Source organism: Pinus tabuliformis, chromosome 4_2 (assembly GCF_031772625.1).
Source record: "Pinus tabuliformis cultivar Carrire ecotype Pingquan chromosome 4_2, CPIR1, whole genome shotgun sequence".
NCBI classification, from domain to species: domain Eukaryota; kingdom Viridiplantae; phylum Streptophyta; class Pinopsida; order Pinales; family Pinaceae; genus Pinus; species Pinus tabuliformis.
This window is the reverse complement of record NC_142304.1, coordinates 1,071,323,600-1,071,395,688: the sequence shown is the minus strand read 5'-3', so window position 1 is coordinate 1,071,395,688 and position 72,089 is coordinate 1,071,323,600. Positions and strand designations below refer to the sequence as shown.

The window sequence follows — 72,089 nt, the reverse complement described above, 5'->3', positions numbered from 1 at the left end:
ACTTTATGACAACTTGGTGATTGGCATTCTTAGTGGGTATTACCTCAATCCAATTGGTGAAATAATCAGTGGCTACTAAGATCCATTTGTGTTGGCCACTAGAATGTGGGTTGATCTCACTTATAAATTCCAAGCCCCACTACTGGAAGGGACCATTGACATGTATTGGCTTCAAGGGCAGAGATTTTAGTTGTTGTCTTCCTGCAAACCTCTGACACTTGTCACAAGCTTTTACAAAAGAAAACACATCATAGAATAGATTAGGCCAATAATATCCAGCCCTAAAGATTTTTTGAGTTGTGGTTTTCCAATAATGATGCCCTCCACAGATGCTAGAATGGAATTGGTGTATGACCTCCATAGATTGTTTTTTATCTAAACACCTCAAGAGGATTCCTGATGGGTCTTATCAATAAAGCAGATTTTTATTAATGTATAATTTGGCCGATCTGAGTTTAATGGCACGAGCTTGACTTGAGATAAGCCCTGGAGGGACTTCTAGCTTTTGCAAAAAATGAACTATGTTGTAATATCATTCACATGTGGTTAGACTTTCAGCCAAAGAATGATTCTTCTTTTTCTCTTCTACTACTCCCTCTATCTGCTCATCATCTGAGTTGAGACCCATGCAATTTATGTTTAACAAGCTGCAATTTTCTTCAGCCATAAGCTTAGCCAAGCCCTGGCCTTTGACAAGCTTAGTGGGCTTCACCTCTATGTTAAACTCTATGAATTTTGCAATCCATTTAGCTCTTTTTCCATCAATAACTGGCTGAGTTAAGACATCTTTTACTAAGGCTGAAGGTACATATGCAACTACTTTGGAATGCAGAATATAAATTTTGAATGCCTTTAAATATTTTATGAGAGCATAAGCTTGTTTTTCAATAAGGTCATACCTTAGTTCAACATCCCTTAAAGTCTCGCTGAAAAAGGCCATGAGGTGCTCTATGCCTTCATCATTTTTCTACAACAGAACTAATGCAAGTGTATCATAAGAGGCAAAAGAGAAGATACAAAACTCCTTAGTGTAATCTGGGCTAATTAGAGTGGGAGCTTCCATGATAGCTTGCTTGATTGCTTCAAAAGAGCTTCTTGAAGCATCTGTCCATTTTATTTTTTATCATTTCTTCAGCATGGAAGTGATGTGCTTTACTAACTCTGCAAAGTTTGGGATGAACCTCCTTACAAAATTAATCTTACCAAAGAAGGATTGAATGTCCCTTTTTTACCTTGGGATGGACAATGTCTGAATGGATTGAACCCTTGCTGGATCAATCTTCACACCTTCAGTAGAAACAATATGTCCCAGAAGTTTGCCTTCTTCTAGAGAAAACTGTGACTTCTTTGGGTTCACTGAAATTCCAAACTATCTACATTTTAGGAAGACCTTCTTCAAATGTTGTAAATAGCCTTTGTGGCCGCTGGAGAGGAATGTTATGGCATCAAGATAAATAAGGACAAACTTGTCCTTCTCTCCCACAAAAGCTATGTCCATGGCCCTCCGAAAAGTAGCGCTAGCATTCATCAGTCTGAAAGGCATCTTGGAGTACATGAAAGTGCCCCAGGGAGTATTGAAGGTTGTCTTTTCTTGGTCTTCAAGATGTACAGCAATCTGATTGTAACCTAAAAATCCATCTAAGAAAGACATGACTCTAGCCCCTGAAACTCTTTGCAGCAAGTGTTCCATCTTAGGGAGGGGGTAGTTATCTTTTTTAGAGCACTTGTTCAAATTTTTGAATTCAACACAAAGCCTAATTTCTCCATTTTTCTTTCTCACTACCACAAGGTTAGCTATCCATTTTGAATACCTTAGGGGAACTATAATTTTGGCTTCCAACAGCTTCTTGATCTCTTTCTCAATCAAAGGCAATAAGAGAGGGCTGATAGGTCTTAATTTATGCTTAAAATGGGTAGTGTTATTTCCAGTGGGATCTTGTGATGAATGATGTTTGTATCAAAGGTTTTAAGATTACTGCATTCCCAGGAAAAAATATCAGCGAATTTCTTCATGAGGGTGAAATACTCATAATTCTAGGCAGAAGACAAATGAGTGGATAGATTGATGAATTTCGGATGGGCTGGGCTCCCTATATTATGTTTACAGACAACAGACTCATTCTCTATTTTGGCTGGCTTATAGGGAACGTCGTTATGATCAAAAAGCTTCTCTAGAGGCACCAATCCTTTTGGTATGTGATTACTAGGCAACTGGACGATGCTTCCTCAGCCGATCTCACTTTTTAACTTGGACTGGCCGCATTCTTCCATGGTTTCATTTTCTTGGTCGATGTGTGTTTCAGCAAATTCCCCAATGACTTGTAAAAACCTATTAATTTCCTCATCGTCTTCAAAAACTCTCCAATATTTGACATTGTCTGGCAGAGACGGTCTATATTTTACCTGAACTTCATATGTCAATTTAGGAGGCAAAGGAGGAATAAATGTGCTAGCAGACACAACAAGGGAGTCGGAAAGCTGGTTCTTCATTCTTGGAATATAAGAAATGCTGAAATCATTAAAAGAATCCTTGAGCCTCCATACCTCATCCCTGTATGCTTTCAGCCTTGGATGCTTTTCTTGGAAAGTTTTATTTACCTGCTGAATAATGAGGTCTGCATCTCCAAACACTTTTAGGCCTTTGATGCCCATTTATTTAGCAGCGCTTAAGCCCAGAATCAAAGCTTCGTACTCTGCTATGTTGTTTGTGACCTAAAAGGTTAATTTGAAAGATAAATGAATGTATTCCTGTGTGGGGGACACAAGGACTACACCTGCCCCAATAGCTTCCTTAGAGCAAGCTCCATCAAAGAACATGTCCCAAATCTATGGGCCTTCTTCCTTAGCGATTTGGAAAACTGATTTTTTAAGTTGCATGGTGGCAAACTGGGATTCTTCAATATGAAGAATACATGCTCCAAAATTAGTGTCAACAACATAGATGGGATGATTAATAGGGTTCTTCTCATCAATAATGATATAAGCCAACTGCGCCTCTCTGTATAATCTCTTGCTCTCAGCTCCGAAAAATGGGACAAAAGCATAGGACAGATCATTTTGTAATAATCCACCTAGTCTCTTGATCCAACCTCTAGAAAGTAACATGCCAAACTTGAGAGGTACATCTGCTACCACAATATACATCATCATGCTTTTCATAGGCAACTGAGACAAAGTGATGGCTTGGTCCTTGATTAATCCTAGACACTTCACTTTTCTAGAGTCAAAAGAGATTAGGTCATGATAAGGCTTGGTGATGTCAAGACCCAACTCATCCATGACAGCCTTGGGCATTAGATTTTGGTTGGCTCCAGTGTCCAAAAGGCAGTTGTGAAAGATTTTTTCATGAATAGTCAGAGAGACATAGAATGATGGGGAGCTTTCTTCACAATTTTCAATCATTGGGCTGAGAATAATAGCTGGCTTGTCATCTTGCAAATTTACATGGTCTGTGGAGGCTTGGATGGCTTTAGGCTTAAGGGCCTCGAGGATGGATCTTTTGAAGGACTCATTCTTCACTAGTTCAATCAGAGGCATAGGTATTCTTAGCTTTTGAATTTCTGATTGAAAACTGAAAGGAGAAGGAGACTTGTCAAGGCCTCTTACCTCATGCGTTGGAGCTTTGAGGATGTTGGGATCAACTGTCAGTTGTTTTTTCTTATTATCTTGTTGTACTGTAGGGACAGCAGCTCTTTGAATAGGAGTTTCCTTGGCATTATTTATCTTTGACCTCAAATTATATCTTTGCCGATCTACAATTTGTAGAATAGCTTCACCATCCCATTCTTGGCTGATCTGGTCATTGAATAATGACTTTTCATAGGCAACTGAGGTCAAAAAGGAAGCATTGCCTTTGTCTTCCAGACAATGGATCTCATCATATTCTTCAAACTACTCTCCTTCCATGACTGCATTTTTAAAAGGAGCCTTCACCCTTTGGTCTTCGTTAGCATCTTTGTTTCTTTGTAAAATCTGCACTGCTCATTAGTTCTTCTATATGGATTTGGATTTGGATTTCTAGGAGCAAAGGTATTAGGCACTCTTCCTTTCACCGGGTGCTACTCAACCTTCAATTTGGAGATTTCAAAGGCTAATGACTCGATCATTTTAGTCATTTTATCTATCTTAGGATCATAGGATGATGAAGACTCGCCCCTCTGTCTTCTTCTATCAACATTTCCCTCAAGCTTCTCTATAGCCATGATGTTTGATTCTACTTCCAAGGTTGCATCGTGCATGTCAGCCAAAGTAGCACATCTCCTCTCTGTTGAGCCTTGAAACTGCATCTCTTCTACACATTTTTCTAGACTTTTTCCCCTCACCAGTGCCTCAAAAGCTATCAAAGATCATTGCATATTGATTTTGAGAGTGAATTTAAGTGGTTTTCTAACTATATTTTTGTGTTTGCTATTTGACTTAGATTTTTCTCATCAACTGCGGAATGCAGCCATTTTCCGCAGCTGACTTGAGATTCCGCAGCTATTTTTGTTGATCTCTAGGTTACAGGTGTCAGCAAGCAAAACAAGGCACGTGGGAAGTTCAGAAATGATCTGGACATGGACCAGGTCCTATTGGTTTAGCCAGATTCATAGAGGAAAGCCTTGGTCAAACGGTGGTCAAACGAGGATTTCTACGACAAACAGGTCTCTGTTTCAACACGTAAAGGGTCTGAGACCGTTCCTAGATCCATGGATTCATTTTGACAGCTGTAGACTGCCTCCATGACGCAAATCCAACAGCCACCTTTTGGTAGATTGAATGATCATGGAAACCAACACGTTAAGCTCACGGGTGTTGTCTTTTTACATGTCCTCTGCTGAAGGTGTTCCATTGGAAAAATAGTTATGTAATTTCCTTTATAAATAATGCGTTTGCAAACGCATGTAACTAGTTTTCTATGTAGTCTTGCTGTTAGTTCATGAACTGTGTCGTGACATTGGTCCTGCTATTGTAACGAGAGGATCCTTCCTCTATTTTGTAATATAAAAAGATTGTTTTATATGACTATGTGAGTGTAATTTCGGACTGACAGCGTGTTAACCAAGGTCGTGCAGAGGACCCCTGCTGGCCAAGGTTTCGTCTCTTTATTTCTGTAAAGTTTCGGCTGTTCCAACTGCTAGTAAACAATCACTCTTCCCAAAGCTGCTTGGCTGCCTTTAGGATTCGTTTTGGTGGCCTGTTGAGCTCGGAGTTGAGGGTGGAGATTTCGAGGAAGGTCCATTTAATGCAAGAGACAACCTCCCTACGAATCCTCACCTCAAGCTTGGCTGTCACCTGGCCCATAATTGCTTGGTTTTGCTCCAAAATTTGTCCAAAAAACCTGAAATAACCACGTATTAGCCTCCTTGGTAGAGTGACCACCCTTATTCGTTCAAATAACATAAACATACTAAAAAACATGCATAATCTATGAAAAATGGAGGATTGAACAAGGACAATTAGGCAAAATGAGCCCAATAAGTTACCCAATTCGGGGCTCATCATCACCCCCTTGCTAAATGGGTTGCTCATCCTCTGAGCAACTAGTCCAACTCATCATCCTTTATAGCTTTGATCGCCTCCCTCACGTCCCAAGCCTCTGTGGTGATATCCTCTTCCCGGTCGTGGAATCTTGCTTTCCTTTCCACTTCCTCCCATTGTCTACCTTCCTCCTCTTCCTTAACTCCTTCTAGCAATCCCAAAAGCAAATGAGGACTGAATTTTAGGCCAATCCAATTGACTTGAAGATTCTGCATCAACTGTTTGTAGAGAGGTACCCTTGCCAAGGCTTCCCTCATCCTGGTGGGAGAGTGGTATTCCTTTATCTTCAAGCTGTGAGGCAGTGTGTTCCACCGCCTTATGCAGGCATGCAAGCAGTTTTCTCCCAACAGTCTCTCCATGTCCTCAAAGTGGCCAATAGCTTGAGCCTATTTCTCAATGTATTCTGGTAGATCCTGAGGGCTGTTGGCCAAGTGCTGGTGGGCGCTTATCACTGCTGAGGGGTCATCTGGCTCTGCTCTGATCATGAGTGGTTCACTGAGTTCTCTGCCTATGATACTGCAGACTTCTATTGCTCTCTTCTCCTCATGACTCATCCAAGAGGCCATGGCCATAAGTTGGACATCTCCTATCACAGTGTTGGGATCCTGTGCATTCATGTTCATAAGGGAAAAGTTGTGCAAGTAGAACTCTGATAATTTGGCCCTATCCTCTGATGAACTACTGCCACATAGAGCTACAAACTGATGATAATTTTGGAATGAGATGATGCCCCTTTGGGCCAAGGTATTGATCTGAAACTGGAACCACTAATCCTTGAGGTATAGGGTGTAGGATTTGGCAAGCTGCCTACACTGCAGAGCTTCCATTGCCCAGCTGGCCATGCAGGCCAGTTGGGCCTCCTTTTCTTGTACCTGTTGTTTCAGAGACTGTATCTCCAGGCCTACTTGCAATTCTTTCCTGTAGCTGTCGATTTAGTGTCTCAATTTTAGCCTGCATCCCTTCCCTTCTCTGTTGTTCATCAGGGGTATCTTTGGCTATTGTGGCCTCCTCCTGTTGTTGTTGTTCTCCCAAGATGTGAGGCCTGTCTTCCTTCCTTTTTCCCTGTAACTATAGCTGTTGTCTAAGCAGCTCATTTTCTTCCTGTAGCTTGACCCGCTGGCTACTCTCCACATGTCGTACCATAGCCAATTCCCTTCTTGCCTCTTTGAGTTGTTCCTCCAGAGGACCTATATTTGCCACACCCTTGGACTTAGCAGTTTTCATCCAAGTGTGGGTCCTCACTCTCTCTTCTTCTAGTGCAAGGAAGAGTGGCACTGTGAATTTTTGAGGAATGATCTTTCCGGCCTCTAAGAATTTATAGTAGGAACCCAAGCTGAGCTGGGCGCTAGGTTCCACAATGTTCTCCACCTTTTCTTCCTCCTGTGGTGATTTAGTTGCCTCTCCTTCCATTTCTTCGGTCTCCTTTAGCCTAGCCAGTGTTTCCTGTAGAACAGTCTCAGCATCCTGTAGAGAGGCCTTTGTGTCCAACATTTTCATTCTTTCTCTCCAGGTGGATGTCTTCGGGCTTCCCCATTCATAAGTGATGGATGCCTTGGAGGGAGACCTCTCCTTTTGTGTAGCTGGGGTGTCCACAATCGTGATTGGTTCTTTTGACGGTGGCTGGGGTCTGCCAGTCTTTATCCTCACGCTCCTTCTTGCCTTAAAATACATGGAAGGCTCCCTCTTCCGCTTCCCTTTCTGCTTTGGAGATGTGCTTAGGGTGGCTAGCACAGCTGCTGCCTCCCTAGCTAAAATCTCAGGCGATTTTTCCTTCTGTTGCCCTTTTTCCAGACTTCCTGTAGAAAGTCCTGTGCTAACTGTTTTCTGGCTTCCTGTAGAAACGGTTTTCTGGCTTCCTGTAGAAATAGTTTTCATTGTTTTGGCCTGCTTGGCTGGGGGTGCCTTCCCTTTTAACATTTTTGTGGTTTCCTTGGGTGTGTCGTTACTTGCTTTGACTTTTTCAGTCCTCTCTGCCCTGATTTGCAATCGTTTCTCCCTTGGCGTTTATGCCTTTATTCCACCCACAGTTTTGGGCTCAGCAGCTTGGCCTTTCTCTTATTTCTCTTCTTGTTCTTTCTGTGGTGGTTTTTCCTGGGTTTCCTTACCCTTGGCTTTCTCTTCTACCTCAATGTGCTCCCTTTCCTCACTGCTGGATGAACTGAGTTCCTTCGCCAAAATTCAGATATCATCATCCTTGGACATATTGCGGAAAATCTCCCAGGAGAGAGGGACAGTATAGGTATGGAGGGAATCTTCCACTAGAAGCTTGATAAGCCCATGATGGGCCAGCTGGTCCGGTGTCCCTCCCTTCAATTTTGTGCCACAATCAATTAATGATTGTAGGAGGAAATAGGGGATGCTTAACTTTTGTTCCATGGGTAAGTCCATCTTATGTCTGAGTTCAGTTAGCAACCGGAAGTGATAACCATATACAATACTGAACCACCCCTCACAGGTAATGTATTTCATGATCTGAAGGATGACCTCACTCCAAAATGGATGTAGGCTAGCTCGCTGGACCCCATTCTTATCTTCTGAAAATTGTTCCTCTAGTAGGAAGAATTCTTTCTTGGCTTTTTGGCCCAATTCCCTCTCCTCTTTGCTCAAGGGTATCCCCAATGGCAGATCAGTGACTCGACTAATGAGTTGTGGGGTAAGATTTAAGTTCAACCCTCTGAAATTTACAGTAGCCAGTGTCTTGGATTTAGGCTGCAGGGACATTAAGAAATCTTCTGTTACCTCATCGTCATGACCTTGAATTTTGTCACAGAAGGTCATCCAATTGGAATGGGTAAATAGGTCCACCACCTCAGGAGTTTCTCACAATTTCCTGGAATCTGGGGGTTCCTTTCTGATAAACCCTCTTGGCATGGTGAGAATTCTCTGTTTTGGCTTGTGCTCTAATCAGAAAGGGGAATTTTGTGTTTGGTTTCCTCTTTTGATTCTCAGGACAGGGTTTCTCAGATGTTTGTATTTCACTTTGCACCAATTCCCTGGTTATAATGTCGTTGTTGCCCAAACTCGACTGTCAAAAGGGAATTAGGCTTCCACAGACAGAGTGCAGAGATTAATTTTCATCCCCAGCATGCATACAACCACATAAAAGTCACATTCTTCATGCACAGGTTATCCCTTACAGTGGTTTATCGTTTCTATAGGAGGAATTTATTAACAGGAACCGTGAAGGAGAATTTGACACGGAACCAACTAAAAAATTCCATGTATCACACAAGAAAACTACTATTCTTGACCCACAGACAGACTTGCTTCTAATTCTCCTACTCCACATAGTTTAATTCACCACCTTTCGAAATATCATGCATGGGAATGGTGTTTTCGAGCCTACCTCTCTTCGAAACTCCAATTTCGACACAGAAAGTCTAGGTTTCTCTGCTCCGGGCGGCTATGCCTTGTTTCCTGTAGAGCTCCTTCCTGTAGAGAGATTTTCCAACTTCTGGAGGACGTCACGGCACTTCTGAACGAACCTGGGATGCGGGAGGATTTTGAAATGGTCCAAGAAGCTCGGGCTAACAAACTACAAAGGAGGAGGACGCGTGCTTTGTTGAAAACGGTTGCAAGTGTAAATGACAGCGGTTCATCGTGAGTTCTTTTGCTGAGCAATTTGAATTACGGTGCAATTCATGGTGAGGGGTGATGTGTCCAGGCCGATCCGTTAGCCAATGTCACGGCCATCATTCCTCGGCGTATCTCTGACCAGCCATTTCCTTTCTATGCCATTAACTGCCACCATTACTGCCAATCCACCAATTCTCCCTGACTCGACACTTCCCACGTGTCGGCTACACGTCTCTTTGGCGTAACCGAGCTCATTTGGATCCCACAAGGCCATTCGACTGACTATGGGTGGCCAGTTGACTGGCCACTGAATTCGTTCAATCCGCACCATTTCACAGACATGCAGTTTTAAGAGTATAGTCTATGCAATTTGATGAATAAGGTTAGACACTTACCTATGTGGCCATGGACATGTTCTGCAAGCTTTGGGACATGGAACGATGGCTTTACTCACTACTTCTTCATGCACAGGTGTTGGAACTCCTTCTTTCATTGGCTGATGTTGTATGCAAGGCTTCGGGACCCGATCCTCTGGCTGTAAATGCTACATGCACAGGCTCCGTCTGATTTCAGCTATCGAGGAGGTGTTAACGTTCAAGTGGAGCATGTTACATGTCCCCTGTGTCAATTTCCGCTGCTATTGACTCCATAGTATGTGCTCCAGATGGATCAGCTGCTACAAGATTCCTGTAGGACATCCTGTAGTTGCTTCTCCTCTTGGGATGCATGCTGAAGTGAGCAAGTTCGTATTCACGGATGAAGGGCCATGATGGAGCTTTGATAGGTAGAGTGTGTGAGCCTTTGTGTGCTTGATTTGTCATTTGGGAAAAGAAAAATTCAATCTGAGGAAAACAAGACTCTTTGTATGACTCTGCAGGAATACATAACCAGATTGTTGCAATGGCGGTGGAAAAAGATGAAACCGGTGATGGATGGAAGAGAGGGGTGGTTGCAGGCCTCATCAACAGACTTCAAGCTTTAAATCCCTTTCTAGAATCGATTTTGTCCTGTCCGAAGGCTCTATAGGATGTTTCCTGTAGAAATGCAGAACTTCCTGTAGAAAGCCCCAAAACTTCCTGTAGAAAGCTCAGAACTTCCTATAGGAGGTTGAATCTCGACCCAAATGTGTTCAAATCCTGGAAAAAGTGAGTGGCCATGGAGGGAGTGTCTGTGAGCATGTCTGGTAGCTTGGTACGGACCCCTGTCCTCGTTTTGCGTGACCTTCTTTATCTGCATTGTATTCCCTGCAACCTACAATAATTCCAGAGATTAGACCTGTTTCTTTTTCTTTTTCTCTTTTTTCTTTTTTTTTTTCTCTTTTTTCTTTTTGAGAGACAGCAGGGGTGCCTCCATGAGGTTTTCACCCCCACTATCTTCCCCGGGCGCCTCAGAGAGGTTTTCACCCAAGGATCTTTTTATTCCATTTCTTTATTTTTTGAGAGACAGCTGGGGCGCCTCCATGAGGTTTTCACCCTCACTATCTACCCTGGGCGCCTCAGAGAAGTTTTCACCCAGGGATATTTTTATTCCCCTTTTTTTTCTTTTCTTTTTTATGATCAAGCTGTGGCTGGAATAGAGGTAGAACCCTGCTCTACTACCAGCACTGATTTTTCCACAGTTTCAATGAACTCCTACCTCGAAAGGGGTTTCTTGTAGATTTTCAATTGACGCCCATTGACAAGCATGGGGATGGCTTCTTCATCAATGGTCCTGATAAGGACTGAACCATTTTCATTGCATTTCTCCACTATATATGATCCTAACCATCTTGTCCTCAACTTCCTTTGAAATCCTTGTATCTTGAGTCATACATTAGCGCCCAATCTCCCGACTGGAATTGCTTTTCATTAAGGTGTTGGTCATGCCATATCTTCCTCTAGATTTGAACTACTTCTGAGTGGAGGAGGGCCTGCATTCTGTGTTCTAATCCATTTAGCAGCAATAATCTTTCATGTTGAGCATGGCTAAGATCTAGGTCCAGCTAAGCTAACACCCTCAATGTGTTGTACTCGAACTCTATGGACAGCAAAGCTTTCTTCCCGTAGACCAGCTCATAAGGTGTGAAACCTGTTGTAGTCTTCCAAGTGGTGTTCTAGGCCCAGGTGGCCTCAACCAGGCGATCTTCCCAATCCTTTCTGCTACTGCTCACCACCTTAGTCAAAATCCCTTCCAATGCTCTATTAGTGACTTCCACCTGCCCATTTGCTTGAGGATGATATGGGGTGGAAGTCCTGTGCTTGATCTTGTGATGAGCGAGCAAGTCTTCAATCAGGTTGGAGGTGAACTGGCTTCCTTGATCGGTGACTAACTCTCTTGGGTAGCCAAACTTGTAGAAGATATTTTCCCTTAAAAACTCAGCCACCTTTTCTTTTGTTGCTGCTTTGATTGCCTTGGTTTCTGCCCACTTTGTCAGATAGTCGGTGCACACAATGATGTAAGACATTTGCTTTGAAGGAGGGTTGATAGGACCCACAAATTCCATGCCCCACTTCTCAAATGGCTCGAAGGTATTTTGAGGTTGGAGAGGCATTTCATCCCTTGGAGTCAGTTTCCCCATCCTCTGGCATCAATCACACTGGCTGATGTATCTTCTGACATCTTGATGAAGAGTAGGCCAATAGTAGCCTGCCTGTAGAATTTTGAAGGCAGTCCTTTTTGCTGCAAAGTGGCCTCCACAGGGTCCGTCATGAAAGGTTAGGAGGATGCCAAAGACTTCCTCCTCCCTAAAAAAACGCCTCAAGATCTGATCTGGGCCAAGTTTAAATAGGTTGCGCCCGATCCAAGTGAACGGGGCACTCTTCCTTACAATTCTGCTCTTCTCCTTTGAGGATAGATGCGGAGGGAACTATGCTGAGACCAAGTAATTTGCTATATCAGTAAACCATGGAGAGAGTACTGAGATCACAAATAGATGTTCATCTGGCATCTGGTCATCCACTGTTCCTTCTTCACCTGCAGGAGAATCCAATCTAGACAAGAAGTCAGCAACAACATTTTCCTTACCTGGCTTATTGACAATAGTCGAATCAAATTGCTGCAACAAAATTAACCATCTAATGATACGAGCATTGACATTAGGATTATTCATTAAATATCTAATCGCAGCATGATCAGTGTGTACAAATGTTTGATGACTAGTGATGTAGTGTCTGAACTTGTTTAGGGAATGGACTATGGCCAGGAACTCTTTCTCGGTTACAGTATAGTTCATTTTTTCCTTGGACAGGTTTTTGCTGATGAAGTATATGGCATAGGGTAGTTTCTCCTCAACTTGTCCTAAGGCTGCCCCTATGGCTTTGTTCGAGGCATCAGTGTGGATTTGGAAAGGTAGGGCCCATTTTGGACCTCTCAAGATCGGGGCAGACACCAGCTTATCTTTCAACTCATCCAGAGCCCCCTAAAAGTCGTCGGTCCATTTGAACTCAACATCTTTCCCTAAGAGGCCAAACAATGGTGAGGCTAGCTTACTGAAATCTTTAATGAATCTTCGATAATATCCTGCTAAGCCTAGGAAACTCCAAACATCCCTTACCTTTTGAGGTGGGACCTTTTGGATGATAGCAATCTTATTAGGATCCACCTATAATCCTTGCCGACAAATGGTATGACCTAGCACGGTCCCTTCAGTCATCAGGAATTCACATTTTTCGGGACTGAGGGACAGGTTCATCTCAATGCACTTGGTTAGAACTTTTCCTAGATTAGTCAATGCCTCTTGAAAGTTGTACCCATAAGAGTAAAGTCATCCATATAGATTTCTACCGAATCATGGACCAACTCAGAGAATATGCTCAATACTGCTCTCTGGAAAGTGGCAGGAGCGTTGCATAGCCCAAAGGGAAGGACTCGGTAGGCAAAGGTACCCCATGGACAAGTGAAGGTGGTTTTATCTTGGTCCTCCGGGCTTATTTGGATCTAGTTATACCCAGTGAACCCATCTAGGAAAGAGAAGAACTTATTCCCTGCTAGTCCATCCAACACTTGATCTATGAAAGGCAAATGGAAATGGTCTTTCTTGGTGGCTTTGTTAAGTTCACGGTAATCTACACAGATTCTCCACTTCCTGTTCTTCTTGGGCACAAGCACTAGAGGTGAGACCCACTCACTATCAGCGATAGGGTAGATGAATCCTGCATCCAACAATTTTTGCAATTCTTCTTTGACAATGTCTTTAAGGGCTTGATTCATTCTCCTTTGAGGCTGTCTGACTGGTTTAAAATATTCTTTAATGTAAATGTGATGGGTACAGACCAAAGGATGGACTCCTTTCATCTCCTTATAGCTCCAAGCGAAAGCATCTAAATGATTGTTCAGTAAGCTACACAGCTCCTTCTCCTTGGAGGGAGATAGGGAGGAGCCGATCTTTAAAGTTCTTTCGGGACCAAACTCCACATTCTTAACTCTAGGAGAGGTCGGATCAGTCACACAGAGGTCCACTAAGGTGCTATCTTCGATATTTGCCACCAGTTCCTCTAAGGACAGTGCACTGGGAGGTGGATTTTGAATCAAAGTCTCAATCAAATAATCCTCGGTTTGAGGGCCTCCCCTAGTGGTTTCTACTATGCACAATGGTGCAGAGTAGGCCTCATCCTCATCTTCTTCTTCCAACCAGAGTGGTAAGTCATGTTCTAGCAGAGGTTGGGCAGGAGGGTATAGGACTAGCTGCTTGGACATAGGCCCATTCTTGATGGTCATGATTCCAGCTCGGCAACTGATGTAAGCATCTGCAGTGGCTAACCAAGGCCTTCCCAAAATGAGGGGGTATCCAGTGAGCTTTGCCTTTGGCTGAAGGATCAAGAAGTCCGCAGGGTACTCCCAAGAGTCAACAGAGACCAAAACATCTTCCACAATCCCTTCGTGAGTCACAGTGGAGCGATCTGCCAACTGCAAGACTGTCGAGGTCTTCCTTAAAGAACTCTGAAGGTTGAGTTTAAGCATGGTGTCCCTGGTCATCACATTAATGGCAGCCCCTAGATCAATCAAGGTATGGGGGATAATGGTGCCATTGATGTGGACATTAACTACAGGACTCCCAGGGTCCAAATACTTTGGATAGATTACATGCCCCAACATTAGATCAGACAGTTTTCCTATGACATTGATAGTCGAGGCATCGCTCTTTCACCTGCCTGGGTGCCTAAAACATTTCTCCTTAATCAACTTGTTGTATATCGGTACATCTTTTATGGCCTAGAGAAGTGGTATTTTCACACACAACTGTTTAAGTTCTCCCAGAAGTTCAGTCTCCTCTAGGTTTGTTTGCGTGGTTACTGTTAGTCACTCAGGAAAGGGTGGAATGGCTTTGGGTTCACTTTCCTGTTTCTCTTCGTCGTCCTCTGGGGGAGGAGGTTAGAAATCTGGAAGGGTCTTCCCAGATTGTAGGTTGATCTCCTGGATCTCCACAGCACAGGTAGGGCATGTTGTCTCCCCAGTGTATACCTACTGAGCCTGTCAATTGTTGGGGTTCGGGTTTGGTTGATTAGGCATCTGGGGTTGTCTTGGAGGAGCAGGAGGTAATGGTTGTGGCTGAGCCAGTGGTGGAGGCAGAATGGCGGGAGGAGAGCTGTATTGGGGCCTCCACCCCAGTTGAGGTGCATTCCACTGAGGTTGCGGCTAGACATGTGAGTGAAACGAATGAGTAGTGGGTTGAGTATGGTATTGAGGTGGATAAGACCACGGAGGAGGTGCGGACCAGGAAGGATGAGCAAGGGGACCCCAAGAAGGCAAGTGAGCAGATTGGTTGGGGCTATAATAAGCTTGGGATGTCCCTTGCATCCCTTGCTGGTAAGGTCTGGGCCCATGCGGCCTTCTTTGGTTGAGGAAGTAGAGAGGTTCAGTGGGTGCCTCAGTCCCTTGGTACATGGCTTTAAATCTGGGTAAGGTTGGGCATTGGTTTCTCACAAATGAAACATACCTCTACTGAGTGTAATGGACACTCGTTCTTAGGGTGCTTCCTCGTACATCTAGGACAAAAAATGGCCAAATCCCTCTCAGCTTCCTCTTTCTTTTGTTGGATTCGGAAGGTATCCAGTTGCATGGCAATGGTCTGTCTCATCTCACTTTTGAGCTCTTCCATCTAATTAGAAAACTCATGCTTGGAGAAGGTAGTACTAGTTGAAAGTGGGTTCCCCCTACCTCTTTTTCGGGTTGCCCTAGAGTGGTTTCTAAACACAGTCTTTATGTCCTCATAAGGTAGTTGGTAGATGTCTCCTCCAGCTAGCATGTGAAGGGTAACTAGAAGGTCTTCAGGGACTCCTCGGAGTAGAACCAACTTTAGAGATTCAGGGTCAAGTGTGCACCTGGCCCGTTTATAGCTAAGTTGGAACCTTTCCTCGTAGTCTTCTAAAGATTCATCATTTCCCATGGTCATCCGAAAGATTTCTCCCTTTGTTTCCTTTGACCTACAGTAGTCCCGATATTTGTTTTTAAAGGCTTGTTGCATCTGAGCCCAAGTGATGATATTGTTTCCAGGTAACCCCATGAACCAACGTAATGCTGCATCCTTGAGGGCAGAGGGAAAGAGTTTCAACTTTTTCTCCTCTTCTGCATAGTCATAAGTTCGACAAAGGACAGCAAACTCAAACAGGAAGGTATCAGGGTCTTCAGTGGTCAATCCATGGAAATGCGGTAAGGCTGAGGGACTTATGTTCTTCACTTCATGTCCCCGTTGGTCTCTCGGATGGGGAAGGTACCTTCTATTCTCTCATCATCATCTCTATCATTTTTATTTTCAGCCATGGTCTCAAAAGGAATGTTTTCTTGCTCTTCTTTAGTTATAGGATCTTCGTATATCTCAGGAGGTTCACCTATAGGTTCTTCTGGGTCAGTGCCACCAAAGAAGAGAGAAGGGTGACTCAGTGAAGTGGGGGGGTGTTGGGTAGGAATTTTCCGGTATTATCTTTGTTCCTACGAGGCACGAAAATATTTTTGGTTGCTTTTGCTTTTTCTGCTTGTACCTGCAAAACTGAAATAGATGTAATTGCAACCAACTAAAATCTATCTTGCGGAAACGAAAATACAAAATTGAAACAAAAGCAAGAAAGGACTAATCTATTTTGTTGAAATCAAGTTGCGAGAATGAAATGCTAGACCATGCTTGCAGAATTGAAATTGCGGAATTGAAAGGCTAATCTATGAAAGCAGGAAATGTCTAATTTACTTTTGCAGAAATGAAATTGCAGGATGGAACTGAAATAAACTACTTAGTAGAAGGTTAGAGTAGGAAAACAGAAGAAAAGAAGCAATCACAAATACTCTGACGCTTCCCCGGCAACGGCGCCAAAAAGAATGGTGGGTTCCAATATTGCAACAATACTGCTGCAACTCCTGGGACTCCCTTCTTTACTTTTATCAACCCGGTAGTTCGTAACAAACTTGGAAGCATCGGTGTTGTATGCACAAGTACTAGCTCTTGCCGCAGCTGTCACTTGGTCAGCTGGCACAAGTCCGCTAGGAGCTTAAGCCAACTTCTATGAGCTCTGAGAAGAAGCTTTTTAACTGATGGACGAAAACTAACTCAAAGAAGGTTGATCCACTTGCAGAAGGAAACTGGAAATCTGAAAGGAAACGTAAACCCTAGAAAACCCTAATTTTACCAGCTAGCCCTACTGATGCAAGAAAGAGGATGCAACCTACTGAAATAGATGCCATTGACTTCTAGGAAGGTAAATACATGTATCTCAGCTACTTCTATGGTAACATCTGGAAAAAATATCTTTTTGTATTTTTGAATAAGTTGCCAGAATTATCATGCATGCGATTTGACTATTTTTTACTGTGCAGAGGTGGATTGGTGAGAGGAAATGCTTGGAGGAGGTCAGGAAGGTTCAGAGAGGGCCTAAGGGGTCCCTAACACCCTTCCAGAGAGTTTCACAGAGTTTGGATATCAAGAAACCTCATTCGTGAGCCTCTACAGGAAGTCTGCAGGGGTTCTACAAGATGTCTGTAATTTTCTACAGGTTGTTCAGAAATGGGATTTTGGAGGATGGATGGAGAGAGAAAGGTGCAGGAGTGAGTATGGAGGTAGGATAAGGGTTTGAGGTGGTCTAGGACTTGGTGGATGGAGTTGAGGAAAGATGTAGATGGCTGGATTTGTTCAAGGAGGACTAAAGCAATGTTGCACAAAAATTAGGGTTATGTGAGCAAATGGAAAACGTGAGGCAAGAATCCGAGTTAGGGGATGGAGCAGATGGATTTGATGGAGTATGGGCAGATAGAGAAGTGGTACAGGTGCTTTGCAAGTTATTTTTCCAACTGAACGAACGAAGACTTGTAAAATCAGAGACCTAGTTATGTTGACCTAATTTGATCTAGCTGATAGTAAAGAGAATGAACAGAAGTTTTAATCACAAGGAAACCATGTATGCTAACTATGCAACTAAGCAATCATGAATCTGAACATGTAACCAACTTCTGCAAATGAAAATCAAACACTAATGATTGCATGGAAAAGCAAAGTCAGTGTTTTTGTGGGCAGCAAGATCACCTTGATCCCAGCTCCTGATCCCACTGAGGGAGAGGTGAAATCACAGGTGCTTGATGGCCTTTTTCTGGAGCGTTTCCCTGTCAATAACCTATCAACTCAATCTGAACATCAAAAGTCTTTCTAATCATCAACAGTGACCTAGTTAATTAGCAAGATTTAATCTACTTAACAGAAATGATTTTGCAAATACATAAAGAACAAATAACAATACATAAAGGAGGCCTTGGCACTCGGGTTGGGCCCAACCCCAAGAGCTGTCGGCTCCTATAAAGAACTCAGATCTGATGCCAAGTAAAGCTGCTTCTCATTACTAAAAAATAATCATCACAAGAAAGTTATATAGCAGTAGCTATAAGAAAACGAGCTAAGAAAATGGCAGCACTATAGTGCGAATACCAACAGTTCCAAAAGTCAACCACGAAGGCTGAGGCCTTCCTATTTATAGACTACGAGGGGCCTAGCAACCCTCCTAAATTCAAGGGACTCTGCTGTTCCAACTGCTAGTAAACAGTCACTCTTCCCAAAGCTGCTGGCTGCCTTTAGGATTCGTTTTGGTGGCCTGTTGAGCTCAGAGTTGAGGGTGGAGATTTCGAGGAAGGGCCATTTAATGCAAGAGACAACCTCCCTACAAATCCTCACCTCAAGATTGGCTATCACCTGGCCCATAATTGCTTGATTTTGCTCCAAAATATGTCCAAAAAACCTTAAATAACCACGTATTAGCCTCCTTGGTAGAGTGACCACCCTTATTCGTTCAAATAACATAAACATACTAAAAAACATGCATAATATATGAAAAATGGAGGATTGAACAAGGAAAATTAAGCAAAATGAGCCCAATAAGTTACCCAATTCGGGGCTCATCACATGGTAGAAGGACAACAATTTCCTACCTATATGATTGTTCCTCTTAATGATGTTCAACTCAGATCTGGTAGAGTTTTAGAAAAACCTTCTATAAATGTTCAAGAGCAAAGTACCTCTGAGGAGGATTCTCTTAAAGTCAATAAAGGTTCTGAGGAAGCATCTCTTCAAAACCCAATCATTCAAAAAGAAAAAGAAAAAGAGTCAACCCCCACAACTCCTATAGTTGAGCAACCTGCATCTTCATCCACACCTCCTTTCCCTGAAAGATTACAAATTGACAAAGGGGTGGAAAAACAAATCTTGCTTCCTGACTATGACTTTCTAGATGGATTAAATAATGTTTTTATCAAGATTCCCTTGCTACAAGCCATTAGAGAGATTCCTATTCTAGCAAAAACAATAAAAGAGTTGAGTCTCAAAAGACCAAGAAGGAAACCGAGAGATACAAGAAGAATCCACCTGGTAGGAAAAATTGCAGATATCATGATGGGAAAAATTACCATGCAGAAGTATGTGGATCTAGGTAGTCCAATTGTCAAGACACATATAAATGGGATAGAAATTCCAAACACTTTGATTGACTTAGGGGCTGCTATCAACATTATGAGTAGACAGACTATGGAACAGCTTAAACTTCCTAATCTTCTTTTTACACCCACCTTACTACAACTTGCAGATAGATCAATAATCAAACCAGCTGGTGTACTAGAAGATATTTTAGTCTTCTTAGATTCTTGGGAATATCCAGCAGATTTCATGATTTTGACTCCCAAGAGTAATTTAGGAGGGCATCCACTTATCGTAGGAAGACCTTGGCTAGCCACAGCTGATGCTTTCATTAGTTGTAGATCTGGGGATATGTATATTTCTGATGGTAGTTTGACAAAGAAATTCAATTTGTATCCTCCAGCAAAAGTAATTATAGAAGTAGGAGACAATGAATGGGTTGACGGTGAAAATATTATACAACCTGTCTTTACCATCTCTGAAATTAGTGAAGATAGTCAAATTTTGAACACATTAGAAAATTTTGAAACATCTTCATAATATGACCACACACAATTTCATTTAGATTCTGATATTGAATATTTATCATCAAGACAAATGTCTCTTTACTCTATGGAAGAGTTTGGTAGCTCTACCATTAAAATTTTTCTAGGAAAAACAGTGAATATCAACAAAAATTTGGAAAAGTCACAACAGGAAGAGCTAACTAAAATCTTGCAAAGACATTCTACTGCATTTGCATGGGAGTATACTAATACGAAAGGTATTGACCCTAAGACTTGCATCCATCATATCTATATCGAGGAAAACAGTAGACCAATTAGACAACCTCAGAGAAGGATGCATCCAAATCTTAGGGAGATAGTGAAATAAGAGTTCCAAAAACTACTCAATGTAAATTTCATTTACCCAATTTCAGATAGCTGATGGGTTTCTCCTTTGGTTATAGTACCCAAAAAGAATGGTAAATGGAGGATATGCATTGATTACAGGGAATTGAATAAAGAAACTTTGAAGGATCACTTTCCTTTGCCCTTTATCGATCAAGTATTAGATACATTAGCAGGCAAAAAGTATTTTTCATTTCTGGATGGTTTTAGTGGTTATAATCAAATTCAGGTAGCACCTGAAGATCAGAATAAGACCACATTTACCTGTCCATGGGGAAATTTTGCTTATCGAGTGCTTCCTTTTGGATTATGTAATGCACCCGCAACATTCCAAAGAGCAGTACTAGGAATTTTTTCTGATCTAATCCATGATTGTGTAGAGGTATATATGGATGATTTTACAGTTTATGGTGATTCATTTGAAGAGGCATTAGAAAATTTGGAAAAAGTCCTTATAAGATGTAAAGAAACAAACCTTTCACTAAGCCATGAAAAATGCTTTATGATGTTTACTGAAGGTATTGTTTTAGGACATCATATTTCAGGGGATGGGATTAAAGTTGATAGATCAAAAGTTGAAGTCATCTCCAAGTTACCTATTCCAAATTGTCAAAAAGATGTTAGAAGTTTTCTAGGATTTACTGGATATTATAGAAGATTTATAGAGAACTTCACCAAAATAGCATCTCCACTCTTCAAACTGCTTACAAAAGACTGTGAATTCAAATGGGGTCCTAATTTCCAATCAACATTTGAAACTTTGAAAACAATAATATCTGAAGCGCCTATCTTGAGAGGACCAAATTGGAAACTTCCTTTCCATATTTCTACAGATTCTTCAAATACAGCTCTAGGGGTTGTATTGGGACAAAAAGATTTAGTTCCTTATGTCATTCACTATACCAGTAAAAATTTAACTCCCATTGAGTTGAACTATACTGTGACTGAAAAAGAGTTATTAGTTGTTGTTCATGCAATCAATAAGTTCAGACATTATATCACAGGCTATGAAACTTTTATTCATACTAATCATTCTGCAATTAGATATCCAATGAACAAACCCATTACTAATGGTATAGTTTCAAGGTGGCTCCTACTTTTACAGGAATTCAATATTATTGTGTTAGATAGACCAGGGAAACAAAACACAGTAGCTGATTTCTTGTTTAGGATTCAGAATACTAAAGAAGATTCTCCTGTAGAGGAAAAGTTTCCTGATGAATATTTATTTGCAGTAACTACTAAGACTCCTTGGTATGCAGATATAGCTAACTATTTGGTTACAGGGAAACTACCTCCACATCTATTTCCTGGTGAAAGAAGAAAGATTATTCAGGAGAGTTCAAAATATTCATGGATTTCTAACGAATTGTTTAAAATAGGGCCAGATCTTGTGATCAGAAGATGTGTTAGGGAAGATGAGATGCATGATATTCTCAAAGCATATCATGATGAACCATGCGGCGAACACTTTGCTGACAAAAGGACAACCTATAAAATCCTCTCTTTAGGATATTATTGGCCATCCCTCTTCAAAGATGCAAAACAATATGTCAAAAGATATGACATCGACCAAAGAGTAGGGAAACCTACCCTCTCAAATGAAATTCCCTTACAACCACAAGTAGTCATCGAACCCTTTGAAAAATGGGCTTTAGACTTCATTGGACCTATTAACCCACCATCTAAACAAAGAAATTGTATTGGTATGTACTGATTATGTTACTAAATGGGTAGAAGCCAAAGCATTATTTTCTGCTACTGAGCATTCAGTTGTTAGTTTTCTTTATGAGGATATTTTTACTCGATTTGGTGTTCCAAGAGAAATTGTGACAGATCAGGGAGGTCAATTCACATCCAAACTGGTGGAGAAGCTGATGGAAGAGTACAAGGTCAAGCACAGAAAATATACTCCTTACCATCTACAAGCAAATGGTCAAGTGGAGTCTACAAACAAAGTTATTGAAGGTATCATTACCAAGACTGTTCATCTACATAGAAGAGATTGGGCAGAAAGGCTTCCTAAAGCCTTATGGGCCTACAGAACTACATGGAGGAATACAACAGGACATTCTCCCTATGAACTTGTTTATGGGAAAGAAGTTCTACTCCCCATTAAGTTCCAAATTAGAACCTTCAAGATGGCAGTTCAATTGGGAATGGATCTATCATAAGCCCAAAAGCATAGAATGGAGCAGTTGAATGAACTAGATGAGATCAGATAAGAAGAAATCGTAAGAACTGATCTAGTTCAATACCAAAGAGCTAAGTGGCATGAAAAATACATCAAGGAGAAAAAGTTTCAAGAAGGAGATTGGGCATTGCTATTTGATTCCAAGTTTAAAGATTTCAAAGGTAAATTTCAGACTCATTGGCTTGGGCCATATGAGGTTGACAAAGTCTTTAGCAATGGAGCAGTAAGAATCAAAACCATTGATGAACATCAAACTCCTCTTATTGTGAATGGTCACGGATTAAATATCTATCATAAGCCACTCTCAAAGGAGGAATTTGTCAAAATCTTTCAAGATAATTCTGCAATAAGGCTGGTGAAGAAGAATCCTTCTTCTCCACCAGCCTAGTCTTTATTCTTTTTTGTTTTATAAAAAAAAAAAAAATTGTATAAGCCTGAAAACCAATCACTGATTGGCAATCTTATACAGAAAATACAGGGCGAAAATCAGAAACTTCTGATGCCCTATATTTTCCAAAAAAAAATTCCTCTCATTTTATTCATAGTTTCATGTTATTTCACCTTATTTCGCTTCATTTCATTTCATCATCACATTCTGCCAATGAAATCCCTTTTATGACCAGTTTTCATATATCATTCACTCAGTCATCATTCATTTCCATCCATCTCCATTCAGTTCACTGTGTCAGTTTCTGCAGCTGAAATCAGTTTCCGCAGCTAAAAACTGATTCCGCAGCTGATTGTTGATTCCACAGCTAACACTCTCTTATTCAACACTAACAGTCAGATGTTAGCCAAATAATGATGAGAACCCAATGCAAGTATGACAAAGGAAAATATTTTGAAGATATAAAGCACCTAAAGCACCAACAGGAAGCAGCCAATCAAAGGCCAGTGGACGGAAGTGGAATAATTATAAGGTATGAGCAAGATTCATTTCAAATAGCATCTTAAAGCACATTATATATAGTTATGAAACCACCGGCTCCATTATGTGTAATAATTCGCATTGATAGCTTTCATAACCGCTCCATGGCATTTACATAATTCTACCACGAACTTTTCATTAATTTTTAATGGTCTCATGATCCGCCTTTGAATTTAACTCGTGTTTATTGTACGTTGGCATTCCTCCTGTTGAACCGGGTAATTATGAGGACATAATCTATTTGATCACGGCTCTTTCCTACCGCACAAACCCGCAGTCAATTTGAGAACATGTTAACGCCTATTCCGCAGCCTTCTAGTTCAAAATTTGGGCTCACTCTATTTCCATACTATCCAATTGAGGTTGCGTTTGTTATTTCTGGCCTGTTTACATAAACCTCCGCTCCGTGAACTCATTCTCACTACCTGTTCTCTACTCTTCCATTTACAACTACTAGTTTTTCTCTACAAACCTTCTCCATCCCCCGCTAACACAACCATTTCACCTTTGTCAATCCATTACTCACAGTCCATCACTCACAGACGTATTTTAAGGCAGGAGGAAGGAACGGGCCTTCTTCTAAGAGCAGAGCCAGATGGGCCTAAATTCATGGAGGGTTATCCATAATTGAAAAGCATATTAAGGCACGGTGGCTGTAGTTCATCCAGAAATTCAGAGGCTACAATAAAGAAGTCACGAATACATTTGCAAGGTCTTTTAATGGCGTGGAAGTTGAGGTTGGAGATCTTAAATTTTCAGTCACATAGGAATCTATCATAGCAGCAACGGAACTCCCATAGGAGGGGGAACGGTGATTCAAAAACAAAAACTTTGATGAGAGGGCCTGGAGGATTATCTTACGCAATCTAGGTATGGATATAACCATTTTCAAACGTGGAATCCCTGTCTCTACTCTAGAGGAAAAGTGGACTAGTTTATTATTGATAATCCAGAAGTTTATTACATGTGAAGGACGGTTTGGGTCCATGTACATGTACCACATCCGGTTGCTAATGAATTTTCTAGAAAATAAAACCATCAATTTGCCTTACTTTCTGTTGAATAGCCTGAGAAAGATGTCCATAACTGTACAAAAGAATCTGGATGACATAGAACCTCACCTTTACCATCACGGCCTTGTAAAAATTTTGATTGAAAAATAGTTGAAGGAAAGGAAAGGTACTTGGGAACAGTTTTTGATTAGAAACTTCTTTTAGGATCCACCTGAAACACCCGAGAGTAGCTCAGCAAGGAAAATTAGGAGAAGGAAAACAAGTGTGAACATTCAGGACACTCCTACTAACATAGCTAAACAAACTAATAAGGAAGAGAAGTTGTCTGAAAGTAGAAAGGAAAGAAATGAGGTTAAGAAGCAAAGAAAACTAAAGGGGAAAAGAAATATTGAAGCTGTCTATAAAACCCCAAAACCTTCCTCAGAAGAGGATCAAATACTTTCTGAAAGATTAATTTACCTTCAGGAACAATCAGCTGCAGCGAAGAGAAAAGGGAAAGAAAAATAGAGTGTGGAGAAAGGAGACACTAGCTCACAGAATCTGAGGAGCTCCAAACTTAAAGGAAAACTGAAGAAAGTACAAACTAAAGGGGCCCACTTCATTGATTTAGGAGGGTAAACACCAGAACAGTCTCTAGCAATCCCTCCTAGCTGTAGCCCACAACATACTCCTATTTCTCAACCAGATTTTGAGATCAGTGCTTCTCAACCAGATTTTGAGATCAGTCCTTCTCAGCCAGATTTTGGGGACAACCCAAGAAAGGATACACCTAAGATAGATCCAACCTAGCAAGAAATGTATGATTTTATTGAGTCGTTGGAGAAGACTTCCACAAATCAATGCACTTCATCTACCCAGCCTAATACAGCCCAGGAAGCTCTAATCCAATCACTAAAATAGGAAGTTTTTGAACTGGAAGTCCTGAATAGACACATCAAAAGAGAAAATGAAACATTGAGAGAACAGAGCAAGTTGGATAAAATTATTCACGACAACACCATGTTGCATCTTGGGTTGTGAAAGAAGAAAAATAGGAAATTGAAGAAAAAGAGCAGGAGGTTGTGCAGGGCTCTTATCAACCTCAAATTCAGGTGCCTAATGAGAAAGCCTAGGATGACAGTGGTACCAAGAAAGAAGAAGAGAAGGATGGACGTGTTAGCAGAGGTCTCAGAACACATGAACTGAAGGGAGGATGGTCACAGTTTTGGTTGCATGAGGACATGCAACACCTTCACTGTGGGGGTATATTGAGCCCTGAAACTGCATCTCTTCTATACACTTTTCTAGACTTTTTCCCCTCACCAGTGCCTCACAAGCTATCAAAGATCATTACATCTTGATTTTGAGAGTTCATTTAAGTGGTTTTCTAACTATATTTTTGTGTTTTCTATTTGAATTAGATTTTTCTCATTAGCTGCGGAATGCAGCCACTTTTTGCAACTGACTTGAGATTCCGCAGCCGTTTTTATTGATCTCTAGGTTACAGGTGTCAGCAAGAAAAACAAGGCACATGGGCAGTTCAGAAATGATTTAGACATGGACCAGGTCCTATTGGTTTAGCTAGATTCGTAGAGGAAAGCCTTGGTAAAACGAGGAGTTCTACGGCAAACAGGTCTCTGTTTCAACACGTAAAGGGTCCGAGACTGTTCCTAGATCCATGGATTCATTTTGACAACTGTAGACTGCCTCCACGACACAAATCCAACAGCCACCTTTTGGTAGATTGAATGATCATGGCAACCAACATGCTAAGCTCATGGGTGTTTTCTTTTTACGTGTCCTCTGCTGAAGGTGTTCCATTGGAAAAATAGTTATGTAATTTCCTTTATAAATAACACGTTTGCAAACGCATGTAGCTAGTTTTTTATGTAGTCTTTCTGTTAGTTCATGAATTGTGCCGTGACATTGGTCCTAATGTTGTAACGAGAGGATCCTTCCTCTGTTTTGAAATATAACAAGACTCTATTTTATATGACTGTGTGAGTGTAATTTCGGACTGACAGCATGTTAACCAAGGCCATGCAGAGGGCCACTGCTGGCCAAGGTTTCGTCTCTTTATTGCTGTAAAGTTTTCATTTGTTGTTGTCTTATTTCCATTGTAGATATTTCATAGTTTTTTCACCTGTGTATATTTCATATTTTAGTTATGGTGTTAATGTTTCATTCCTATACATGATTTTCCAATCACTGTATATTTTTTCTAGCACTAATCAATGTGTTTCAAGATAGGATAGGCTCGGGCATTTTCATACAATTTTTGCAATAAATAGTGACATGAGATTGGCCTCTCTGCTAACTTTGTTTTTCTTAGCTTTCAATTTCGGCTATGCTTCGATTTCAGTCTTATTCATTTGTTGTTGATAGTTAGTTTAGATATCAAATTCTTCATGTCATTTAACGTTATCTCCAGAGCCATGGCTTAACCCCGAAAATCTACTTGGCGAGCTATCGGACTATAAGTGAAGTGACTTGATTTTATTTTCATTTGCAAGTAGGTAATTTAGATATCAATTCCTCATGTTATTGACGTTACTCCAGAGCCATGGCTTAACCCCAAAAAGCTACTTGGCGAGCTATCGGACTATAAGTGAAGTGAATTGGTTTTACTTTTATTAGTTTGCAGTTTTTGATTTGTTTCGAGTGCAATAGCTTAACATTTATTTCTATATTTAGATGAGCAGCAGAGACAGTGATTTCATGATCAGTAGTTTATCATTTGTTTGATTTGAATAGCTGCACATTTACACTCTTGTTCAAGTACTAATTTCATCACTAGTATGTTTTGAGATTCTCTGAAGTGTTAAGCTCTGGAAGTCATCATAAAGGACATAATTGCCTTAAAATCTATATCCATACTTGCCTTCTAAAGTATCCTTAAAACTTAGGAATAGGATTTCCATTCACATTAGGAGACAAACCAAAATAAAACCCCCAAAAACGAAATAAAATTAAAAACAATAAAAAGTAAGAAAGAGGTTGTCTTGCACATATAGTGTGCCACACTTCATCAGTTTACGACTCCCAAATTTATAATTAATGTAGTAATTTAGAACATACTAAATTAACTAAACACTCTCCCTCAACAATAGGCAGAAGTCATAATCAAAAGCATTGGCATAGGTGAGTTTAGTAGAGGTAGTAGTGGGTTTTAGTTCAGCTGGTATCTTGTTGTACATACGGTTAACCTCTTATTAAAATCAGATAGCAACTCACCATTTTCCCTCTTTAAGTTACCAAACTCAGTGTGGTAGTAGAGGAGATCCTTCTTATCCCCCCAATGTTTTAGGAATGCATCATCTAAAGCTTCAATATCTGCTTTAGATCTTGGGGTTAGTTCTCTAAACCATTTTCTAACCTCTCCATCTAGGCTTTGGACAGAGACTCTCATCCACACATCATCTTAACTAATGTCCAGATTATCAGCATAGCTATAGAATGACTCAAGATGTTCTTCAGTAGTAACACCTTCAGTCCCAATGAACTAAGGCCTATATTTCTAATATTCTCCAGTAGACATGGCATTCAAAGGAGTGGGAAGTATTAGAGGTCCATACCTAGCAGCTATGATTCTTTCCATTTGGTGGGTGCTTGTGGACCTGCCATAGCTGTGGTGGCTAAAAGAGTACTGGAAGTCTGAATGATAGAGGGTTGAGGAGCGACTGATAAGACTGAAGGACTATGATGGATAGGAGGTGAGGTTTCCTTTAGGCTTAGAACAAAGGGAGAACCTGAAGAATAAGGAGCTTTACGAATCTCTGAGAGGTTTTCTTCACTGCTAGTATTAGATGCTATAATCTCAACGTGTATTTGTTCTATTACAAGCCTTTCTTGAAGAGATATAGAAGATTTTTTAGGTTTACCTGAACCTGATGCTCCTTTCTGCAATACCTTTCTCTCTTTGATGATTTTTCATGTTCAGGTACTGAGTCAGCTTGTAGCTTTTGAGGATTTCTCCAAGTATGCCTCACAAACTGAGCCAGAACTATGAAGTGTAGTTGCCAAGAGGTTCGGCCTCCAGTAGAGTCGCCAGATAGATGATTACAACCAAAAATGTGCCCAGACTTTGTCTATCATCAAAGCTGGATCTATGTCATTTCCCAGGGAAGTTGAGCTTCAGTTTCCTCTCCCTGGAAACAGCGCCAATTATGTTATCACTCCAGGAATCTATCCTAGGTTGCAGATCGGAGATGCCTGGTAACATATAATCTTCAATATTGTTCTCTGAACTATTGGAATGAATGATGGTTTGGCTTAAGTCAGATAATAATTTCATCCCTATTCTCACTCAAGACATGCATGAACACCCTCAACAATACAAGGATTTAGACTACTAATGCTCAATAGTTTATAGATTCAATGGAAAGATGGAGAATACTAACTTTACCAGCAAATGCATACATAGACATATATGAATGGTCAGCTACAGGAAGCAAATGGAACTTGCAAATCTAGTTTATCAATGTAGAGATAAGATGACAGTTATCTAGCATTAGACACAGCAGAAAACATGAATAAACTATTCATGTGCAAGCATGGAACAATAGAGAAAATGGAATTGAACATGTAACAACAAAATAAGATTATATTGTTAGAATGAAGATGAGAAGCTTGAAGAAACAGAGGAGGAACAATCTCCAGAAGTTGAACCTCTATTACATCTTAATTTCAGCTATTTATAGCCCGTCAATGATCCTGAGCCTTTTGAGGCCTGAGAGGTCTTAATCTATCCCTCTGTCTCTTCAACTGATTGATTCCCTCAATAGGCAGCATGGTTCGGAGGTTTCTTCTTCTGACAGAAGAATAACCACATTCAGATATTTTGGGTAGCTTGTTGTGATGTCTGGGAGCTCTCTCATGCTAGAGATGCCCCATAATGTTTGTTGGTGTGGCTGTTGTGCTGTCTGTGTTGTTGATGCCCATGATGTCTCTGTTTTGGGCAAGCTGCGCATTGTGGCCTTTCTCTTTCCCTTTCTGACCCCTGTTTCTGGCAATATGTTTCCTGGGCTTTGTTATATGGTGAAATGTGTCTTTGAGCCCTTATAGTCCCTTTAAATGGCCCATTTCTATTAATACATGACTTTTTTTTGTTTTAAACAGAAAATGTAGCAATACTGAGACATCCCGCCACTCTGTGTCCTTTTCGGACTTCAAAAATCCTTAGATATAGCTTATTCTCCTCTTGGGTCCACCCTTGCAGTGATAACACATCTCCACCATTGATCTGGGAGTCCTAGATCCAACGATGATGATCCATTTCGGGCGCCTCTTTTGTACTGGAGTTAACCACCCAATGAGGGTAGTTTTCTCTCTCCTCGTCTTGGACACGTGGCACTCGTTGTATGGCATCGGGTGGAACTCGGCCTAAACCACTTACTGCCCATGGCCCACCCGAAATCCTTCCTGTTTCACGATTTCTTTGTGTTTTTAAAATGCGCCTAAAACATTGAAAATCATTAAAAAAGGACTTTGGCGGACTTGAAAAATTATGTATTTCACTTCCTGAACCTTTCAGGTCCGGGACTCATCGCAATCGGTGCTGGCCAATGCTCCCTTCGTATTTTTGTTATATAACAAAAATACATGAAATACATTAAAAACTGGGCTTTTTTGGACTTGAAAATATATATATTTTGATTCCCATAACCCATCGGCTCCGGGTTCCATCGCTATCGCACTACCCCTATTTCCTTTGTATTTCGTTATATAACGAAATACACAGAAAATACATTAAAAATTGCTTAGGCGCGGAATTCAAAATTTATGAACTTCCAACTATAATGTCGTCGGGTCTAGCTCATCGGGTCGCCCATATGCCTGTGCATAGGCCCCGCCCATGGTATAGTGCCGATGCGATATGGCGATGCGATCCTATCGTAATCACATATCACCCGAGCCAGAGGTCTTACGTTTAGCGCTCATAGTAATCCACCAATGCGACCCGCCGATCCGATCATCGGCGATCACTGATCGGCGGTGTCTTGCACCCCTACTTTAAATCGTCCTCTCTGCAGCACTAATTGCGATTAGCCGCTTATATCTGGGTCGTTGATCGGCCAGATCTAACGGCTGTTGTGCATTTCCATGCTCAAGCCTATGATACTTGGTCTTTTGACTGTTTTAATGTATTTTAGCCTCCCGATAGTGTTTTTTCTACCTTTTTAAGGGTTTTCCTTCTACGCCTGTTGGGATTTTGAATGATCATTATGAAAATTTTGAAGTCTTCAAGAGCATATTTGGATCCTTTGGCATGATTATGCTGGCTTATGGAGACTTTTAGAAAACATAATTGGATCCATTTTTGGGCCAAATGCTTCCAAGGCTAACAGGAACAACAATTTGTGGAAGTGCAGTTGTGTTTTATAATGAAAATACATCCACAACTTATGATAGGGTAACATGTGTCCCTTAGGTGGTGAGTGGTTTGCAAAGGGAAGAGGTCATTTTAATCACCAACTATTTTTTAACCTTTGCAATAGAACTTAGTCGTTAATGTAGATAACAGGTGGGGGAAACATGTGCATCAAGGATGGATGTTAGATATGGGACCCCCTAATAACATCAATCAATAACAACACACCAGGTGGATGATGAAAGGAAATAAGTGGGATCCCTTTAGCACATCCATGGTTAGGATCATGGAAAGTTGGAGGAAAAGGAAAACAAGGTACAAGTGGTTTACTTTAATCAATAAATTTATATGATGAACTGTGAGAAAGGTAAGAGGCAAGAAGAATGGCATGGTAGTGTTAGAGCTTGATAGTTGGACACTAATGCCACATCATCATCCATATGTCATATTACATTAGTAAGGATTCCACATCAACAAAACAAAATATTGTTAAAAGAATGTCTAGAGTCAAATCTTATTTATTTTAAATAATTTATTGATAACTTTATTTAATCTGTTAGCTATTATTTTTGATCAAATATTTTAAGAAGAGTGTCATAGAGAAATGGGCCATAATCTTGAAAAGGAGGAAGGATTCAAATATTTTGGAATGAGATCTAGAAAGGTAGAATTTGCACCTCCCTTATTTTTTTTGTTTTTAAAGAGTAGATTATCATCCTTATTAAGTATAGCTTCATAATGCTCCATAAGGCCTAAAGAATTTAATTGAGAAGCCATTTATACCTGGGGCCTTATCCTTTTTCAAACTTGATATAGCTTGAATTGTCCTCCCCTCCTCAATTTCTTTTAACAAATCTATGTTTTCCTCACTTGTTATTACAACTAGACTATTTTCCATCATTTGTTGACATGGCTTAGATTCTCATATTCCTCATTAGTGTATAATATTTCAAAATGATATTTTTCTTTCATTTTTATTACTTTTTTTTGTAAGATTGGTAGATCCTTCCATTTTCATTAATACATAAGCAAGTTACAACCACATAAAATTGGTTAGGTGGCCTCAACTTTCCCAGCGGGAAACCAAGTTTGTTGGCCACCTAACTGCATGATAAGTCATCCAATAGAAAAATGTGATAAGTCTTTCTACCCAAGCTATATAATTTTGTATATCATGTCCTTTCCCATACTTTATTTTCCTATAAACATATATGACTTCGAACTGAAAAGTAAAAGCAATCCACATATGTACTAATCAAAAATTAAAAGCCAACTAACATTCTAATCATCTTGCTCAACAAAGACAAATTGAACTGAATTCGGACCCTTGGAATTGGAACTAGGCAACACTGTTTGTGAGAAACAACATGGGAAGTGTTTCTTGATGTGGCCGAGGCGTCCATCCTATTTTTTCATTTGGAATTGCAGCTTCTGGAAATCCTGTTTGTAATTAGGGAAGTCTTGCACTATTGTCACCATGCTCACTGAAATTCTCTCCAGGACCTTGCCCAAGAGGCTTTTCATAATCCAATATAGGTACAGGGTCTATTTGAACTAGGTCACCTGCCCTCGAGTATGCCCAGGGTCCGACACCATTGTGCACCAATCCTCCATCTCTATCTCTGTCGTCCTTGCCTGGCAGTTCAGGTCGGCTTCCCATTCCTTAATCAAACATCTAATATCTTCACTAGTCCCCTCTCGATATGCATTGGTAACTTCATTATTGAGGTTGGCAGCTGGTTTCCTGCCACATCTCCCGCCTGAGGAACTAGGCTCTTCCTCTTGCCCAACCACCCAAGGCCTCCTACCTCGGCCCCTAGCCTTCATTGTCTTTGGCATCACAACAGAATCTTGGTGCTTGGTAATGAAATGGGTGTTGGAAGATCCTTGTGAAGGTGAGGGTGTGAGCCCATAAGCCCTTCATGTCTAAGAGATCCTACCTCTCTATGCACCTACCATGGGAGAAAGAAACTGTAATTGACTTAAAATTAACCTTTATCTCTTTGCCACCCACAGACCCTACAGCTAATCGAAGTCCTCCAACCCACCCAGGCATTCAATCTCTTGACCCTCAGGCTCATTTGCATAACAACCAGAAACAAAATTTACGAGCCCATCATAGCCAGCATCAGCAACATTATAACAATTCCCAAACCTAGGTTGACATAACACCTCAACATCAACCCCGCAGACACTTCGACACAAGCCATGGGTGCGAAGCCCAAAAATCCATCTAGTCAAGTCATTACCATGTCGATACCACCAATTATGCAAGGATGAAGGCTTCTGTTTAATCCCATAAAAAACAGTAAAGCAGACCCTAAATGTAAAACTGACAGCAACCTGATCCAAGACCCCTTGGTCTTCGAACCAAGCTAGACAACAACGTTCCCCAGGGTTGACACCCTTATTCCAGCTCCCAAATAACCTCATTCAGGAGAGGAGAATTTCACAGAAAACTGACACCAAGGTTATTCCGATGAGGATAAAAAACTGTTGCCAGACTACCGGCGCCAAATGCTTCCACCAGCCCAATTTACCCCCACCCACAGACAAATTGTCCCCATGCAAAAATCAATCCCAAAACCAGACACTTGAATGCATGGAGCAGGGGAAGAAAAAACAGTTTACATACCAGATTACCCTCGCCTGGAGCTGAAGAGTTCATTGTCTCTCCTAGAATCGCTGCACTTCACTGTTCGCAGAGTCCCTCCTCTAGAATCGCTGCACTACAATCGTTTGGGCACAAAAATAACCTACATACCTCTCAGAACACTTGCCACCGAACTCAAACATTAACATAATAACTCTTCCATATTCCACTGTGTTGATATCCTTATGCATACATAGAGCCACCGCACCCATCACCTCGAGAGTGTGGGGGGCGGTGGTGGTGTACCTCGACGTACTTGGCATTAAATATGTCTTGATGGGGGCCCTCCATCCCACACCCCGATCAGGGGTCCGGTCTGGTGTTTGGAGGCACTGAGAGTTGTGTCTCCTATCATGCTTTGGGATCTTTTCCAAGGGCCTAAGCCTCCCATCCGTGGTTTGAATCGGCCAAATTTTCTCGAGAGGGTCATTTTGGTGAGCACACCCCCAATTTGCAAGGAATTCTAAAACTCTATTTCCCTCTCTCCTTACATGGTTGGTGATAATAGAGTCAAAATTGTGAAGAATATATCCTATCTCTTGAACTAATCTTGCAATTATCTAGCTGTGGCTAAGCTTGTCCCATTTAGCTCCCTGAGTTAGCTTTTTCACCCTATTGATTACTAACTCGGAGTCTCCTTCCACTACAATATTCTTGTATCCTAATTTGATATCTTTGTGGAGGCGATGTCTGACAACAGTAAATTCGGCTTCATTGTTACTAGCATATCCACAGTGATTAACATATATTAGGAAAGTTTGAGTCTTGGGGTCTCAAAAGAGGCCTCCCAGTCCTACGGGACCCAGGTTACCCTTCGATGCTCCATCAAAAATAAGCTTGATGAATACCTTCGAGGGGAATTGAGTGAGTCCACTCCCCTCGTGATGATCTTCCAGGAGGTTGGGGCAATCATAGTCAACGATAGGTTCTAACGGTGAAGAATTCTAACCTCATGGGGAGACGCTTTCCAGTCCACAAGGTGTCGTTTCTCTACCAAGATTGTTTCCTAGATGTTCTAGATGATCCCTTCCCAAACATCTTCCTGGGGAAGAAGTTGATTCTTAAATATTATGCGATTTTGTTCTTTTCATATGGGCCATAGAGTTAGCCCCAAGGCGAGCCCCCAGGCTTTGTTGAGGGCAGGGCTGGAAAATATGTATGTCCATCGTAGGAGGATGGTTTCAAGAATTCTTTGGTTGTTCTGATCCATTCTTCCAAAGAGATTCTCCAGCTATCACCACTTTTGTTCAGCAAAGGGGCAGGAGTTGAGCATGTGCTCCAGATCTCCATTTTGTTGTTTACATAGGATGTAATATGATGATCCATAGATACCCCTTCATTGAAGTTGATCCCAAGTAATAATACAACCCATGCACACTAGCCATAAGAAGTAGGCCACCTTCAGTCACCAACCTCCTTTCCAAATATTATTCCATATGAGATTATGATGACCCTGTTGGTGACCTGTCCATAGATCATAGGCCTCCTTGATAGTAAACGATCATTTTGTATTATATCCCCATCTGAGGATATTTGGTCCATTTAGGATAGAAAGCTTCCTAGATTCTAATTCCCTGTCTAGCTGGCTCCATTGTTCCAACTCAGGGGCCTGGGGCCAATCCGTGCGTTCCTTCCATTTCCTCCATCCTTCACTAAATTATTCTTCTTTCCAAAATTGATCTACTATGTGGAAGTTCCTGCCATTTGTGTATAGAAAGAGGTCACTTAAGTCCTGTCTTCCAAGAAGTTTATCCCATTGTTGCCATGAATCTTGCCAAAACAAGGTCATTTTCCTATTTCTGATCTCCCAGAATACATGTTGTTGTATGAGATCTCTATTTTGGACTGCCATGTTTCAAATAGTTGATCCTTTGGGAGGGTCATGATATCTAAGGATATCTTCTGTTCAAGTTGGCATGTTGTATTTTTGTGTCCAAATTTGTTTCCAAAGGTCAAGGTTGCCTTCTATCCAGTGCCACCAAAGTTTAGCTCCCATTACATGATTCAGGGTATAGGGGTCCCGGAGACCCAGACCTCCTTCCATGTTGGGCTTAGTTAAGTTGGGCCATGATACAAAATCCCACTTCTTTACTTGCTAGGATCCCCCCCATAAGAAAGTTTTAAAAGTTTCCACCATATTTATGCAGGAGGTTTTTGGGGTTGCAATCCATGAGAGCTGACAGATCGGAATAGATCGGAGAACTGCTTCGAGAAGGACCATGCAGCCTGCTAGGTTTAAGAATCTGAAGGCCCAACTACTGAGTTTCCCACTGATTTTTTGGAGCAGAGATTGTCAGAAAGAGGTTTTTAGGGAATTCATTAACAGGAGCATTCCAAGATATTTGGATGGGAGAGAACCAATGCCAAACCCAAGAACTCAAGCAAGATGTGACTAGATGGTCCCCGGGGTGTTGAAAAATAAGATGCAAGATTTTTCATTATCTATCATGGTCCCTGTAGCCTCCATAAAGGCTAGGAGGGCCTCTTTTATTCAGCGAGCTTCTCATAGTGATACATGGTAGAAGAGCATGATATCAACCACGAATTGTTGGTGGAAGATAGGGAGATCGTTGCCCGATAGTCTCCGGCCCCTGAGCTGAGAGTTTTGGGCTTCAGTCTTTAGATAGCGGCCCACACCTTCCGCAACAATGATAAAGAGGAACAGAGATATGGGACCGCCTTGGCGGAGGCCACATGAGGGGTTAAAGGTATGGTTGGCGGAGCCATTAAGGAGAATGGAGTACAGAGGGGAGGATACCATAGTAGAGATCCAACTAATCCATCTCTAATCTAACCTGAAGGACTTGAGAAAATTATTGAGGAAATTCCAATTTAATCAGTGATAGGCTTTAGAGAATTCCATCTATATCATCGTGCCATGGAGTTTGCGATGCTTTAGAGAGTGCACAATCTCTTGAGAGGTGAAAAATCCATCTAAGATCTGTTGCCCTTCCACAAAACCCATTTGTTACTGTGGCTTGAGGTGTTTGACAATAATCGTGGCTACGATCTTGTAGATGACATTGCAAAGAGAAATGGGTCTAAAACCCTGAGGATCTTCAAATTTGGAAGATTTAGGAATTAAAGCAATGAACGTGGCATTTAGGCTTGGACATACCTTTTGGTTATGACATGATTATTCAACTACCTCCAGGATATGGTGCCCTATAAAGCTCCATCCAGCGTGGAAAAATTCCACCGTAAAGCCATCTAGTCTTGGGGCCTTATTTTTCACCATTCCTTTTACCACCTCCTCAACTTCTTCCAACGTTATGAATCTCATGAGGGATAGGTTCTGGTCCCTTGAAATAAGATTAGGAATGCTCCTCGTAATCCTTTGGATGGCCTTTAAACAATCTTGACATGGTTCTGATAGGAGGGATTTGAAATGATTCAAAAGCAGATCTTCCATTTCCTCATGTTGGACCACTCGATTCCCAGCTTCATCCTTTAAATAGTAGATCCTATTATGTTATCGATGTTGAATCATGGCTTTATGGAAGCACTGAGTATTTCATTCTCCTTCACATAGCCATCTGACCCTTGATTTTTTCTTCCATGGTATCTCTTCCTTCTTTCTTCGTTCTTCTAATTTATTGATTAGTCGCCCTTCCTCTTCCATAAGATTATTAGATTTGCCTTGTTGGATGATCGGTTGTTGGAGTTCTTAGATTTTATTAGTTAGCTGGTGTTGGTCTTTCATGATATGGTCAAACTCTTCCTAGTTACAATTCTTGATTTTGTGTTTGATCTCCTTTAACTTCAATTGAAAGGTGTGCATGTGGTTCCTTCCTTTCTCTTCATTGTTTTTCCACCGCCCTTCTATTTTTTTCATGAAGTTGGGGTTCCTTTACCAAAAGGCTTCAAATCTGAAGGGGCATTTCTTAGGTCCTATTTTTAAATCCATCTCCAAGTGGATTGGACAATGATCAGATCCCATTTAAGGGAGGATCGAGGCCTCAAAGAAGATATCCATTTTGATTACTTGCTTCGAGGTCAAAAATCGGTCCAGCCGTGATGCGCTTTGATGGGCTCCTCCCCGTCTATTGTTCTAGACATAGACTCCATTATTCGTCGGCAGATCCACAATGTGTAAGTTTGTAAAGAGACACCCAAATGCTTCCATGATCCAAGTGGATGTTGGTGGCCACCCACCTATCCCACTTGGAACCCCACCACTATCTCTTTTAGTTTTTTAGTTTCCTTAATTGTAGCACAGTTTACTATTTTTGGCAGTTTTTTCAGGTCCTGAACTTCCGGAGCCATTTTGAGGCCCTAAACGACGTTTTTTTGGAAAAATGAATTCAATAATTTTGAAGGAAATTGCATCAACAGTTGTAGTCCTCGAAGAGATCTTTCCAACAAGGTATCATACGCGTCAAACGGAGATACTATGACCAAGTTATGACCCCCAGAAGTTGGTTTCCCAACTAACCCCAATGGGGCCCATAAACTCTTGGTGTTACATCTCCTCGGGTTAGGGTTTTGGTTTTTTAGGGTTTTCTCTTATTGTTCAATAATAAAAAGGCCCTTGAGTGTCATTGTAACTCAGTTCATAGGCATGTAGCCGCCACATCTCTTCTTAGAGATAAGCTACCATCGCCCGAGCTAATCTTATTTCCATTCTATTTGTAAGCATATTTCAGTATTTGATATTAATGAAATGAAGTGTTATTTCTATTGCATCTATGTATTTATGGTTATATATGTAACTTGTTGCATTCATGTTTAAATTTGAATCAATGGTATCATAGCGGTTTGCTCTTTCTCAGTTTTTCTTTGCAAGTCCCCAACAAGGTCGGTAGATAAGGAGTTAGGGCTCGGTCTGGTTGAACCTTTGCAAGATCAGCCTCGCAAACTCTGACAGTTACCCATGGGGAAAGAAAATAAAGACGAGGGAGCAGGAGATCCTATCAAAATCTTGCTCAGAGAAGCCCTCGAGTGACAAAGGGACGCGATGATGGACAACTTTGCCCATATCCTTCAGCGGCTACCCAGGGGCAACACATTTACTTCCAGCAGCTACTCTGGAAGCGCCACACCCTTTAAGGTACAAGTTAACTTTGACATTCCCATATTTTAGGGTCAGATAGATGTGGATGTCGTAGATAAATGGTTAAATCTGCTAGAAGGATATTTTTTTGTTCATGATTTTTCCAACAGATAAAATATCACTTTTTCACTTCTCAACGCTGCCCCCCACATCAAGGACTGGTGGGAAACCTACTGTGAGCAAGAGGATGAAAGTACAACCTCACTGTTTTCAGCCACACCCACTTGGAATTCATTCCAAGATGCCATCAAGGAGCAGTACTACCCTGTCGGAAGATATGAGGATAAATACATAAAGTGGACCACATTGCGGCAGGGAAGAGACCGAGACATGCCATAGTCTACCAATATTTTTCATACCCTTCGCAAAAATTTGGGTATTAAGGATTCTGAGTGGAATTTGGTACTCAAATATCGCAGCTACCTACACAGGTACATCCAAGACGAGATGGAATTCCTATACATCTCCTTGCTTGGCACGGTGTACCGATACGCTGTCAAGATCGAGCAAAAGTTTAAACAAAATAAGTGAGACTTTGGATCTGTGAATCTGAGGAACAAAGGACAAAGCCAAGGCGGGGTGACCCAAGGCAACACGTCAAAGATCTAAGAAAATAACACCACCACGAAGTCAAACAAGGACACAGGAAAGTGGTGTGAGATCCATAAGATCCCCACTCACAACACAAATGAGTGTCGGGCCAAGCAGTCGCTTGTGGCTGAGTTGAAGGCTTCATAATCAGATGTATGTTCCAACCTTGAGTCAAAACTCGACAAGAGGAATGAAAAAGGGAAGAAGATTATTGATGCAGAGCCCAATTCCATTATTGCCACTGCCAAGATCCAGAAGAATGACCCCAAAGATCCAGAGGAGGGGGAGGGTATTTTCCACTCACAAATGTGTGTGAAGCGTTCGCCACTACAATTCATTGTCGAGAGTGGCAGCCAAAAGAACCTCATTTCAGCAGAGGTCGTGAAGCGGTTGATCCTACTGACAATACCGCACCTACAACTGTACAACATTGGGTGGCTTCACAAAGGACGAGATCTCTGAGTCAGCCAGCAATGTCGCCTTCCCTACAACATCAAGCCCTTCACAAATGAGGTATTATGTGATGTTGCTCCTCTCGACGTTTGTGATGTATTATTAGGACAACCATACTTGTGGAAGTGACATGTTGTATATGAGTCTAAACCTCGCTCTGTGATTATTTCTTTAAGTAATACATTATACAGGATACCGAAGGTAGCCCCACCTACCACCACATCTTTGATCTCTGCTAAGAAATGTATTAAGATCATCTCCCAGACTAGGAAATTTATTTTCTTTCTAGTTCGCTCTCAAAGTAAGGGGAAGATCGTAGCCACATTCATGGCCCCCGGGAAGGGTTCCTCCACGTAGCAGAAGCATGTGGATACGGCTATGAAAGAATACAGGGACATCTTCTCCTCACGTACAGGGGTACCATTTCACTGTCAGGTCAAGCATTCATTTGATCTAACTCCCGGAGCACCTCTATGCAACGGGTCGATATATCATCACTCCATTGTGGAAAATGCCAAGTACAAGCAATGACATGATCAACATCGGGCGCCACACAAGTTTTAGGTGGGTGACAAATTCTGGTTGCATTTGCAAAAAGAACTCCTTACAAGAGCCCATCGGAAGCTTAGACCACGACGATATGGTCCTTACACCATTACCAAGGTTGTGGGAAACAATGCTTTGGAGCATAGAATTCCCCCATTCCCTGGCTTGCACCGAGTGTTCAATGTGGACCGCCCTTGACCATGTTTCCCACCATTAATGGACACATCATAGATTGTAGAACATCTCACAAGGGACCAAGTTCAGTAGAAGTTTCCCCATCTCATGGAGGCACTCAAGTTACGACCCCGCGAAGTTGGCTACCCAACTAACCCCAACAGGGCCCATAAACTCTTGGTGTTACATCTCCTTAGGTTAGGGTTTTCTCTTATTGTTCAATAATAAAAAGGCCCTTAAGCCTCATTGTAACTCAGTTCATAGGCATGTAGCCGCCACATCTCTTCTCAGAGATAAGCTACCATCGCCTGAGCTAATCTTATTTCCATTCTGTTTGTAAGCATATTTCAGTCTTTGATATTAATGAAATGAAGTGTTATTTATGTTGCATCTCTGATTTATGGTTATATCTGTAAGTTGTTGTGTTCCTGTTTAAATCTGTATCTTTCCATATCTGCGTCTATTCGATGGATTCCTCCCTTGTTCTCTTCCAATGATGTTATCATGTTGAAAACCCCCCCTACTATCCAGATATCTTTTGGATACACTTGTCGCAATTTTGTGAGGTTCTGGAGGAAAACCCCTTTTTCTCCTGGAACATGAGGCCCATAAACTCCTATCAAGAGGACCCAATCTCTGAAGCCAATGTGGCAAAATTTTCCTGAGAGTATTCTCGAGAGGCTAACCTAGTCCTCAAATATTATTTCAGCACGGTTCCATAGGATAGCTAGGCATCCAACACTACTTCTGGAATCCTGATCCATTACTTCATAATGGGGTTTGTAACTCTTCAAGACTTCCTTAAGCTTTAGTTCAGTAATCTTGGTTTCTTGGATCACCATAATACTCGGCTTATCTCTTCTGAGCTTGTCCTTTAAATACCTTTGTTTTCCCTTGATGTTGAGGCCTCTTACATTCCATGACATAATTATCATTTATGGGGTTTGTTAAGTTGGTGTAAGACCACTGACAATGGCACTACCCTTCCATAGTTTACCAACATTTCTCCTACCATCTGGATTGATTCATTCATATCTTTCCTTCCTTGATTTTTCCCTCCATTCCCTTGAGGTCCTTGTTCCAAAGCTTGGCTTTCTTGGGATCCAAAATGCTCTGGTTGGTCAGTAGTTGTTGTTCCCTACTTAGCTTTGGATTGTTGAAAAGTATCTTTGTAGAGTTGTTTATGGTCCTCTGGGATGAATTGCTCATCTAGATGTCGCCATTCATTCAATAATTTTCTCATTACTTGTTCTTCTCTGCTAAGATCCTCCTTTTGGCTATCGATCTCCATGTTGACCTGATCCATTGTTTGCATGGTGGCTTCTTTATCATGAGTTTCCTCTTCCGCTTTTCTCTTATTGGTGTTCCCACCCTTCTAAGGGTTTGGGTGGTTTTCCAAGCCCGTATTTGCATTAAGTATTTCTACACTCTCTTCTTCCTCTTGTATAATGTCATATTGATTGTGGTTTCGTAGGCCTTTACTGCTTGGAGGCTGGTTGGGATTTTGTTGATTCCTCTAGTTTCGTTTCTTTCTTTGAACTTCTTGGAAACCCTATGTGCCTTCTCTTGCTTTGGCCTAGCTATTTGCGTTGGGTGCTTCTTGAGGTTCGAACTGATTTAAAGGGAATTCACGAAACAGGTGCCCATACTCATGGCATCTATGACATCTAAAAGGTATATGCTCGTAGTCTAGGGGTTGCTTCCAAACCTCATCATGGTATTCGAGCTCTATGAATTCAGGTAGAGGCTTTGTTATATTCATGTAGACGCAGATCTGGGCATAAGAGGTATACCTTCCCCTCCATGTGGAATCTGCAACCTTGACAAAGTTTCCAATGGAGTTTCCAATCCCTTCTAAGATCTTTGGATCCCATAAGTCAATCGGTAATGCAAATAATTTGACACAAACCGGCGCTGCTAAGAGTTTCTCCTAATCAAGTTTGTAACATTCTTCCTAGTTCCTCATAAAGGGACCTACATTGTTGAAAAAGTATGGTCCATTTTTTAAAACCCTTTCTTTATCCTCCATATTGGTGAAAATCACTGTAAAAAAGCCTTTAGCCCCCAACTTCAGCTCAATATGGCCTTTTGGCTTCCATTTTTGTTGGATCCATTTGACCAAGTCCCTTTATGTTGGCTAAACCCCGATAAATTTACTTGTAATGGTCAATCCTCTTACTCCTCTCTAGTTGAACCTGACCCCAATATATCAAACTTGTTTGGAGAAATTGGTTGAGATTATTAGAATGGACAAGAAGGATGGAATTGATTAACTTTTGTAGAACTATTTAGATCTCAATTATGTGAGAATAGTTTTAAGTGTTCTTTGGGTCCGACTGAGTTGTAGCTTCACTAGAGATCTGAATAATAGGTTATGACTTTAATTAGATTTTGGTTCTTAAATCTACCTAGAACATGTGAGCAAAACTTTGTTTTGGAAAAAGACAAAAAAGAATGCAAAGACAAATTAAATGGAAAAAAATTATGGGATCCTAGAAGGTTGAAGATGACAACAAAGAAACAATACATAAAATCAAGTGAACAACAACAAAATCAAGTTTGGAATCTAGGAAAAAGAGAAGATACAATATATGCACTTGCAACTGGGAAGTATTAGACTAAAGAAGTAGCCACAAAATATAACAATAGACGGGATACTCATGAATATCAGCACATGAAATTTTTGTTTCTTGGGAATATGATAAGGTAGCATAAATCCAAAATCAATCATTTGTGATTATATCTTAGGAAGCCTTGGAATTTACCCAAAGGGATGGATTCATTTAATCAAAATTGTATGTAAATACAAAAAATGGGATAAGAAATCTAGAAGGATAGGGTTGTTAGGGAGATAGAGATTTGTTTCTATAATTGAGCATATAGTTGAGTTATTCCTATTTTATTATGTAAGCACTCGGAGCATGAAAACACGTAAAAGGTGAAGCTTTTAATTTAGGAAAAAGTTATAGAAATCTTAGCATTAAGCTAAGATTATTGTGGAAGGAAATGCAGATATTGCAAGCTATCTTCCATGTATATATTGTATGCATCCGGGTATTGGCAATAGAGAAAAAAAAAAACACACCAAGAAGTCTATATGTAATTTGTAGAGTCAAAAGGTTGGTTAGGCCAAGACACTGGCCAAGTCAAGGAGAAATTAGGCCAAGCCAAGGAGAAATTAGGCCAAGCCAAATAGAGAAGTATCATATAGATGGGGTCTGTGGAAGAATTTTCATACAAAAGTAGATTTAACTAGATATTGTGTTAAGCCTATATTGTCCTATGTATGTCTTGTAGAAGTTATATGTAGATTCAAAATTGCTCATGTAATTTACTAAAACATAACACTTTAATCAACTATACTCATATACTCATCTATGGAAAGAAATTCACGATCAAGAAAGGAAATCATAAACACGTGACATGATTCAACACACATACATAGAGATTTATCTAGGGGAAAGCAACTAATCAAAACCCCTTCCTATCTATATTGCATTACTTAGAAAATAAAGAAGAAATACAATGCTTGCTCAAGCATGAGCAACCTCTGCACTAGTATAGTTTATCTCACTGCTTCACAGATTGACTATGGCCAAAATTTAACCAATTTTATTGCCTACAAAGCTCTTATTTCCTTTTTTTGTTCCTTGAGTAATTAGACCCCTATTAATTAGAAAATTCCTCAATGAGAATTGTGCAATACCTTTAGGTCTTTATCTGATTGCATGCACCACCTGTACACTTCGAAATAGTCTACGAGTGATAGTACACTCCCCTTGAACTCCAAGCTCAACTGGGTAACTCAAATTCTCTACATGTATCAGTTATTGTGGGTTTATTGATGAGTTAAACGGTTGATCATTGAAGTACACACCCCAATATGGACCTTCCACTAGTTCTCCAGTAGTTACAACTAGTTTAACTCACAATAACTCAAATTAACTATAATAGATTGCTAGAAACTAGTAATCAATCATACTAAAATGAACTCAAGTGTCTCCAACTTGAATTAACTAAATTAACTAAGTGAAAAGTTTCATGTCACCTCAGTCAACTACCTCCAAGTATTCTGCTGAAATTGAAATTCGAATTTTAATCGAGCTTGACCAAGGCAAAGTCAAAACTAGATTTTCTTATTGCATTTTCAACACTCCCTCTCAGCAAGAAAGGGATTATCTGATACCCTGATCCTGCCTCTATGGAAATCGAATTTAACCTTTGACAAAGCCTTCGTCAAAATATCTTCATCTTGTTTCTGTGTAGGAATGTACTCCAACAACATAATTCGCCTCTGCACACAATCTTGTAGATGGTAATACCGGATGTCGATATGCTTGGATCGATCATGAAATACAAGATTCTTCAAGAGTTTGATACAACTCTGATTATCACATTAAATCACAGTAGGATCCATCAAATAATAAAACAAGAATATTTCTCATCTAGATCACCTTACATGTTTCTTGACTTGCAGCCATGTACTTTGGTTCTACTGAGATGAGTGCCACAAATCTCTGCTTCCTGATGTACCAAGAAACCGTTGCTGACCCAACACTCAAAATTCCTCCTAATGTGCTATTCCTATCTGATTGAATCCCTGCACAATATGCATATGTGAAGCCTTGTAGCTTCACTCCTTCTGTCTATTTGTTCCAAAAACCAAATTGAGTAGTGCCTATGAGGTATATCAACACATGCTTTGTTGCCTTCCAATACAGTTTGGTTGGCTTAACCATTGCCTGACTAAGCTAGTTAACTGCATAACACATGTCTAGTCGTGTGTTCACCAAATACAAAAGTGAACCCAAAATATTCTTGTAAACGGTAGCCTCCACTTCCTCACCTGAAGTGGAATCCTCCTTCCTCCACATACCTGCTAGAGGAGTGCCCATGGGTTTGTTACTCTCCGTGTAGAACTTATTTAGTATCTCGTTGGCATACTTGCCATGAGAGAGAATAATTCCCCATCTCCTTTCCATACTTCCAAACCGAGAAAATAATGCATGAGTCCCATGCCCTTCATCTCAAATTCTCTTGCAAGATCCTCTTTGTAAGAACTGATCAACTTCTCATCACTGATTAAAATTAAATCATCGACATATAATACTATAATAAATAATTTACCTTCAACAACAATATGATAAAGGTTTGCATCTACTTCAATTTTGGTGAAGCCCAACCCAGTAAGATAGTTGTCAATCTTGGTGTACCAAGCACAGGGTTCTTGCTTCAATCCATACAATGCTCACTTGAGTATGCACACATGTGCCTCTCTGTCAAAGGTCTTAAAACCTTCTGGTTTTTCAATATACACCTCCTCCTCAATAACCCCATTCAGGAATGTTTCCTTCACATCCATCTGGTGGATTTTCCATCCCACTTGTGATGTAATTTCTAGAATTGATCTTATGAAAGAGTACTTTTCTACTAGAGCAAAGGTCTCCTCATAGTCAATTCCCTCCACCTTAGAGAACCCCTTGGCCACAAATATGGCCTTGTGTTCCTCGATGCTTTCGTATGTTGCTTGCTTTACCTTGTAGATCCATCTCAAACCCACCACTGATTTTTCCTCTGGTCTTGGGACCACTTTCCAAACATTGTTCCTGATAATGGAATCATATTCCTCTACCATAGCATCAACCCATACTGATTTCTCTATAACTTCCTCAAATGAGGATGGCTTAGCCTCTACAAGCTCCCTCATCAGAGTCATGTAGCCAGTGTACCGATCTGGTGACCTCCTCTGCCTGCGCTATGATGTGGGTGCTCCCACAGTCTCTCTAGCATCATGCAATAATTTGCCAGCTTCCCTTGTTCGCTTCCTTCCTTCTCTGAATGTCTCTGCTTGAGTGGATATCTCCACTCTCTGCTCCTTTGTTTGTGGCTACTCCACAACTTCCTAAGGTTCTTCATTTAGAGCTAAATGATCTTGATCTGAATGCAACTGAAGATCCCTCTCAAGAAAACACCACATTGCCTTCTCCTCATCAAACTTCACATCCATACGAGTAACTACCATCCTGATGGATGGAAAGTACACATGATAGTTATGAGGTGTTTCTGTGTACCCCACAAATATTCTCAACTCTGTTGTTGGCTCTAGCTTTTTCCTTAATTCCTTGGAAACATGACAGTAAATTGATGATCCAAAGATCCTGAAGTGTGACACATTTGGTGTCTTCCCTGAGAAATCTCCCTGTGATGTACTCATGCCAAGAATCTAAAGAGGACTCATATTCTGCAAATCGACATTTGTGTTGCATGATTCAGTGTACAAGAACATTGGTAGGCCTTGGTCATGCAACATTCCCATTTTTTCTCCCACAATACTTTTTTTCTTCCTCCCAACCACCATATTCTGTTGTGGGTTGTGGGGTGTTGTCAACTCCCGTCGAGTTCCTAATTTCTTTGCACATAAATTTTTAAACTCATTTGACACATACTCACCTCCATTATTGCTCCTGAGAGCCTTCACTTTCTTGCCAGTTTCTTTCTCAACAAGTGCTTTAAATTCAACAAACTTGAAGGTGTATGGTATTTCTTCTGCATGAAGAAGATCTTAAACTTTCGTGAGAAATCATCTACAAATGTAACATAATACATGTGCTTCGTAGTGGAGGCTGTCGAGAAAGGTCCACACACATGAGAGTGAATCCTTTCAAGGATTGCTTACACTTTATTGTCTTGATCATTGAAGATGGATTTTGTGTACTTCCCCAAGGTACACCTTTTGCATGCATCTCGCTGCTCTAGTGCTCCTTTGGGGAGGCTTGTACAAATCTGTTGCATGATCTTCAAAGCGCCATGATGCAAATGGCCAAGTCTTCTATGCCATAATTCATCGATATCTCGGCTCTGCACCTTCTCTTATTTTATGCTCAATGATGCAAAGTCTTCCACATCTAACTTGTAGAGGTTCTTCACACGAACCCCAATCCAATTCACTTGCCCTGTGGCTATGTGTCTTAGGAAAGCCTTCCCTTTGTTAAATATTGCATCGTAGCCACAGTATTCCAACATAGAAACTGAAATGAGATTCTTCTTTAGACCCAGAACATACATGACATCCTTGATTTTGAGGGGGGAGCCAGACTCCCTCTAAAATGTAATTGTACCAATACCAGTCACACTATACCTCCCATCATCTCCCATCTTTATGTGCATATGGAGTTCTTTCTCCTCCAAGTCACTGAAAAATTCTCGGTTTCCCGTCATATGGAATGAGGCACCACTATCCAGATACCACACACTACCCATCCCTGTGCTCACCATGCATGTGATGAGGGTGAAATCAAGCTCTAATTGTGAATCCAAATCTTAACTTGCTACTCTTCCTGAGGGTTTCTTTCCCGCCTTCTTATGTGGACACTTCATGGCATAGTGTCCTAGTTCATGACGGTGAAAGCACTTGATTTTGGAAAAGTCTTTCTTCTTTCCCCCTTGAACGGATTCTCCTTTGGATCAGGATTTCTTTCGTTTCCATTTCTTTTATTTTCCATCCAAGGCATAGTTCTCCTCATCCTCAACCTTGGATGAGGTCCCATCTCTAGTGTTCCACATTATCTCCTCCTATACAAAATCAGACCAAAGGCATTCCTAATTTGGTAGTTTCTCCCTCCCATTTACCAAATCTTGGTAGGTGTGCCAGTTGTTGGGAAGGTCTAAAGGGGCTAGGATCATGATATCATCCTCCACAACAGTAACCCTAACTCCTCCAATTTCATCACAACAATGTGTGAACCGACTTAGGTATTGTTGAATAGATTCAGCCTTCTGCATATTGATATTGCAAAGCTTATCTTTGAGCGCTAGTTTCTTGTGGTTGTTGTTGTTCTAGAACAAATCTGTCAGTGCTTGTCACATTCCATACAACATTTCTTACCCTTTGAGATTGGAAACAATGTGATCCTTCAAACCTTCCAATATGATTCTCCACGCCTTTTCTACATACTTTCTCTATTCTACTAGACCCTTAAGGTCAAATGATCCTAGTTTTAGAATGTCATGCTCAAAAAATTCCTTCAACCCATTGTCCTCTAGTATCACCTCCATGCGGTCCTTCCAAGCAACAAAGTTCGAGCTACCCTCAAGGGCATAATCAAGCCTTTGACCATAAAGCGCCATCCCACTAGCTCTAAAGAATTGATCTTGCAAATTCAATCCTCCTGCAATAACAAGTTCGAAGTCTCTTCTCTATTGTGAATCATGCTCCAATACCATGTATAAATTCTATGTAGATTCAAAATTGCTCGTGTAATTTACTAAAACATAATACCCAAATCTACTCTACTCATCTACGGAAAGCAATTCACGATCGAGAAAGGAAATCATAAAATTGCAACATGATTCAACATACATACACAAAGATTTATCTAGGGGAAAGCCACTGCTTAAAACCTCTTCCTATTTGTATTGCATTAATCAAAAAATAGAGAATAAATATAATGTTTTCTCAAGCCTGAGCAACCTCTACACTAGTATAGTCTATCTCACTATTTCATAGATTGACTCTGGCCAACACCTAACCAATTTGCCGGCCTGCCAAGCTCCTATTTACTTGCACTGTTCCTTGAGGAAACAAGTCCCTATTAATTAGGAAATTCCTCAATGAGAATTGCATAATACCTTTAGGCCCTTCTCTGACTACATGCACCACTTGTAAACTTCATAATAGTCTACAACTCATAGTACACTGCCCTTGAACTCCAATCTCAAATGGGTAACTCGAATTCTCTGCATGCATCAGTGATTCTGGGTTGAATGATGAGTTAACTGATTGATCACTGAAGTACACACCCCACTACTGACCTTCCACTAGTTCTCTAGCAATTATGTAATGCCCCTAATAATAATAATAATAATAATAATTAATTAATATAATATTAAAATATAAGTAAATAAATAGTAAACAATAAATAAAAGATTATTATAGTGGTAAATAATAATAATAATAGTAAAAAATAATAAATAATGATGAAAATATAACAATAATAAATAAATAAAATTGTAAATAATAAACTAGAGTTCTAATAACTTTATATCAAAGTAAACTATAAAAATAGTAAGAATAAGTAAAGCTAACAAAAAATAAAAATGAATAAAATAAGAAAGAGTAAATTAAGAGAAATATTAAATTAAGTAAAACTTAAAATAATGAAATAAAAGTTGCATGTTGACACATGGAATGTGTGCATGTGGACCCCTATCCATTTTTTGGTCTATTTAGTGGACGATAAGGAGGATGAGATTCATCCATTCCTTCATCCATTCTCTTGGGAGAAAAATGTTGTGAGACAAAGGATTCCCTGACAGTAATATGTTGATTGAGTGCTCGGGAGTGGCCAACTATAGAAATATTATGTGTAAATGAGCCTACAATTGGGTGGAGAGTCGTCCCCAAAACTTTGTTGCGGTTAGTAGAATTCAAGTAATGTTCAAGTCTAAAATTACAGGTAAGAAATATCGTTGCTACTGGTAAGTCATATTTGCTTATGTTTTTCAAAATTCTATGCTAATTAGTTGAATAATTGTGTGTTGGTTCTTAATTGCATAAATTGATGTAATTAGTTATAAATTTTAAATTTGGGTTGTTACAAGTTAAAACTAGTTTAACTCACAATAACTCAAATTAACTGAAATATATTGCTAATATTAACTGAACTCAAGTGTCTACCAACTCGAATTAACTAAGTTAATTGAGTGACAAGTGCCATGTCACCTCAATTAACTACCTCCAACTATTTTGCTAAAATTGAAATTCGAATTTTAATCTAGTTTGATCAAGGCAAAGTCAAAACTAGATTTTCTTGTTGCATTTTCAACACGTTTGCATCTTTATTAAGGTGTACAGCTTGTAATGGAGAATCAAAGCTAAATCATAGATGTGATCATGTGACGAGATTGAGGAGACTATATAGGACAGTCAAGGCCTAATTGGATTTGCATGGGTATGTATGATTACAGTAAAGCGAAAGATATATGTATGAGATCGTAGTTGTTTTCGTTACATTTATTATCCATAGTCAGTTGGTTTTAAATTTGTATTTTTTTATATATAATTGTAAGTAATTAGTAGTAGAGTCACTCAATGCATTGATCATCCATAGTCCAATTGGCTATAAAACCAATGATATCAAGACCATAGGTATGCAAGGATGCATTATATTTGATAATGTCCTAAAACATTCCAACGTATTATAACTGTGGTTCAACGCAGTAATGGTTTGAAGAAGAGGGGGAGCAGGTATTATAAATATGTTATCATTGTGCACAAAATTATGATATAGTTGACAGTCTGATGGAAAAGGGAGAGCTAAGTTCAAGTGTTCAACACTTGGTCAATTGGTGTATGTGGGACCGAGAACTCATGTTACAGCCAATCAGATAGTTTTATTTCTATGAAGAGTAAACAGTTGGCACTTTTGAGTGTACTAGCAAATTGTATGTGATCGCTAGAGTAGAAAGTTGTATTATATATAACTGAACCTGTATCATTTGTAACAAAAGACGAGATTGACTCAGAGAGAAAGAAAGCATAAGAGGCTAACTCTAACTTATTGAAGGAATCATAGTGGTGCAACAAAAGCAAGGGTTGAAGACTTAGAATTGATCAGATTGCCTACAAATCTAAAGCATCAAAGAAATATTTGAATAGCCATGAGAGAGGATTTATTAAAATCTTGTCGCAAATTATTTCTGGCAGTCGTTACAAGTAACAAAATACTTGCAAGGATGGAGATTTATCACAAAAGTAGAGGGTTCGAGATAGGTGTCAAGGATTGAAAAGAGCCCTCATTTGGCATCATATACTTAGGGTTTGAGATCAATGAAGAATGAATGGATGCTAAACCAACCACCATACATATATTAAAAGTGATCAACATTTATAAGGCATAATTGTTTACACTAATGCAATTATACCAAAATATAGTAGATCCATATATATATTCATGCCTAAGAACTGCATTGTTGAAACACTTTCATTAGATTTTTTAATTAGGCAAACCTTCATTGTTTGTGATAAAGTCGTAAAGCTCAAGCAAATCTTTCATGTAAATAAGAGGGAGGCCACTATCACCTCACCCTCTCTCTTTTACACTTTAAACCACCTCTTGCTTACTCAAGGGAGGCTTCCCTAGGATAAGATTGCTAAGATTTTAGGCAATGAGAGGAAAGATGACATGAAGAGTAAATTCCAACAAAAGAGTTTCAAAGAATTAAGAATATAAAATGGATGGAAAAATCATATGCTAATGTCTTTCTATTAGGTAGTGAGGTCAAATCAAGACTCATATGGGAAGCTATCCCATTGATAGGAAGAGGACAATGTCGCTAAGACACTCAAGCTACTTTCACACTTTCCTTTTTGTCTCAAGTTGCAGCAATAATGCTAAGGATATTATTAAAGAGATAACTTTCAATACTTATGGAGATTATAGTCTTTTGGAATGAAATGTAAATGCATTCAACCAAATCTTGAAAAAGCAAAGCAACATATCCAACATTCCAAAGATAACATGATAAAAAATAGAGAGCTCCTACTAAGTCGTTACTCTATAAACATATGTCAAATTACTTTAACAAAAAGAAAAAGCAATAGAAATCTAAAAGATTCCTCGCCTACAATATAAGGCTCCAAAAGAATTCTCTACAAATTCTACCATAAAATATAAGTAAAAGAGTAAAAAAGCTATGGATTCTAAAAAGGTCCATCTCCTCTTACATTAAAATATGATTATTTTCTTAAATCTATTGATTTCTATCATAACAAATAATAAAATAATCTAAAATCTTCTAAATAAATAGTTTTTCTAAAGATAATAAGAATAATAAACATGTGATTTCTACCAAAAACTTTGTTTAATTCATTATAAATCACAGAAACTTGAATATAGAAAATAATAAACATATTACTTAACCTCCTCTTAAAAAATAGTAAATAATTTAATTTTCATAATAATAATAATAAACATATTACTTATCCTAAACATAATAATAATAATAAACATATTACTTAACCTCCTCTTAAAAAGAATAGGAAATAATTTTCGAAACCACTTTTTGCTCCATAAATATTAATGTTTTGTAGATACTTGCCCTGCTCTCAGCAAATCTTCATAGAGACAGGGGTTCCATATACAAGGTGTTCTCTTTGAATGGTGGACACTTCCTAAATATTCCTTAATAAGTGGATCTCACGTGTCAAAGGGCTGTGCTAGTGATACCTACCTCCTCAAAAACATGGTAGCCTCACCATATGTGCAAGAACGAGTTAATGGTGGATACTGTAAATATTAAGTACCTAATTAATAAGTTAATAATTGGATTATTGGTTTTTCATACTAGCTGTTGGATAAATATATTCAAGATAGGTGAAAAGATAGTGACTCAATTATTTACTATGACTTTCTGCATCCTTATTCAAATCTGCGTTGCTTGGGAGCTGCTCGACTGGTACAAATGGTTTTATAGCCAGAATTTTGACTTCCAACCATGGTATTGCTGTCACATATATAGCCAGAATTAGACTGTTTTCAGGCCGCACAAGCACAAATTTATTTACAAATGAAGCACAGTCCAGAAGTATGCATGAATAAACATGTAATCATCGTCTATGAGTCAAGAAATCCTGAGAAAAAGTATGCCTTGTTGCTACTTCTAGCTTTACTTATTTAATATAGTTTTACTTAGTTGCAGATCAGCCATTACATATGTCCCTAATCGATGCTGCTACAGGTTTTCATTGAGAGACTAAAGATGTTTGGAAACATGACCACAAATCTGTTTTTGAATAGTCATATCACCTCCCAGATCAATACTTGCTCAGATATCGATGTGCTACACAAAATTCCCTTTTAAAACATGCGCTGGACCTACAAAGCAGCGTCTGACGCTGGTTCATAACAACAGAGGATCCGAAAACACTTTTATTCTCCCTCCGCGTAGGCGCACTAATCCATTCTTGATAGATCCTGAATATCCGTTCTTCCAGGTTTATGTCTGCGTTCTTCCACTAACAAAAGATAGGTCAACCCTCAGATAGGTCGGCCCTCCCTTTATGATTTAGATCAGCAAATACGAATCTCCAGATTTTCTTGTCTTAAGGTGAGTACGAATCTCCAGATTTTCTTGTCTTAAGGTGAATCCTGAGCGCAGGATTAATAACCTTCATGCATATTATGAATCTTGCTCTTATAAAGATTGAATCCAATGTTGTTTTGCTGCTCTTCAAACATTTGATGCCATACCCATTTGTTCATGCTAAAGGCACTTTCCTCAATACGCCTGAACAAATGGAAAACAAAATCATGTGCCCAGCACCTCAATAAGCACAGATCAGGTTTATTTCGATCCCAGCAGCAGTTCCAAGTCTCTGCTCCATTTGATCACTGAAGATCTGGGAATGTTACAGCCATTTCATATTGATAGCAACAGATTTCTGATGGGAGCATGTGTGCTGCTACCTTACAAACCCTCACTGTACATCTGGAGATTCAAAACTGGAACACTTACTCTGAAACATGACCGGCAAATCCTCTAGAAAGGCTCTCTCAGCATAACACTCTTTGCTGTAATAGGAAAATATCTCCAAATTTTGCAGACAATTTGCGTAGTACCCCAGACTGGAGATGGAAGTTTCCCGCAAACTTTCCAACAATAGCGACATATTCCAACTATGTTTTTCTGGGTACAGGGATATTGTGTCCAAGTGTTTGTCACAATAGACACAAGATTAGCCTTAGTGAAATACTGGAAGTTCATGCTTCCCATGTCTCCCAATTGTTAAATACAATACCCCAGATGAACAGCACATTACTGGTGTTCGATTTATGGATATAAACAGAAATCTGATTCACCTGTGTATATTCTCTGCACTTTTGTTCCATATGGACAAATGAATTTTATAAATAACATGAATTTTCTGAAATGGATTATTCATAGTATTCATGCCTGAAAGAGTTCGCGCTGATAAACAAACAGCCCAGAATGAGTTCGTGCTGATAAACAAACAGACCAGAATGTTCTCTGGACGCATATCCATCTAAAATCCATATGTATCATGCGTTAAAAGTCAGAAGAGTTTAAAGCCTATTTAAAGCCAAAGTCAGAAGAGTATGGGCCTATTTAAAGCCAAAGTCACAGTAATATTTTAAAACATAATTACGTCTAAATCCTAACTAATTATAATAATTGTGCTACCAATTTCACCCTACAGTTAGAAACAGAGCAAGAGGAATTAGAGGTTAAGTCTGACCTATTACCTGACATTTAGAAACAGAGCACAAGAGGAATTAGAGGTTAACTCTGACCTATTACCTTACAGCTAGAAACAGAGCACAAGAGATTAGAGTTACAGTTTACTCTGACCTATTGAAGGAATCAGAGTGGCCCAGTGAAAGCGAGGATTGAAGACCTATAATTGATCAGACTGCCTGTAAATCTAAAGCAAGATTTGAAGAGCCATGAGAGGATTTATTAAAATCCTACAGCAAATTATTTCCAGTAGTCATTACAGGTAACAGAATTCTTGCAGGATAGAAACTTATCCTTGAAGTAGAGAGTTTGAGATAGCTGTCGAGGGTTGAAAAAAGCCCTCATTTGGCATCATATACTCTGGGTTTGTGATCAATGAAGAATGAATGGGTGTTAAACCAACCACCATCCATGCATTAAAAGTGCTCAGCATGTATATGGCATATTTGTTTACATTGATAAAATTATCCAAAAATAAAGTAGATTCGTCTGTAATATATATATATATATATATATATGAGGAAACTACATTGTTGAAACTTTGAAACACTTTCATTAGATATTTTTATCACCTAAACCCTCATTGTTTGTGATAGAGTCCTCAAGCTCAAGCAAATTTTTCATGTAACTAAGAGGGAGGCCACTCTCACCTCATCTTCTTTCTTTCACTTTAAGCCACCTCTCCTCGACTCAAGGGAGGCTTCCCTAGGATAGGATTGCTGAGATTTTAGGCAATGAGACGAAAGGTAATATGAAGAGTAAATTCCAATAAAAGAGTTTTCAAAGAATTAAGAAAATAAAATGGATGGAAGAATCAGAGGCTAATGTCTTTTAATTGGGCAGTGAGTTCAAATCAAGGCTCATATGGGAGGCTATCCCAATGATGGGAAGAGGACAATGTCACTGAGACACTCAAACTACTTTCACACTTTCCTTGTTGTCTCAAATTGCAGAAATAATGCTAAGGATATTACTAAACCAGATAACATTCAGTACTTATGGAGAATATAGTTTTTTGGAAGGAAAATATAAATGCATTTAATCAAATCTTGAGAAACAAGGCAACATATAACACGACAGAAAATGAAGAGCTCTTACTTAGTTGTTACTCCATAAACGTATGTCAAGCTACTTTAATAAGAGAAAAAACAATAGAGATCTAAAATATTTACAAATGCTTGTGGAAACAAAATTGATGACCTCTTCTTTAATCCTTTAAAACAAATACAAAACCTTTGGTTTATCTATATCCAGAACATTTACATTTTACTATAGATGTAGAAAAATATTGAACGATAAGATTGGTAAACATAAAGTTTTCCTCCTAAAATAAGGATAAAGGATTTTATAGTTGTACAAACATTTACAAGACACCATTTATGGCATATTTCACTTTATTGTTCATGCTCATACACCCAACAAGTTACAATAGACATGTCACATAAAGGAGAGGGTAATAGAACTACAAATAAGCTGCATAGAGAAGGAGAGAAGAATAAGCCTTGAACTAGATGGAACTAATGACAAATGACTCCATAGAGAAGGAGAGAAGAACAAGCCTTGAACTAGATGGAACTAATGACAAATGACTCAAATTACTTCATGGTTTAGTTAAACAATTGACAATGGATCAAATTACTTCATTGTTCAATTATTCAACCACTACACCCTTACAATAAACTAGAAGAACTTTGGCCTTCGCCAATGTTGTTATGAGTAGTACTTGTACTGCATAGTAAATGTGATATTTCTGATTGAAATTTTGGAATCCCTGTAGCTCCCAAAAAAGTCTCTTTGATGCTTTGCAATGTAGTAACAATATCCATCATAGTAGGTCGTGCTTCAGGAGATTCTTTTGTGCAGAACAAACCCACACTTATGAGTTGACAGAGGCAATTGAGCTCCTTATCTTCTGTAGTGCTCATACTTGTCCTCCTCAATAGACTCACATCGACCACAACTTTTACTCGGTTTAGAAAATCACTACCCTCCAATTTCAACAAGTTCATTCCTTCCACAAAGATGTTTTGTGTGGGCTTCTTTCTAGTCAAAATCTCCAATAACACTATTCCGTAGCTATAAACATCACCTTTTGTTGTGGCACGTCCACCCAATCCATATTCTACATTGAAACATTCTCATTGTAAGGTTATAATACACAAATTTTAATAAAAACAATACATTGCCAACATTGCTTAGTATGATATCTAGTTCATATAATATCTAACATTTGTTTGACATGATATCTATTTCACATAATACCTGGAGGAATGTAGCCTATTGAACCTTTGAGTGCATGTGTTGAAGTGATCTCTGCATCCTTTGAATTTGCAAAACATATGCTAGCAATACCAAAATCTGTTAAAAACGCTGTCATATCTTCATCCAAAAGCACATTGCTAGGTTTTAGATCACAATGGAGCACTTGCACAAAACAATGGTGATGGAGATATGCCATGCCTTGTGCAATATCTATTGCTATATTCAACCTTTGAAAGAAGCTCAAATTACTTTCTTCTTGGCCATTAGGATATAACCACTTTTCTAAGCTTCCATTTTGCATGAATGGAAATATCAAAGCTTTTATTTGGAGGTTTGAATAACATGTTATGATTCTAATCAAATTCCGGTGCCTAACTTTACCCAAAACTTTGCATTCCTTATCAAAACTCTTGTTGGCCCCCTCATTTTCCAAATTGAGAAGCTTGATAGCAACAATTGTGCCATCATTTAGAACCCCTTTGTACACTTTTCCAAAACTACCAACTCCTAGCAAGTTGGCATCACTAAATTCATTTGTTGCAGTCATGATCTCTCCATATGAAATTCTTCGATGCCCAATAGTGAAGGATGTCTCAACCTCTGTATGTTTCTTGCGATTTTGAATCCACAAGATTCCCAAAAACAAACACAATACAACAATCACTGCTGCAATAACCATAGGTATGATAACTCTTTTTGTATGCCAAATATTTTGATGTTTGTGAGCATAGCACGGTGGCAAACTTACCCAAGGTCCACAAAGGTCAGGATTTCCCATGAATGCCATAGCACCAAGCTTTTTGAAAATTCCTGCTTTAGGGACTTCTCCTGACAACTTGTTGAAAGAAAAATTACAATGGCGGAGCATTTTGAGCTTTTCCAATGACAAGGGTATTCCACCTGATAGATTGTTGTAGGATAAATCCATGTCCTCAAGACTTTGAAGTTCATTGAGTGTAATTGGAATTGGACCTTCGAGTGCATTTCTGGAAAGATTGAGGTACTCTAGTTCTTTGCAGCTTTGGAGTGTACTTGGAATGTGGCCAGTTAATTGATTTGCAGAAACATCTATAGCTTGAACCATAGTCATCTTGCTTAGTCCTAAAGGCACAAGTCCATGAAATAAATTGTTCGAAAGGTCGAAAGAGAAAGCTAAATTTTCAAGCCCTGCAACCTCTGGAGGTATTTGGCCAGTGAAACTGTTGTATGATAGGTCTAGATCTAATAGGTTCACACATTTCCCTAGATTTGGAGGTATATTACCTGATAACTGATTATAAGAAAGATACATATATCTTAACTGTTGGAGGTTGGCAACAGAATCAGGGATTCTGCCATCAAAATTATTTCCAGAGAGATTTAAAGCCCCTAAACTTTTGAGTTGCCCAATATTGAAAGGGATGTTTCCTTGTAAATTGTTGTCTCCCATATCTAACACTTGCAAGTTTTGAAGAGTATTAAGTGCAAAAGGTACAGGCCCTGTAAAATTATTGGTGTCTAAAATAAGCTCAGTTAAACTAGTTAAGTTTCCAATCTGCGGAGGTATTTCTCCCATTAATTCATTCCTTTCCAAGTTTAGGTAGTATAATTTAGTAGAGAGATGGCCTATAGAAAAGGGCAAACGGCCCTTTAAATAGTTACGAAATAAATAAAGCTTTTCTAAGGAGGAGCAGTTAGTAAGAGCAGTAAGAATGGGCAAGCTGGTGGTGCTGCCGCTAGCCAATCTATTACCGCCTAAGTCAAGAACTTTGAGCTGCGTCATTTTGCCGAACTCCGTGGGCACTACTCCGCTAAGCTGGTTGTACGATACGTCGAGCAACTGAAGGTTGGTACAATTGAAGAGGGAAGCAGGAATACTGCCACTCAACTGATTACTTCCCAAAAGGAGTACCATCAATTGGGTGCTCTTGGTACACAGCTCGTCGGGAATGTTACCAATAGAGGGGTTACCTGCCATCATCAAATTTTGAAGACGGGTGCAGTTAGACAAGGAAGATGGAATTTGTCCGGTGAGATTGTTCTTCCCCAGTTGTATAGATATCAGCTGGCTTAGCATACCCAATTCGGAGGGAACGCTGCCGTGAAGGTTGTTGTAACCGAGGTCTATTTCCTCCAGAGAGGATATGTTTCCCATCCAGGCCGGGATTGCACCTGTGAGATTGTTAGTCTCCATAGAGATGATCTCTAAACGATGGCACCTACTAAGAGTGGGCGGAATAGAACCGTAGAGGTGATTCTGAGACAGGTAAAGCATGTTTAAGCGAAACAAATTTCCGAATTGATAGGGAATGTGACCATAAAAAGTGTTATTGCTAAGGTCGAGAATCCTAAGAAAGGAGAGATTGCCGATCAGAGGAGAGATTGTACCTTGTAATCCCAGGGATGAAACATTGAGAGAAACCACTCTGTGTCTGCGCGGACTGCATATGACACCTCTCCACTTGCAGAAGGAAACATTGGGTTTCCACGTAGTGCTTAACGATTGCCATGGATCATATGTGATGGCAGACAGAAATCCAAGGAGAGCCTGTTGATCAGAAGCATTGCTGAGATGAGGATCCCTACTGTGGAATAATTGAGGGGTGGAAGAAAATATGGAAGGAGTGAGAAAAAGAATGGAAAAAGAAAAGAGAAAAAGTAATGTCCAAAACATGGAGGGAACGTTCCAGATGTCCATCATCTTCGACTGCTCTCAACTGAATGGGAATGGTTCGAGTTTCTTCGTTTATTTATAGGAATTCAGCATTGAATTCTGACGTTATTGCGCGCCCATGAGGATAAGAAATACAAACGTAACAGAGAGGGAAGAAATCTTTGTAAGATGACGTTATTGCGCGCCCATGAGGATAAGAAATACAAACGTAACAGAGAGGGAAGAAATCTTTGTAAGATGACGTTATTGCGCGCCCATGAGGATAAGAAATACAAACGTAACAGAGAGGGAAGAAATCTTTGTAAGATGTTGGGGTCGCCTAATTTTCCAAATGATAGTAAGCTAAAGATTCCTATACTTGGAATTGTCGAATCAAAATGTAAGCCCAATAATTTCGCAGACGCTGCGGTCCAAAAATCCGTGCACTGTCGTGTCCCACACAATTATGGTGTGATAATCTGGCATTTTATTCAAAAAAAAATTATTTAGCAATATACGAACGTCTTGTTTTATGGGTGATTTATTTTTTGAATACTGTTCTTTTTAAATAGTTTAGTAATGTACAAATTTATAGTTTTTTGTGCTAATTCAGTAAAGACTTGAATAGTTGAGAGTATAGTAAAACAATCATGTTAAAGTCAGTCTACCATGATCCACGTCCATGGCCATGGTGAGGAAGTGTTAAGTCATTCAATACATTAAATATATTGAAAATGTTTAGGTAAGATAATATCTTTAATATAAGACAACGATGTCACAAATTTTCATGTAAGATAATTTTTTCAATGTTAAAAAATATCAATTATATTACTTTTGAGTGTGGTTAGCACTTTTACTAACCTTTCGATTTTTTTTTTTATTGGGATATTTTTAGGTTTTTTTTTGGGATATTTTCAACATATTTTTGGATCACAATTCTATTTAACAAAGTGTTAACAAGTATTTATTAATTATTATTTTTTTTTTTCTTTTTTCGAGAAGTACTTATTATATTATTCTAATTCTATTTCTTCATTTTCTTTCAAAAAAATGTTTTTAAGTACTTATTAGTATATTTATAGATTATGCTGGAGATAATGATTTTCATCTCTTTTTTACTATTTAAAAGTGGGTACTTCACCATCATCATGGCAACCAATATTGTCATTAAGACACCCCACCATCCATACATACAACATACTCTGCATCCTCAGTACATGCCCTACATGAGCATGGATGTATACACATTAATTTGAATTTGAAAGGGTCGTTGTCTACTCATTAATTCAGAGAAGTCTAAATGATCTATGTTTTGGACACCTTGATGTGTGAACCCAGTCGGCCTTTGACGACACATCCAATCTCCGGTGACATCCGCCATGGTGGAAAAGTGGTGAAGTACCCATTTTTAAATAATGAAAGACCATAGTCAAAAATAATTTACACAGAATAATTATATACAAAGACTTTGACTTTGCATGGCATTGATCGTCCACAAACTTTTACAAATTGAAGTCGTGCACAATAATTATATTACAAAGACTTTGAATGGAATAATTGATAGTCCACATTCTTTTACATACTGAAGTCCTACACAATAATTATAATACAAAGACTTTGCATAAAATAATGGATCGTCCATGGAAATATTGGTTACCATGGTGGCTATTGTACTTGTTTCTCGTAAGCAGTTCTTGGTTGCGAAAACTACGCCGAGAAACCAACTCGACCAGTCTTTAGGTTCACGCTGGCCCTTGAACGAGAGGGGTCTCCCTCAATTGTTATGAGGCTTTTTTTAACGTTCTTTACTGTCACTGGACATCATCCTATGAAGCACAATGACTAGATTTATGATTTATTTTGGGTGGTTGCTAATGATTGTCCAATCTATGTTTATGAATAAATCTCTTTCTTGCAAAGTCCTTGGTCAAAGTGCCAACATCCAATTTATCATAATAACATGATTTTTTAAGGATTTGATAGAAGAATATAAGGGAATTCATGATAATTAAGAAGTCATATTGAATACTTAATCAACCAGATAGAATGGATACCTGTAGAAGATTTCTATAGCCAAACAAACACACATTCAAGAGATCAAGGCAACAGTTAGCAAATGTAGAGGAATTAACCAAGACAAATAGTCTAGTTAATTAATCTCTTTAAATGATTATAACTTTGTAGGGGATTTCAGAGAGATTGACACTCAATCTATTCTTACCCAGATCTTCTATAGTACTTTGAACATGTGCAGAAATAAGATATGGAAGCACTAGAAAACATACAAGAAACACAATTTATGTCAAGAAATGGAGCTAGAATACTTCAATTAGGATTTCTATAATAAAAGCTTTACAATAGTAACAGGGTTTTGGCATCAAAAGTCAACCCCTTTACATTACAATGAAAACAATATATAGAACATTACACTAAGCTAACTATGTCTAGCTTTTTGGAATAAAAATATGAACAATAAACTAAAAATAAAAAGAATCTCTAAAAAACTGCAGGAAATTTGGAGTTGTTTGCAAGTCTTCTGCCTTGAACTCTTGAGCTGCTTAAACTATCTGCTGGAAAATTGTACTTTGATCCCAGTTTGTTGATACCCAAAATACGTTCAACTTATGTCATGTGTTGAATTTTAGTTGTAGCATGTCTTTGATTACTTGAAATATGTTGGGTTTTTGCCTCAAATTGTTGAGTTGCTTGAGTCAAATTCCTTGGAATTGAATTTGGAATGCTCTGCCACTTGTCTTAGGTCTTAAGAATAGAGAATGTAATCCTATGCCTGCTGATTTTCTGCCTTGGTACTCTGAAGCTATTGAATACTCCCTTGTTCTTTCTCCCTCGGTGTTTTGCAAACTACTAGCAAGAAATTTGAGTGGGATAGCTCGATTGAGATATCCGAACTACTTTCAGCACTCCACAACAACACAATTGTTGCAATACAAGTCCTTGCTCAAAGATGCCTGGAAGTTTTAATCGATTTAGTTTGATACACCGAATGAAATGAGGTGTAGTATTTTCCAATTGCTGCATCAAACTAAAAATTTGCCCCTAAAACAACTAGTGGGTTTTGGGGGGGAGGGGGGCTTGGCGGTATGTGGTTTCAAGTCAAGGGGGTGAGAAATTCACCATAGACTACCACATATACAAAAATGGTTTCATCAAAACCACTTTTCGGACCCCCCTCCCCCTCTTTGTTAAACTTTGGAAAATATGGGGGGGTTCGAAAATGAATGATGGTCATTGATCTATGAGCCTTAGCCCCCGGGGCTTAGGTAGAAACTATATAATCAGGGCCAAGGGACCTAGGACCAAATTGTTTTGGGGAATTAAACCCTTTGGCTAGAAAAAGGGGGCCGATTCTTCGAAGTATAGCATTATAATAGTCCTTTGAAATAATACTTTGGGACTTAGTGGAAAAGGGGGCCAATTATTTAGAAATATTAAGCTACATGGGACCACATAATATGTGCTTGGGCCTTTATAATATTGGGACTTCACAATCGGTGATTTTATAACGTAGCACTTGGTTGCACCCTCCAGGACTTGCGATCACCAATCACCTTCCGTGTTTAGCCCTGGTCCTTTGGCTCTTCACGTGACCGCAGTTAAGCCCTCATATTGAAGCTCCTTTTCCCGAAAATTCACAATTAAAACTTTTAAAGTGTCACAAGTTACAAAATGTCGATTGTGATCGTTGATCACCTTTTGCATGTGGCCCTTGGTCCTGTGACTCTTCATGTGCCCACGTCCAACCCTCTTATCAAAGCCCCTCTCCCGGAGGTTTTCAATCAAAGGTTTCACTCTGATGCATAACAAGCCTCAACCTCCGATCGTTGATATGTGATTGTTGACGTAATCACTGCCACATGTCAGCCAATGAGTGGTGACATGTGTCACCCATTTTTTCCCCCTTTGACCCTTAAAAAAGGCTTAATCCACCTGCCAGGTGTCCACCGTATGGCCACGTCATCCTCCACGTGGCCATTATCAAATCCAATCACTAACCGCCACGCGTCCCTTTGGGAGGAGAGAGAAAAGGCTTGAACAACCCTGTTCTGTAATGAATTTCCTTTGTTATTTGGTTTTCGTCCCTCCTAGAATTTACCACTACAGGCCTATTTTATCACAATCCCAACGATTTCAAAACGTGACCACCCTACCTCTATTGTGAATCGTCGATTTCCGACCCCGCCGACTGTTGAATGACCTTAAACCTCCGAGATGCGAGACCAACACTTACACATTTTTCTCTTAGTGTCTGCTTTTGAAAGGGGAACTTCAAACTGCTATAACTTTTGATTTTGAGGTCCTTTTGTGGAGTTCTATATACCATTGGAAAGCTAATTCATAGTACTTTATAATGGAGAAGGTTTGATGAAGCTCTAAGTCCTTCCGATGCTTGAAAATTGACCTCAAACATTCCTTTCTATTTACTCATTTCCAAAGAAAATTTATATAAGCTTGAGGATTTGGCCAGGAGATAGACTGGCTAAAATTCAAAATTTTTGTAACTTTCAAGGGTGAAAAAACAAGTTACAACATCGGCTCTAACTGGGGACTGCTTCCCCTTGTGGGGCGCAAAGAACCTAGTAGATTAGCTACCTTGAATCTGTTGGGCATGGAGTCAGTTCATGAACCTATAATGTGCAAATCTGAAACCATACTGCCTGCACTAATCCAGAGACTATTTCACACTGAAATATGAAAATTGAAAATTGCTGAAGTGAAACAACTGACACTACAAGTGGAAATAAGCACAACAGTGCCTAATTCATTGGGCTATGGAGTCAATCAGTCAATCAACAATAAATTTACTCCTTTCAATCCCCTGCAAGTCATTGCACTCAACCAAACCAAACTTCATACTACAAACTTGAAACACAAGTTGAAACAACTGTTGATCTACTGCATTAATCAATAAACTGCAAACTCATTGATCTACTACACATTGAATCTGAAAATAACTAATTCAATCCCACACACCTCTTATCTAACTGAGCTGAAAATCTACACTATTAGGTGTAATCAAATTTCCAGTGTAACCAAGTGAGGAGTGGATTTACTGACAGACCACTTTTCCAGCAGCTGAAAACTTGAAACATATTTACAATATAAAACTCAAACTCCACAGGAAAAAATACTTACATGTGAAATTGGAAAGTTGCATCTTCTATAAGCTTCTGAATTTTCTGATCACAGTAGAGAGGAAGAGAAATACGCTACTAAATGCTACCATTTCTATGAAAAAGAAAAACGTGTGGCAGCATGTTATTATCATAGACATAGATGCACTTATCATTTTAAGCCATCTGGATTCGGAAACCAGTGGAATCGCCATATGACAAAGTGGAGTTGCCAGGTGAAAGCAATGCAACCAATATCAACTGTCTAGTCTTTGTTCACCAGCAAAGAGTAGATCTAATCATGATCATGATCCAGGGAAAAATTTCTTCATCACTTCATTCCCCGACAACGATGCCAAATGTTGTACTTGTTTCTCATAGGCAGTTCTTGGCTGCAAAAACTACACTGAGAAACCAACTCAACTAGTCTTTAGGTTCAAGCTGGCCCTTGAACTAGAGGGGGCTCCCTCAATTGTTACGAGGCTTTGTTTAATGTTGTTCACTATCACTGGACAACAGCCTATGAAGCACAATGGCCAGATTTATGATTTATTTTGGGTGGTTGCTAATGATTGTCCAATCTCTATTTATGAATAAATCCCTCTCTTGCAGAGTCCTTGGTCAAAGTGTCAGCATCCAATTTGACAGAATAACATGATTTTTAAAGGATTTGATAGAAGAATATAAGGGAATTCATGATAATTAAGCAGTCATACTGAATACTTAATCAACCAGATAGAATGGATACATGTAGAATATTTCTACAACTAAACAAAACACATTCAAGAGATGACAGAAGGCAACAATTAATAGATGTAGAGGAATTAACCAAAACAAACATTCTAGTTAATTAATCTCTTTAAATTCTTATAACTTTGCAGCGGATTTCATAGAGATTGACACTCAATCTATTCGTACCCAGATCTTCTATAGTACTTTGTACATGTGCAAAAATAAGATATGAAAGCATTAGAAAAACATATAGGAAACACAATTTCTGTCAAGAACTGGAGCTATAATACTTCAATTAGGATTTCTGTAATAAGAGATTTACAATAACGATAGGGTTTTGGCATCAAAAGGCAACCCCTTTACATTACAATTAAAACAATATATAGATCATTACATTAAGCTAATTGTGTCTAGTTTTTTGGAATAAAAATAGGAACAATATACTAAAAATAAAAAGAATCTCTGAAAAATTGTAGGATATTTGGTGTTGTTTGCAAGTCTTCTACCTTGAACTCTTGAGCTGCTTGAACTGTCTGCTAGAAAACTGCACTTTGATCTCAATTTGTTGATACCCAAAATATGCTTAGCTTATGCCATGTGCTAAATTTTAGCTGTAGCATGTCTTTGATTACTTGAAATATGTTGGGTTGTTGCCTCGAATTGTTGAGCTTCTTAAGTCAAATTCCTTGGAATTGAATTTGGAATGCTATGCCACTTATCTTAGGTCTTAAGAATAAAGAATGTAATCCTATGCCTGCTGATTTTCTACCTTGGTACATTGAATCTGTTGAATAGTCCCATGTTCTTTCTCCCTCAGTGTTTTGCAAACTACTAGCGATAAATCTGAGTGGGATAGCTCGATCGAGATATCCGAACTACTTTTAGCACTCCACAACAACGCAATTGCTACAATACAAGTCCTTGCTCAAAGACACCTGGAAGTTTTAATCAATTTGATTTGATACATCGAATGAAATGAGCTGTAGTGTTTTCCAATAGCTACATCAACCTAAAAATTTTCCACTAAAACCATTAATGGATTTCGAGGAGGCCCCTTGGTAGTATGTGGTTTCAAGTCCCCTGGGGCTGTTGGGAACGGGATCCCCCAAGGATAGTTTTGGGGCTAAAAGCCCATGTTTTGGGTCAATTTTGTGATAAAGTAGTAAATTCTCCGCATTTTGTGATCACGGAGTGTGAAGGTGTCATGAGTCATAAAGGGTTGTTCGCCCTTATTTTGTAAAGTCTAAAGTCGGTTGTAAAGTTCCACCCATGGTCTGCGGAGCATGGGATTGTATAAAAAGAGCTAAGTAAGTAAGCTCTAAGTAGTAAAAAAAAAAGAAGTCTTTGGTAGTAGAAGACAAGGCTTGGAGTCTTGAGAGAAAAGTCTAAGTATTTCGGGTTGTAGCGTAGGTAGAGGCTCTACAGTTGAGTGCGCAGAGGCCTAGGGTAGAAGTCCGCAGCTGAGTGCGCAAACCCCTGCAGTTGTGTGCGCATGGCAGATAGAGTCTGTAATAATCTGGAGATATCAATAAAGAGAAGTATTCTACAAATTTTGTGTCTATATTTCCTGTTTATGCATCTGGTTATATTGCGTTGTGGGCTTAAATTACAATGTTTATGTGATGCACGAATATATGGGATTATATGGGTTCATTGAATGTAAGTAAGAATATCAGTTTACACGGTGCTAACTATGATTGTTTAGTAAGATAAGTAAAACACTTAAGATAACTTGGGAACTTGTACACTACGCTATCATTGCAACACGAAAGTACTTGAACCGCAGGTTAGGGCTGCGCGAAGGTCAATCGTACTCCTTCGTTGAGGTACTGAAGGGCGAAATAAAGGGCTAGACTGATAGAACCCTAAAACTTAGTGACCTGCGTGAAAGCAGGAACAGAGGGTATAAACTAACATCATGACCATCTCAGGGTGCAGAAACTTGGTTCTAGCATTCCCCCATACTGCTTCGAGTGAGACTTCGATCCACGCTCCGCGGGCTGATGCCGAAAGGGCCAGTAGTGTAGGGAATTGTTTGGCTAACTAACACTGAACTTGGTCAGGCCCCATGCAACCAACAAATGGTTTCGTTGTTGGGATCCAGAATCTACATAAGAGATGTGTGATGTCGCATCACTGGAATCCAACTAAGAAAGAGATCGAGGATTGGTTGGATAGGAATATCCACAAATTCGCGGCGCAGGAGAATAGAAATCTGCGGCTGACAAAGGAACAGTTGCTAGACAGGTACCTGTATACAGAAATTCATGAGATATTTTTCTGTTCCTTTCTAGTTGAGCTGTACGAGTGGATCGTGAAGCTAGCGGATAGCCAAGTAAGGTGGAGACTTGACGATCCTATTGTCTAGACCCAGAGTTAGTATAGACACTGGAAGCCTCTCAGGATAAGATTTCCTGTGTTGTGGATCATTGGCTCGATTGCATCTTAAGAGGATTTGTGACTGAATTCACAGTCAATACCTCAGTTAGCTACAGCGAGGCGGAGCGACGCTTTTTCAAAGGTCTACGAGGTAAGTACTTGAAATCTCTGAATACCTGGATTAAAATGTTATTGTGCGAAAAATGGGTTATGCAGCTACTTTGATGTTCAGAGCTACACGAAGCGGAAAGACTTACAGGAATGAAGGAAGAAAGGGTCTTGAATATAGTCCATTAATTTCACCTCCATTGGATGACGAAGAGGGAGCAACGCAGGCTTCTCCACGAAGTGCAATTCAGTTAATAAGACAGGGATTCTCATGACTGCCACCTCCACCCACACCACCTCCAACTTCACCACCATCACCTGCAACTTCACCCATACCACCACTTCCTCCATCGAAATTTAGCATGGAAAATTCAATGAAGCTGCCTTTGTGTAAAGGGTTGGGAAATGACGACCAGGACCTGTTTTGGTTCGTCGTGAAAGCTATATGGGAATCTCAGGGCATTATAGATGATTGCATGAAGAAGGCAACATTGGTTAGTGTTCAGCAGGATCGCGTGCTAACCTGGTACATCAAGTACTCAATGATAACCCAAACCTAGAGTGGCAGACATCAAGACCGCGCTAAATAAAGAATTCAATAGGTCTAAATTTGAGGCACATTCAATTGTAAGGAAATCGTGATTAAACCAGGCGAGACACCTTGGGAATTGGATCAAAGGTTGGAGTGTAAAATCAGTGAAGCTAATATGAACTTAACAAATGGACAACAATGTGAATGGTTTATGGCTTCGTTCATGCCGCACCTAAGGGTTGTGCTGTCACAACAGAAGATTATGACTCAGGCAGAGGCCTTGGAGATTGCAATGAGAATACACGAAACACTGATGCAAGATCCGAATCCAGGGGTTCAATAGATCCATGCACAATTGCAAAATCTTTGCGTTGAAATGAAAAGTTTGAAGCAAGACAAAACAGTTCGACTGGAAGTGCATGAAGAGGTATGGTGCCTAAAATGTAATGGTTAGGGGCATGACAAAGACCATTGCTCGGGCTTTGTGAACTATATTGCAGGGGGAGGGTCGATGCCTTTGAGGCCAGAGGCCTAAGCAGGACCAAGCGCAAGGCCTGTGTTGTGGTGCGCTATATGTCAGGTAGCAGGGAAACATATGACAGATAACTGTAATTTTCTGCATAAGTTTGTACAAACCCTGCAACAATTGTTCTGAAACTTCTGCAGGTTGGTAGGGCATGATGAGTGCAACTACAGAAGTTATGAATTGATGATGGATAGAACACCTGCCTATAGGGTTCAGGCAGAACCCCCTGACCAGAATGCTGGGATGGCGCGAAAAAGCTTTTAGGGGCGTGGACGAGGCCAAGGCAGAGGAGGACCTAGCAGAGGTCGGAGACAGTTGGTCTATTACAACTGTGGAGGACCAAGACACTATGCCCGTGATTGCACTAAATAAACATAGAAATAAATATCTAAAACTGCAAATAAAGATTATATACCTCCAGATCTTAAAAATGACGTAGCTAGGGATACCAGAAACCTTTTTGCATGAAACAAAAGAGGTTCCTCACTAGAATAGATGCTCCTAAGACAATATAGCAGTCCTCTCAGTCCGAAAGCGGTCAGAAATAGTAGATCTAGAAAACGACAGTTGGATGCAGTTGTATCGGCTTCCGATTTGGATTACCAACGAATGTGGCCCTCAAATAGCTCTGATACCATGTAGGAATTTACAGGGTAAGTTCCTCAAATAAAACACCAAAGGACACCGCTCACAAACAGATCATAAATCAATACACCAATATTCTTGGTGTGGTTAAAACCCTCAAAGAGGGAAATAGTCCACGACTTGAGCCAACACGACCACTTTAGGAAATTTATTAATAAAATAAAGAAAATCTATTAATTAATTTTGTCTAGAAAATTTAATTAAATAACCTATGAGGGGATAAATTATTTTTCTATCCCTCAAGGCACTTTACATCATGATTTTTACATTTTTTACATCTCAAGGGGGAAAACTCATTTGCAAAAGACCCTCACAGACTATCCAATTCTGTGACACAATATAATCTAGCAGACCAAGCAATTTGTAATAAAATAACCAAACCAAATAGTTAGGATTATTCCCAAATCACTGTTGGAAATAATACTGAAAGGGGGGGGGGTGGTGGGGAATCAGTGTTATCAGATCAATAATTCAATTTTCAAAATCTGATTTGTATACGCTAGTTCAGCTAAGTGAACTAGCGTGTATACGCAACTATACTTAAGGCAACCAACATATATGTAGAGATCTTTTGATTTACCCAAATTATCATGCATTGAACTTTAACTAGTATGTTAGGAATTCATTAGACAATGCAGTAAAATAAGAATAAAGCATCACATATAAGAAACACACTTGAACACTAAGATATAAGGTGGAAACCCAATGTGGGTGAAAACCACCTACTGCTGTCATCTCTGTCTTCTTTTAATAATAAGAAAATTTTGTTTACAATTTTTTACTGGTGCAAAATTATACCAGTATGCAGGTTTCTACTTGCAGAAGGTTGAAACCTTCTCTTGTTTTCCAACTACTATTGGAAGGGAGCTACAACCCCCTAGCTCTTGTACAAGCCGATATGTTTACTAGTACATAGGTGCCGACCTACAAAAGGCTACGACTTTCTTTCTTCCTCCAGGGACCACATTTCATAAATTTTCAGACTAGATCCATCAACAACATTATAAGTCTAATTCAATTGTCAAGTAACCAATCACCTTTTGAACCATCCAAAACCGAATCAATCAATCATTTTGACAACCCATCAATATGATCATTCAGAATACTGTCACCAGAACCTAAACCAGAACCCAGACCTCTGCAACATCAAATAGAAACAACTGAAACATACTTTATAAGGTATATGCTACTTCCATGTGTTGAACCTGCATGTGTACGCACTTTTACCAAAGTGAACCAGTGTATAGATCTGCAAATCAAATTTATAATGTATACACTACTTTGATATGCAGAACCAGCGTGTATACGCTCATTTTCTAAAGTGAACCTGCGTACAGATCTGTAAATCATGAATTAAACATTACAACTATTCCAGACTTCAGTCATACCCAGATCATCATATATACAGATTACAACATGCGTCAGTTATTCAAATATATGATCAAACCACATAGAGATAATTCATTTCAAGCCTTAAGATCCTGATACATCATTAGATCATATCCTTCATCAAACCCTAAGGTTCATCCTTGGTTTAGATCCAACAATGCTCCATAACCCAATAACCTGCATACTAGATCTCACACTTCATCAGATATTCGATACTTGCACACCTTGGCCTAATGATCTTCTCCTCCTTTTATAGTTTGTAGGCCTTTTTCAATACCATGGACCAAAACCACTTAGAACCAATACCTTGGACCAAATACCTAGGGTCAATACCTCGGACCAGATACCTTGGACCAATACCATGGATCAAAATACCATGAACCAAATACTTTGGACCAAAAACTTAGATTTCCAAGGTATACATGCTTTTTCTTTTGTGAACGTGCGTGTGTACATATATGCGACTTGTATATAGTGAACCTGTGTGTATACGCGGCTTGGTCAATGGTGAACCTGCGTATACCTCTCTTTCTTCATTCTGTGTAGTCTTATCTGTAACTCTGTGTTGTTAATCTATTGTACAGGGATCTGTCATCTGAGTGAGTTGCCGTCAAGGACAACACTTGTATCATAATGCCAACAATCTCCCCCTTTGGACTTGATGGCAACACCAAGTCACTCTCCCCCTTTGACATCAAGGGCAAAGGGTCATGCTTCCCTTGAGTACATGCTGAATTCTCTGATATGCTAAAGTGTGCTGATTGAGCTCCCATGATCGAGTCCATGCTCCCTCTAAGCTCAAGCAAGGCCTGCAAAAAGATGTTCTATAAGAATAACATGACTCTATACATACATCACCAATGACCTTCCTATCACCAATGACTCATACATACATCTATCTCCCAACCAAGTGGGGATATACCAATTATCTATACATGACAAAAACAAGAAACATTACGTCATCCATCCCATGCATAGTGGGGTTACAAATTAGGTCTTTTTATGACCTTTACATATATAACAGAGACCAAATATCTTAAAGAAGACCATGATAGTCATCAGCAAATATCATCAGCAACATTTGTCAATCAACATCCAGACCAGAAACCTTCATTATATCATCAACATATGTGAGTATCAACCATGTTCTCCCCTTGAACCTGTTCCACCTGTTCTCTGTTAGATATGATCATTGCATATGTCAGTAAGAGATATCAAAGCATCATCATCAATCATATATACATCAGGTTATCAAGATATTTCCATATGTTATTAGCAGATTGTAACCATCATCAAACAGAGAAGATAAATGACAGAACCATTCAGACCCCTTTTTCTAAGCCTGGCCCACTTCTTTTCTTCAAACCAACATATACGCAATTGTGACCACAGAAACTCACGTATGTACATGACTACGCTTCATGAAACTCGTGTATAACCACCTTTCTCTGAAAAATAGGATTTAACGACAGGATGATGCAACAACTACTCCCAGATTTTGTCTAAGATATTGAAATGTCTCTCTGGGTAGTGGCTTAGTGAATATATCAACAACTTGTTATTTGGAGGGAACATACTCCAATTTGACCTTTTGTTCAAGCACTTGTTCACGTAGAAAATGATATTTGATGGGTATTTGCTTGGTCTTGGAATGCATGAATGGATTATTTGAAATACTAATGACACTTGTATTATCA

General features: G+C 39.5%; 1 protein-coding gene across 1 annotated transcript; it reads right to left on the bottom strand.

The window, feature by feature from the left end:
- Window positions 1-55,621: 55,621 nt before the first annotated feature.
- LOC149173350 (uncharacterized) lies at window positions 55,622-59,001 on the bottom strand. The gene is made up of 2 exons (XM_089424573.1): window positions 56,318-59,001; window positions 55,622-56,177 (listed from the first exon to the last, which is right to left on the bottom strand). Exons 1-2 carry the CDS (start codon window positions 58,995-58,997, stop codon window positions 55,726-55,728), a joined length of 3,132 nt encoding a protein of 1,043 aa, XP_089280699.1. The 5' UTR covers window positions 58,998-59,001; the 3' UTR covers window positions 55,622-55,725.
- Between the last annotated feature and the right edge of the window lie 13,088 nt (window positions 59,002-72,089).

Coding starts and splice junctions, on each gene's coding strand:
- LOC149173350 (XM_089424573.1), bottom strand. CDS start 58,997: ATGATGGACATCTGGAACGTTCCCTCCATGTTTTGGACATTACTTTTT. Junction 56,178..56,317: donor AATAGGCTACATTCCTCCAG/GTATTATGTGAA, acceptor GTTTCAATGTAG/AATATGGATTGGGTGGACGT.